This window comes from Syngnathus floridae, chromosome 3, assembly GCF_059516105.1.
Source record: "Syngnathus floridae isolate MCC-2025c chromosome 3, RoL_Sflo_1.0, whole genome shotgun sequence".
In the NCBI taxonomy this organism is placed as follows: Eukaryota; Metazoa; Chordata; class Actinopteri; order Syngnathiformes; family Syngnathidae; genus Syngnathus; species Syngnathus floridae.
This window is the reverse complement of record NC_142415.1, coordinates 20,780,178-20,852,266: the sequence shown is the minus strand read 5'-3', so window position 1 is coordinate 20,852,266 and position 72,089 is coordinate 20,780,178. Positions and strand designations below refer to the sequence as shown.

Genomic DNA, 72,089 nt, shown 5'->3' with positions numbered 1-72,089 from the left:
TTTAAGAGCAACTGTCTTTTTATGACAGAAATAATTGCTTTAACTGTAATTACTTTGCTTATTGGCTCTCCAAATTGTCTAAGCGCTTGGCTAAAATTATTAGTTTATGGTTCCAGAGGTCCAGAGGGAGCCAAATATGGAGACCTTTCAGGGTCAAAAATCATTTGGCAAAGCGCTCCACTGTAAACATTTGAACCTGCGAACAATTAGTGAGTTAGCACTAATAGAATCAACATCACTTGAGCAGCAGAATGAGAAGATGTAATGAATAGCATTTGGCCTCTTTCATCAATAACTGACTATAGTTTTATTGATAGTCGTTTGCACAGATGGTTCTGTTTGGTTGATTCTTAAGTTAAGACTGACTCAGTGTCCCTAAATGACATCACATTATTTTTTGAGAGAACATGAACAATATAATTGCGTATGGTGTGCTTAGATTAAGGTTGGAAATCGTACCTATTTTTTTTTCCAACATCTTTTGTTCAATTTTGTGAAAAGAAGAAACCATTAATAGGCTTTTTATCTGTAATTGTGTGTCCACCGGCTTACAAAAATTTGGTTTTTTTCTCCTACTTCCCGTGGATGTGAAATATTTTTGCATTTTGGAGTTTAGTATCTTTCTTTTGGAAAGTTGAGCAAAGCAAGGCGCCAAAGCAGGATTTATCGAACTCAGGAGGGGCAACAGCTCCTTTAATGTGTGATGGCAAATGTGCCTTTAAGTCACAGCCATCCAATTAAACATTTAGTTTCTCTCCTTTCATCAGTCAGCATCTTCTCCAGTCATGTCGAACACGGGGGTGTTACCCTTGTTAATTAGGACTAGCGGGCAGGTGCTCACGGGTAACAAGACTAACCTTTAAGAAGTTGTAATGGCTCATCTAGACTTTTCAGGACAAAGTGAAAATATAATGCCATACTGAAGATATTGATTGAAAAAAAAAATCAGTCAAGTCCAATATTTTCTAAAAAAGGAAAGAAAATGAAAATATCATGGCGTACTGAAGATATTGGTTAAATTAGTCAAGTCAAATATTTTCTTGACAATAATTTATTTGCACAGAATTACTGAATCTTACAATTTTAACTGTAAGAAAAATATCAAATGAAAAACAGTCTCTTATCGCTTATATAACTCCAATAACTTACAAATAGTGAAACTCAGAACTTTTTGAAAGAGTTGGTGTCACTGAATATGATGTAACGTGAGATTATTTTATGTTTTGTAGGGTGTATAAATGATCTGAGACTTGAGAAAGATTAGAAAGTCAAGTGCTTTGCTACGGCTTATGGAAATTAAGGTTTGTTTAAATAAGCTTTTAGTTCTTACTCACTGGTAAATGAGATGTACATCTTCATTTAAGTTGGAGGGCCTCATAGGTGACATCCTACTAAAAGTGATGCCCATCTGTCATTCCGACTAAAAATCTGTTAAAACCTCAATCAAAAAGATGAGCAAAATGTTAAGTCCCACCTTGTGATCTTAAAGTTAAGTGATAAGAAGTCAAAGGTATTATAAAACAGAAAAAGAAATCCAAATGTGTGTTCTGTTTAAAAAAAAAAAAAAGTCATTAAAGTTTCTACCTTAGAAAACTTTTGAAGAGATGTGCAAGATGAAAGTGGGAGCTGTGAAGTTTTGGATCAAAGGTTAAACTCTAAATGTAACTGCCATCTGATTTCTTAACCAGGAAATAATGACACAATCCAGATGGGATTCATTCTGTCAAATTAGTGTATTTGCCTATTTTAATTAAAAATTCCCCCCTTCCCCACATTCCTACTATGGGGTAGCTAATTGGATGGGTGTTTTTTCTTTTTTTTATCTTACATCCTTCACCACCTTTAAAAAAAAAAAAAAAGACTGCTCAGTTTTCTAAAACCAAGTCAATATCCAAGGAGAACGGCAACTCGGTAGAAGAGTGAGGAAAATAATAAAAATAATACTAATAAAAAATAGAAACGTAGCTCGCCATTCATATCTTATCAACCTTATTTTGCTGAAGTTGTTTATTTTCATTTTATTGACTGTGTTGTACCAACGAGTGTGTTAAGCCCCGCCCACGCACCCCTCCCAGGGGGGCATCAACTGTTTAAACGAGCAAGAAATACTATGAGAAATGAAGTTTTTATTTAGCTCTTCTTGCGTCGACCTACTAATGTGCAAATGAGGTCATGGGCTGCAATTCCCTTTGTGGTTTGTTCGAAATCTAGTTTTAAACATAATACCATGTATTTATTTGCAAGAATTTAATTGGCCACATGCCCTTGAGATATTAGTGAGATAGAAAATTAAATCTAAAATGCAATTAATGTATCCTACATTTTGAAAAGATCTCATCCACGGATTATTTTGCCATACTAAATTGTCAACACAAAGACTTTCCTGGTTGTTATTAAAAAAAAAAAAGCTGAATATGGTGATAAAACTACTAAAATTGAAAGTAATGGGTTGCTTGGTGTTCAATTCTTGTGCAATAAAAAATAATAATTAAGAAGGGACAACTAATACACAAACAGCGCGGCAGGGCACATTTTCATTGTAACAGCTTAAGCCAGCAGTTATTAAGAGTAAATAAAGTAGTATTTCTTGCAATGCTCCATGTTGTCCAATTATATTTGTTTTCTTTCATACAAGTTCCAAAGCCCCCTCACTGTTTCTCAGACAACTTTCCCTTGGACGGATAGAAACGGATTACATTTCCACAAATGACCTCTTAACCTCCTCTTTTAAAAAATCCTTTTGGAAAATAATTACTTCTAACGGTAGAATTTGCCCCTCCTCCAGCGAGACTACCAACGTCGCCCTCTGGCCCATTTCCAAAAAGTGAGTGTGTGTGTGTGTGTGTGTGTGTGTGTGTGTGTGTGTGTGTGTGTGTGTGTGTGTGTGTGTGTGAGGACATGTGCTTGTGTGTGTGAGGCCATGTGCTTGTGTGTGTGAGGCCCTCTTACAGATGGCCAACAATGGAGAGGAGTATTGAGTGCGACTCACCCCTCAGAATGATTTTCTTTCCTAATTTAGTCAATACCCAAGCAGATTTTATTTCACTTACTAACACCGCTTGGCTGCCTGTTGACACATTATCGTACATCACATTATTTAGATAAGGTGATACAATGAAAGGCACAGCTCAGCCTTAATTACTGACGTTAAGCAAACGAGTGAAGGAAAATAGTGAATAATGAAAAATAATGACAAAATAGTGACCAAGTGTAACAAAAGTACCACAGCGCAACAAGTCACAATTCTGTGCTGTGATTGGTGGAATTTGAAAGCATCCCTTTCCGGTTTCCCCATTTGAATGATGCAAGTGGCAGACGTCCGCCCGAGGAAAACCTCCTCAACCGTTGAAATACTTTGAGGCCCCCGTCACTCAGGATCAATGGCGCTAAGACAGGATGTGATGTCGTTTTCTGCTCAGCTGATGCCCACTGTGCGAGAGAACAATGGCCACAATAGCGAGCACACGTGCTCTATTGTTGCAGTGAAACTGAGACACGAGGCTTTTCCCCCCGGGCTTCCTTCCACGTCCCATCTGTCAATGTTTGTTCGAAACCATTTGGCTCCAACGGTGTGTCTGAAACGACTTTGAGATCAGTGCTAATGTTTTGGTTTGAAAAAAAAAAAATTATCATAATTAATTCTTGAACCATCTCGACTTTGACCTAAAGCCAAATTAGAGACTAAGCTTTTGATGAACTGATGATTGAAAAGTTCTAAACTCATTTTTGCCACAATGGAGTGAAATTTTGCATAAAAGGCACAGCCTGAGGGAAAGAAACTTTTATTTTGTGTGTTGATGTGACAATTTGACGATAATTAGTCAGTCTACCAGATTATCCTGCTTTACAGTAATATCTAGACTCCTGGTGTATTTTCTATCAATTTAGGATCCTGCTACCGATGCAGTTGTATCCATCTCACTTTCAAAGGAATATCCTATGGTAAAGATTTATCTTCTAATTTTAACCCCAACATCTGACTTAACGTTCACCGCCTACAATTCTTCAAAAGCATCGGTGTAATTTTATTTGCCTGCCATGACAGCTGCGGCAAAGTCTTAATGTACAATGTGTGTGCGAAAGAAGCAAAAGAAAATGCAATCTGATGTGCCTGCATTTCTTGTAAATAATGAGCTCTTTGGTGTGTTTTGGTAGAAAAGATGAAAGAATAAACAGTTTGCAGTAAACTACTATTACTAAACATTTATTGAGCAATAAACCGTATATGCTCGAGACTGCGCCGACTGATTTTTCCGTCTGTACAAAGCCTTGATGGAACTTGAGACATATTAACATCAGTGGGAAACCGTGGGCCCAAACATTCGGGACCTTTTTGGGACTCAGCAGACCCGTTCCAACATGGCCCATCAAAGAAACCGAGCAGAGTCAAACATAGCCGCTTAATCCGTGTCCAAGCAACTTGTAATTGAACATTCCAATGAAATTTTACAAGCGTTATGAAACGACGATCAATTTGCTTTCTCGCCACAAAAGGCTTCTCAGTCTTATTTCATCCCGATTGTTCAGTCTGACAGGTCTTCACGCGGAAGTTGGCTGCCATTCACCTCACAAACTGTTTAATGCATTAGGTGATGTGTGGTGTTGAATTCAAGGTGAGCAATAGAAAGGCTAAGACTTCCAAAGCGAACACAGCATTGTCCCTGTTCCTCCTCCCTCTGCATTAATGACGGGATCTTTCCTATTACCTGCTCTGAGCCCCGAAGATGGGATTCCTGTGGTGCAAGGCGAGAGCTGCACTGCTGTGCTGCATTGTGATGAGCTCTGCGCTGGTTTCTGCAGCTCTGCTGCTTCCACTTATTTCCCTGCCTGTCTTTGACCACAGTGTAGTCGCTTTATCAATATGTATCTTTTTATTTTTATACTCATCCTAGTGTGTGTATGTGACGGAGTTCTACTGATGCAAGAGGCAAGTAAGTTTTGGACAGTTGCGTTTGTGTGAGACCAAGATAGAAAAAGTGCCTGATCAAATGATGCTCTAAAAACACCCCAAGGTTATCTTTGTTTGGGTGATCGTGTGATATTTAAATTTCTTTGATGATCTTGAACATGAAAGTGGGGAAACGTAAGAACGCGACGAGGGCAAAGTCGCTTTACATGATCAATAAATTGCTGAACCGAAGACGGGCGACCTTTTACACAACTGCATAAGTTTCAAATTTCCACAAGCACATCAATATTTGAACCTCTGAAGCCGTTCTAATTAATATGCGGAAATATGTGGAATGACAAAACTATCTTGATGTAACCTTGAGTGAAAAGCAAAACTGACACTCTCATCTGATTTTCACTTTTCAGTGTTCTTCTCCGTATGCTAATGCCTCTCTCTCGCTTTAGTTACTCTGCATCCTCCAATACAATCACTTTTTTTTACAATCTCTTGGGAAGGCCGTTTGTCTGCTTATTCCATCAGCGTCAATCTTCTCCACCCTGGCCTCATACTTCGGCGTCCTCTCCCAGGAGTCGTCTGTCACTTTCTGTACCCCCAGTGGTTTATCCGAGCACAAACAACTCGGAGGTGTCTGAAGAATATGGACAGAGTTAAAGATAGAAACTCTGGGGAGTCTGTTTTGTTGTATCGGTAGTTCCATTATTTTGTTTTACTTAGAGATGTTAGATTATAATCACGGTAAATGGGGTGTGTATGTTTATTTATTGCAACCCCAATGAAGTCCATATTCCCCAAATAGCTTCTGACCGTGTCCCCAGGCTCTGCCCTCACCTACTTTTTTACTCGATCCCTGGGTAGCCCTGACACGGGGATCCTCTTTTTCTATAGGGACTGACAGGATCCAATATTTTCCCCATTTGGGTCCGCGTGAAGTCTGGCTCGCTCATCACAGAACTGGCCGCCTGACAGCTCATCCATTCAGGGCGGCCCCGCAAGACTTTTCCCCAGCGCTCGCCGCTTTAACTGGGCCTCCAAAACAAACCACTTCGTATTAGCCAGTGTGGGAAGTGGAACGGGGCAAGAGGCGGAAAGTTGAAGCCTGGAGGGCTGTACAATGGCTGGAGTGGCGGAGGGAGGGCAAAAAGGCAAAAAAGAGAACAAAAAGTGTCAGAATGAAGAGAGACGTTAGAGTCAATAAGCAAGCTAATGCAGCAGAGGGGGAGGGGAAGAGGAGGCATTTCTCTCGCAAGTCCCTTGCGCTTTGCACAGAGAACCATTTTTCAAGCAAAGAGAAGGATTTAGGTTAGACGTGGAGGCCCATGAGAGTCAATGTGGCATTTGCACTCGACATTGCACCAAAATAAATGATTTCCCCACCCCAGCAACTTTAAACTAAATCTAAACAGTGACGTGTAAATAATTAAATATATTGGATGTCTTTGGTTTACGGTAAGAATGTATCCACCGAAATTACATAAAGGCAGCAGTGGAATGTAAGACAGTTGTTTTAATCACTTAGACCTAGATACTGAAGAACTCCATGAAAATAGCTTGCCTTGCTCTCCTCTTATTCCCTTAAGTCTGTGTGGGTGCACCGGTACGGAATAACCTTCTCCGTACCGGTGGCCACCTTCGACTACACTTGGTGGGAAAAGGACAAGGATGTGTAGAAGAAAAAAAAATACGCAAATAGGACAAGGTTGGCCTGCAGCTAATACTTGATCATAAATGAAATGAACTTTCAAACATTCATTCTGTCATGATTTTAAGATTAAAATAAAACAAAAGGCCACGTCAATGTTTCATCTGAAGTTGGACAGCTTTACTGAATTTTTCACATTTTAACAATATAGTGGTAATAAAATATAAATACAGATTGTTATAGAATTGTCCAATATTAGCGATTAAAACAGAACTTAATTTGAATAATATTTTCCTTCGATTATAGCACTGTCTTGCATTTGTTACCTTTGAAATGGCAGCTTCTTTCTTTTAGAATAAGAATGAGAATCTTTCCTGCTAAATGTGGAGTAGGATGAGGCGCGTGGGCTGTGCAATTCAGACATAAAAGTGGATGTAATTATTTTAAGTGTATCAGAAAAAGCATGGTCCAAAGATGCGGTTCAAAACAATGTAGCTGAGGTTGGTCATAAAAATGAAAGTAATTGTAATGGTTTCCACGTACTGCGCATAGTCCAGATAGCACCGTTCCATGAAGCTTTTGATCACGGTATAAACTCTAAAAACAAAAACAAAAAATTATGAAATTGCCCTCTTTCACCTCACCTAGCTATCAGGTTCAATCAATTGTAAACAAACTATTAAAAAGTTCCATTTAATAACCTCTCCTGTAATATTGCTAACTTTTGAAAATGAAGTCGTTTCACAAAGGCTTCATAAAACAAGATTTTTAATTGCACATTTTTTTCTATACCCGTAATCACGTGTGCAGTTCCAAAATATGTTTTAGACTTAAATGAAAGTTTGGACTAAAGTGTCCCGCAAGAGTTTTGTCAGTTGCATGCTTCCGCCAACTACAAGAGGCTCTTATTAGTAAATTGATAATCTATTAAAACAGACCTTCCGCCCATCAGAAGTGAGGCGTAATGACTTACTAACTTTTCGATGCCGTACTTTACTTGGGTAAGTGCGCAGTCAGCTCATTGATCTGTTTTACACACTGCCTTAATTCCTCACAGTCGCTTTGAGTACATTATCAGCACATACAATATAGTCAATGTTCATAAATTGACTTTAGCTTTTAGCTTCAAATGGGCCTTCTAGTGAGAAAACATCCCGTCAATCAAGTTAATCATCACTCAAGTTAAATGACAGCTTTTTTCTTTTCTTAAATAAGACAATTTGTAGGACAGTTCAAAAAGGAACAAACATTCTTCCCGGAATCAGTCACCGTTTCTTGTTTACAAAACGACCACGCAGGATAATTTACGTCACTTTCTTTTCAGTCACTTGCCGCCTTTGACAGGAGATCAATAAGACACGCTGCTTCTCCTCTTACTGCGTTTGGGGATCTTGTCAGAATGGAGTGATGAATTGCTGGAGAACAAGCTCACTAGTGAAGGAAAATGAGCTGGACACGGAACATGGAGGTCAAACGGGTTAATGATGTTGGCTGTGATTATTTGCAGGTGAGAATAATCCAAGATTAATCATTTAGGAGCAAGGCTTGAATGACAGGAGGTGAGGAATGGCCATCATCAAACTGCTGGAAACATCCATGAGGACATTCAGTCGGGTGGAACACGAGAACGAGGTGATGAAAAAGTTACCGCCAGTGTCGGCAGCAAGAAATATTTCAGTAAATAAAATTTGCTGCACCGGTGCACATCATTGTATAAGTAAACGGGCAATCCTTAATTCACAAAACTCTTATATCAGAGGCTATTAAAAAAAAAAAGATGGACTATTTTATCAGTAAAAGAGTATTTTAGGAGTCATTAAACGATCAAAGGAACTTGGAGCGCTTGAGGACAAAATGAAAAACAATTCCTTGAAAGAAATTGCATGTATGTTTTGAGTGGTGCTTGAGTGCTTTAGTTCCCCTTGAAAAATCAAACATGTCATCTCTATCTAAACACAAATGGGACAGTTCCACTCAAATCTAATTGTCCTTTGGGTAACTCGAACGTCAATCTGACGCGACTCATGAACAAGACACTCCACCTGATTTATTCCTCATAAAAAGGTGAGTAGCCAGCCGAGAGTACTTCTCTGCTCATTCACCGCAGACTCCGGGTTAATGTACAGCACCTTAATTAATGAGCTTAGTAGAGGCTAACACATTTGTTTTCACTGTTGCTCTTCCAAGGTGAACCCTTGCTCTGTGATACATGCTTACGGCAATAAAACGCTGCTTGCTTTTTGGAACTAGTCCAATGAACAGCTGTTGATGGAACAATGGGGGGTTGAGGGCATTCAAAGCAGAGCCACGGTTTCGTCCACGACAATCTGCTCAACGGTATCGATAAAGACAAACAAACAAAAGATAAACATTGCTTCACTGATAGTGTCTGACCTTGCAGTGTGAGTTATCTGTCTCTGTCTTGTGGTTGACTGCAAATATATTTCGGGTCTAGTCCACCTTTCAACCACAGTCCTTCGATGATCGGCATGAAAATAATTTGGGCTTGTGTGTGATTACGATAAAAACAGAGAGAGTGCAAGTTGAAATCTCAAAGGAAAGTCAAGATAGCCAAAATAAGTCAGTGTGCTATTTTGAAGTCTTTGCGTTGGTGGAGTGTGTTTGCTTTCATTTATCATCCGGACTATTTCATCCTCTTGAGGGTCGCGGGCGTAACAGTGCCGGAATCAAACACCGCGCTTCTGAAGTGTGAGGCCGACTTGCGAAGCAGTCACTCCATCGTGCCATCCGGAAGCTGCCTTGACAAGTTTAAATGATGGTGGGCTCATGTGGAGTCCTGGAAAATGCTCAAATTCAGCCTCACTGTGTCTGTAAAAGTAAACAAGGGCTAAGGGATACAATCGGGATCGAACAATTTATTTATTTAATCAATTGACACTTATTTATTCATGTTTTTTTAAAGGATAACATGCATTGTGGTTGTTCTACCAGCAAAGATTCAATATTGAGCTGTAATTGAAAAATGCAATGTGTTTGCTCAACTTTTATTTCATATGATTAATAATAATATGATCCAATCCATATCGGTGATATTAGTTTTTGTCTATGAACATATATCGGAACACTGTAATTCTGCCGATATATATTTGTTCAAGCTGACATAACTCGCACCAAAGTGAATGCATGCAGGGCACACTGCGATAGCTGCTGTATTTCCGTCCTGTAATGAACCCATTTCTCATTTTTATAACATGAGAATGTCACGTAGCATATGTGCTGCATATGGTGAGATGTGCTGGATTCAACATTCTCACCCTCACCTGTCAACACGTCCAATTACATAAGCAGCAGGTTGGTGTACTTGAATTAGGATTGTTCAAATATAAACATAAAATCTATTCTTGTGACTATTATATACACTATAGTCGAGAATATGAACCTGCAAACGTACAACGTGGTGTCACTTGCCAGGATTGTCTCATGGTTAATTTGAAGATTGTAGTTAGTCATATATTATCCAATTGTAATTATGCCCGCATAACCTGCGGAACACCGTTGTGCAATTACTTTCTCCTCCCTGGTGCCTTTTCCATGTCCGTCATTAGTTTCACCTGGGTTCGTTTGCTTGCCCTTCCTCTTTTTGTGTCACATGCAATCAGCTCCTCCTTTCCCTCGTGTGCTGTTCAGCTTCAGCTGTCTGGCCCCGTAATTGTTCGACATGTGGTTACGTCCCCTTTTTCTGTTCAGTCTTTGTTGGACCTTTTTGTCATGACGTTTGTACTGTCATGGTTCCTTGCGTTTTGTCCCGTTAGCTCTTTCTGCTGCCACTTGGAGTTTGTCGACGCCACAAGTGATCAAGCGCGTTGTGTTTTCACCTACGTCACATTCAAATTCTAACTGGACATGTTTTGTTATCATCTTGGAAAATTTGCCCCTCCCCAAAAAATAAGTCATTGTAGCCACCCGCCACCTTTTCTGTTTTCACTGTACTCAAGTGGGCTTAAAATCAACAGGCCATCTGTGGTTTGATGAAAAGCAGCAATAATTCTCCACTCCAGATGTGACCCTACAGCAGGCTTGGCAGGACAAGGGCAGTTATCCATGGGGGAGGGATCAAGGGGAAGGCTATGGGCTGAGAAGATGACTGGGCTTGCTCACAAAAACCGAGTGCTGCACGGAATGACTAAACTGCCATGTGGCAAGACGATGAGCACTCGGAGGCAGCCCAATTCGCTTTGGAAAGACAAACGACGAGATGGGAAGGCACGCCGAGCTCACGTAGGAGCCGCGCCATATGTGAGAGGCAGCTGATGTGAGAAGCATAATTCCGAGCAGTCGGCTGCGGAGCGAGCGCGAGGGCACCTTGGCCCCCTCGGTACCACATAGATAAACACTGCCCGCGCCTCCTCGTTTATTGCCTCTCATTAGTTAGAGTGGGACGAGGGGAGAGTGTGTGGGCCTGCGTGTACCACTGGCACTCCCACCTGAATAAATTACAATGTTTTGTGTGAGGCTGTGTTTTAAGGTGATACTTAATTCAGGGGCTAGGGCATGTCTAAAATGATCATGGACTAGGAGGGCAATATTTTCCCCTTTGTTCATCCATCCTTAATATATTATATACATTCACAGTGACATCAACAACTTGACTTCCATAAATTTGGAATACAATAATAATAACTTTCCGCAAAAGTTTTGATGGACATGAGAATTTTATTATCTAACACAAACAACTCATTACTTTGCAGTAGTGTAAACATCTCATTCAGATTCAACACTCACACTTGTTTTGAAATTTCCTCCCGAATACTAATACACCATTTTGTTTGGAATGTTTGTTGTTTCACTCCTGCAGTAGAAAGAAACGAAAGACAAGAAAATAACACCATCATTCTTTGGATGGTTTGCAACTGAGGGACATTTTATAACCCCTCCACCCCCAAAATGAATTAGCATAAAATTGAGCTGATAATTTCCAATGTCAGAGCTTTATTGAATGGAAAGCAGTCGTGCATGTGTAAAGAAACAGTTCGCCAACAAACTTTAATCATGACTAAACCCAGTGGCATGCGCTGAGGGCCTTCAAAGTCTCCATTGGCCCTAAACACTATCAAAAACACTGACCTGCATTTAAAATTAAGTAATATTCATTTATTTCATATGGACGCCGAGGCTTAGTAACCGGAGGGTCGGCTATTCAATTCCCGCTCTGCCCGAGTTGTAGATCATTGGGTAAGACACCTCACTGGGTGTGAATGTTTGGTGGTGGTCGGAGAGCCGTGGCTGCCACGCTTCTGTCAGTCTGCCTCAGGGCAGCTGTGGCTACCCGTGTAGTTTACCACCACCAAGGTGTCAATGTGCGAGCTTATGAATAAGGCATCTCGTGTGAGCGCTTTGAGTATACTATAGAAAAGCGCTATATAAATCTAATGCGTTATTATTATTTATTAAATAGAGGCTGCTAATCTTTTGTTGGAGTCAGCGTTTTTCCGTCCCCTGATTGGTTTAGACTCTAAATCCGAATCCTGCACATTACCTTAAGCTGGTGTATCTGTACTGGCCGTTATCATTTGGAGAAAGTGAAAATGGATGACATGGCTGGGCTGAACTCCAAACTCATATGTTTACCCAGACAACAATATTGGTAGGTAAGAGTAATGCAAACCTTAATGCAACTCGACCAATTCCAGTTAGTTGTATTCTGTTGTGGTTTTTACTTAATCTTCGCTTTACTGGCACTTAGATGGTTTCAGTGGATGGCACACACACAAACACACACACACACCGCAGTGAATCAAATGGTGCAATAGTGGCGACAAATACTCAAACCCAATAAAGTGAGTCAAAATTGTCCATAAACCAATACTAACTTGTTAGCAAAGGCACTAATAAATATGTTTGTATTTCTACCGCCAGCAGCCAAGTTGGTAACCTAATTTACTATCACTTGGCACTTTGTCTGAAAGTGCTTTTCTAAACAAGCTTTGATAGTTCCCTTGGAGTCGCACTTTTGACTTGAGCCGCGGCATGGATCACGAAAAGAAAGAATAATCTTTGTGAAGCTTCGCCAGTACTGGAAGGACAACAAAATGGTCGATGAACAACAATCTGATTCTCAATGGCTATGATCTTGAGTGCAGTTGTGCAAAGTGCTGAACTCCAATTTCGTTCCAGGGGAGCCGCGCTGATGCCAACGAGAAAGAGTCGAGATAGTTGGGCAAATGTGATCGTAAAAAAACCTTGTGTGGGTGATACTGGCTTCCAGCGAGAAAACAATAACTGGCATAAGAACAAAAATATCGTAATGCCACGCAAATGGGTGTGTTATTGTATTGAGCTACTAGCAGATCTGCTCCAGGAAAATATACAGTAACCATGGAAGCGTGATTTATTATTCATAACATCACCTTGCTTCTTTTTGTATCATTGTGCGACTGAAAAACGATGTGAGCGGACTGCTGATGTACCGCCATTTTTCATTTGAAAGTCACAACATTTGGTGGTGTAACAGCTCGCTGAGGTCGGTGGACGGGGGGTTGATGGCTTTCCTGCATGCTTCTATGCGAAGAGATGTTTCTCATCAGCACCTGGGATGAACGGGTGCTACCAGCTTTGACTGACAACAAAATGCCGAGGTCTGACATAGTATGTTTGGAAGAGAGAGGTGAGGTGACAGAAAATGTCAATCCGTGTAGCATAGGAGTTTGGGCTTACTGGGTTATGTGAGGAAAGGAAAAAAGAGGTGTGGAAGAGCAATGAGATTGTGGGGAACAAGTGGAGGGAAGAATGTAAAGTCGAGAGGAGCGAGGATGGAAATAATGAAAAGGAAAAGTTAAAAGGCGGAGGCAGGAATAATGCATATACTTGGAGCAACCATTCGATGGCATGACCACATTCAAAATACGCCCACTTGACCGAAAACAAAGAACAAAAAAATCTTTATATATATTTTTAACTTGTACTTGTTTTCGTTGGTACAAATGTTGACATGTTTTTACTGCAGCAAAGAAAAATACAATAAATGATGGCTTCAGCTTATGCATTATAAAGAACATTCGAGTCTATCGGGTACAGAGGGATGCGGCATGGATGTAGCTTGCTTTAGAATTCCGTAATACAGGTAATTGACAGCCAGCCGAGGGAGAACATGCCCCAGTGATTTCTTTTTTCACAGCCAAGTACCACCCGAGCAGCGCAAAGTATTTTTGGATAGAAAAAAAAGGGGGCTTAAAACAGTGCCATCAGTGTCTGATTTACTAAACCCCCATTTGTAATCAGATCTTAAATATTCAGACATGTAAAGATATAACTTAAAATGAAAAAGAGAATGCGCTTCACTTTAAACATTTTCATGCATAAAAAGTAATTATCGCCATAAAGTGTCCTCCTTTGGGACTATAGTACGAGTACGACACCTGGGCATGATTTAGATTTCCAAGCAGTATTTTGTAGTTGAGTTTAACTGACAAATTATGGCTGCTTCCAAAGAAGTCATCCATTGGCAGCCCGACTTTGTAACAACAGGCCTCCAGCTGTCATTAGAGCCTTCCAGCTAGTGAGCTGAAAGAAAAAAGACCCCCCCGCACACACACACACATACACAATGTTGGAACAAACAACTTTTTTACTATGTAGTTCCCACTACTGCTTATCACCGGCGCTAACCAGACCCACATTCATACTGCATCTCATTATTTTTTGAGGCGCTGCGATTCTACAGAATAAGCACGCGTGGTTTTATATTCTCGTTTTGTCACCCACTATACAGTACATAGCGTGGAACGCTTGTGTTTTCAAGCTGAATGTCTCAGACTCTGCTCGCAAGTGACACCAACAAAGCTAAATCTGACTAATGGGATAAATCAACTTCTCTAATCTCAACAAGGAGACTGGTGGCCCAAATCAAAGGTTTTATGCAAATTAGCGTTTTTATGGGGTCTTACAGTCATCTAAATATGAAGTCCCATCAGGTAGTAAGCTGGACAGCTTTGAGCGTAGGATGTAAACAAGTGTCAGGCTGTGCGCTGTTTGCCGGGACCCCGCTGACATTCGCCTGCCAGAAGATGACTTTTTTTCTTCTTCAGAACTCGCACCTTTCCTAATGACGCCTCGTCTTCTGCAAAGGGGTTTAAATTGTTCACGGGTGAATAAGTCACCTGCTCGACACGTCGAAGCTTCTGTGACCTTAAAGCGCTTAGCGCACAGTCATCGCTTCTCTTCGAAATGTACAAAGTTTGTTTTTAGACCGACATTTAACAATGTTTTAAAGTTAAAACAAAAAGGTGACATCATTTTTGCAGTCTGGTCAATTGCATTTGTGTAAACACCGTATTGATTCTTTTATTCATCTCATACTAGTGGCAAAGTGCATTATTGTGTTTTATTAGCAGTAAAAGCATTTAAACATTAACAAGTATCCATCGGAATATACGGGAGCTGTCAAAACGTAAGCTCCGAGTTGGTCTCGGGAACACATCACCCAGGCACAGCTGTCTTGTAAGCGAGATTCGCTTCAGTGCAGCAGAAAGACAAAGCATCACTTTGCAGTATTTATGAACAGTTTTTAGAGTGGTGGCACTGAGTGCTCTCCTTTGTATTTGCCAGTCTGCATATCCTGCCCTACATAACTTACGTGTGACAACAACGAGCAGTTGTCTGTCGAGCGTTGTCTGCTCGCCGAGCGGAAGTCCTTTATTCCTGGCACAACACTTTCCACATGTTCAATACGACGTCGTTGATTCATTGAAATACGCTCGGAAACTCACCAAGGTCTACTCACTGTGATTGCATAAACTGTGCTCTGCGTTATGCTGATGATCATATCTAGTGAGGTTTAAGGTCTCGGCTAAGGACATTTCCTGTCTATCAAAATGTACATTTGCATCAGAATCGGTCAATGTCCAGTGTTTTTTTTTTCCCCCAAAACATGATCTGCATTTTATACAGTTTGTCTCCCTGCTGGCCATTATAATCTGGATAAAATGAGACCTAGTGAGAACACCTCCCTGCAACCACGGGACATGTAGTAATGATCCACTAGGTGACAGAAGTGCTTAAGATCTCCCCTGAATGTAGGTCAATACATTTGCATAAGTAGAATACATCAATGAGTAAACATATTGCTTGCTTCGTTTTCGCTTAGTCATCACAGTGACCAAACATTAGATTTCAATTTGGGGGAAATTGATAAAACTGTTGTTAAATCATCACTTAAGCCATAAATCCAATTAAACATGGAAGTAGAGTCTGGATGTAAAGTATTGTTGATTTTAGGAAATTGTGCGCATCCCACCTTTTGTACCCACGCTTTTCTTGGAATGCATTTCTTCTCGTTTCCATCGGTAATGTTTTCGTGCGTCACGCTTCACCTCTGCGATGATTCCATCAGGGATGGATATGGTCTACATATCACGCAGGCCTTGTAACTGCTTGAAATTTCACAGTTCACAAAAGATGGTGCTGAACCATCTGCTGCATTTTTTCTCTTCTTTTTTTTTTTCATTGAACTCGATTGCCAGAGAGTTTAGTTGCGCTGTACATTTTCTAACAAGATTTTATGGAACACATTACAGTAATTACCTCCTTTTTTTCCATGTAACCATCGTCATTGACCGACCATAAGAGTTATAGACATGAATAAATAAATTCCCCTTCTACGTATAGTAACCTACTTTCTTCAAAATTGTACAATGTCAGAGTCGCATTGTCCACTACCATCATCAGTTTTATCATAAGGGAGGGGGGAGTACTGTACTGCATTAGTCTCATGGTCAATAAACACAACCACGCTTAAGAGTTTAATTGCTGCTCTAGAAATTAAATGTCGTACAGCACCAATATAAGACACTGTGTGGCTTTTATGTCTTTTATGTCTTTTCGTTACTGAAAAGTAAAGGCGGAATGTCGCTGAGACAACAGCAAAGTCTATGCAATAAAATGATGGTATTCACGGTAACACCAGTCCTTGACATTGGTGACAAGAGCATCGTGTACTTTGTCAACGGCTTGATCTGGCAAAAGCTCAATACATTGATGGATGAATAACTCAGAAGATGTATCGTTGTCAGACGGCGGACCCAACTTCACAGTCCTTCGTGGCAAAGTGAGAGCTTATTGTCAAATGGTGTCAGGCGTGGGATCTGCCGCAGTACTGTCACCGTCCCTCTGCCACGGAAGTGACACTTGAAAAGAGGTTGTTCACGTGTTCACTGGGCTGTGATATCTGCTATGACACGGGCCAGGATGCGCAACACACGCACGCCGACACGCTCGCTCGCACGGCCGTGTGCTGATAGGCTGGGTGGTCCGGAAGAAAGTGGGGGAGAGGCAGAACACCAGCAAGATGTCTGGAGGGCAGAAACATGAAAAGACAGACAGAAAGAGACATAAATGGAAACGGAAACACCATTTTTTTGTTGTTGTATAACCCAAGGCTAACGTGATTTCACGGTGACTCCGAAAGCTCGTCTGCGGCGTCAAGGTTAATCATTTCCGTTTAGAATGGTTCCAGTCCAACGGAAGGTATCCCCGACAATTTGTATTCGTATAATGTGGTGGTGCCATGTGCTGATATGAGAGAAAAAGCCAAAACATGCTAAAGCACAATTTGACAGAAAAATTTTCAATTCATTGCTGTAGCAATGAAATAAAATGAAGAAAACAATCAAAACTGAGAATTTTATTATGCTGAAAAAAAAAAAAACCTTTTGAATTATGTCTAAATGGGTTTTGTATGGATGTGTGGAATCCTTGCTTGGTTGTAAGTTAAGATTTTATATGATATTTGCGCCAGCCGTTATTTAGAGAAAAGGTGTCTTCATTTTGTTGGCCATTTTGTTTAGCAGCTTTTAGTTTGATTGTTCGGTTGCAGATTCCTTTTTGATCATTTATGTTTAAGTGTAATATTTTTTTTCAGCATTTGGGAGAAGGTGTTCAAAGTTCTAATGGGCTCCGGGGAACGTATCGAAGGCTTTAATTGTCTTTGTCAGCCATGTCTGAGTTCAGAGCAAGGCCGGTGTCTTTGCATGCTGATGTACCTTCAACATTCCACAAGTTCTGTAACTCCACCAAGGCCAAATCTTTGAACAGGTGCCAAAGGGTGCACAGATTTTCTGTGTATTTGACGAACATTAAAGTGGCTTTGTGGAAAAATTCTCCAAGCAACGATCCTTTGTGTGAAACCGTCACGACAGCTGACAAAAAAGTAAACAACCAGGACCAGTTAGAGTTGAAAAGTAAAAGTGGCCAAAATGATCAGTACAGTTGGATGCCACTGCAAATTTCAATGTAAAGCATAATTAACTCTATGTGATTATGGGATGTCATACTCATCATGAATCCATGTCATGTGCATGGCCATTCCTTCAGGGAATAAAGTGTAGCAGATAACGCTACATTAATTATTTTCCTCACTAATTTATTCCTCCTGTGATCGGTTTTAACACGTAAGCTTTTAGAATGAGTAATTATGCTGCAGTATACATTTTTTTAATTACAAATAAGTTAACTTACAAAGCAGTATATTTCTTTTGAATTACAAATAATTAGTGTTATATAAGTTACAAAGCTTTTTGTTTGTCCGTTTTATTCTTTATGATTATTTTTTGTGAATGATAAAGTCACAGTGACATAGTGTTCAATGTCAAATAAATGATTAGATTTTAATATTTGAGGCATGTCTACATAATTTGCAGGTAATGTCTTATCCATCTGAAAGTGATTCAGACGTTCACAAATGTTATCTTTCGTTATTTAAGTTGCGGTGGCATTTCATAAAGTAGTTTTATTTTTAGTTATTTAAGTTTTGGTGGCATTTAGTGAAATCTCCCTTAAGCTTTTATGTGTCGGACCACTCAGACGTTGGCTTTTAATTGATTCGGTAGCACCAGTCATTCTTGCACTTGCCTGCGGCGCTAATCCATACAATGCAATTCATACATCTACTTCATATTAAATCTCCCGTCTTGCTTACTGACCTTTTCATCCAGCATTTTCCTTCACCGATGTGAGCAGGCCCTTAACGGACGCTGATGCCAGACATTATTTTGCTGCTTCTGTGTTTAGTAATACGCTACATGGAAACCCGACACACTGCTGCTCATGGAACAGTTCCCAGTCCATGCTTCTAAATTCTGCCAAAAGTTCCACAAATAAATAATTCAGTGCGACGCATGCACAATTGTTATGGCCCTTCTGTACTTTATATTGGAACACCTCTGTTGGTGGACTGCAGCTGTCGGTTTAGCACCATACCATCAACACCGGAGTACCCCAAGGATCCATTCTCTTCCTCCTGGATATGTTGTCACAGCAGTACACATTTTCCTTCCAGTGCAAGGGATTCTCGACAACACCCACACAATCTCACTCTCTCTCTCACTCTCTCTCTCATAAACACGCTTATGTCATTTACATAAGGCCATACAGATTTGAATTAGCGATATACTATATTCTCAATGAAAGGCTCTTTGTCCTCTAGCTTGAGTAGGTGTCTCCATTTACCATTTGAAACGAGCAACATGTTAGCTGCAGCTGTTAATTTACCCTAATTAGAACGCAAAGATTGTATTGTAATGTTATTATGAATGTGCATATGAAATTGCGCTTTTCAAGAGTACTTCCCTGCTTTTTGTTATGATACTAATTACAGGCTAAGAAAGCCTTGGCCCATTATAATATAAAAAAAATTGTGTGGGCAAGAAAAAAAAATCATCTCATCAAATCTTTGCAAATCCAATAAAGACGAGAACATCATTATTAGTAATAGTTGAATTTTTTTTTATTTGAACTTTTCACCTTTTTTCCACAATGAACAAAGCCTTTAGACAATAGCAGTTGAAATCATCCACACGGATTTCTCTGGTCTTCACCAGTTGCCTGTTGTAGCGTGGAGCAAGACGCTGTGCAGTGCAGGTTTACGGGGAGGAGAACAAAATGACACTGACAAACACTGGATGCTTGTTGTCACTGACCAAAGCGGCCTGGTGTGTGTGTGTGTTTGTACCTGCAACAGTGTGAGTGAGACTATGGCGGCCGGTGAACCACATTCAACAAGGCCTTGCCTTAAAAAACTCGGCACGCTAAAATAGCCCATTGCAGATTTTGCTAGCTGTGACGGGAGAGGCCTCGCATTATGCTCCATCTCCTATGATGTGCTGACCTCAGCATCGGGCCTTACGCTATTAGACAGCAAATAGCCCAGGAGAGGGGCCATGGCTTTAAAGAGGACACCTCCAGACACCAAAAAAAAACCCAGCTCTTGTAGTTCTCACTTGAACAGACATTAACCGGACCAGGGAAACACCATCAGAGAGGACAGCACTCAGCTGTGGCTGTGAAACTTGCACAAAATGATGAATTCTCGCAATACCCCCCCATCAATTATAAATTTCAGGAATGCAACAGCAAGAATGTTTTGTTCAATGTGACAGGAATAAATAAAGTGGGTGAATGTGACAAAACAAAACTCGATTCTGCATGAAGATGGGGCACAGAGAAAAGAAATAACAACGATCATACGTGACAGTTGTCTAGGTAGTGCTTTGCCCTCCTTTTCACCCTTTCGTTTAACTTGAAAGACCTCGCATTTCAATGAAAGGCAGGCAGTGTGTTGCTGAAGTGGCGGCTGCTGTGTGCGGGGTTGAATATTTTCAACAGCATATTCTGAAACGTTCCAACTGTGGGGATGATGCGAGTGTCTGGCTTCTTGATTTACTATCAAGTGAGGCAACGAAAAAAAAACTCTCCGTTTAAATAACCATTAATACTTTCCTCCTGAGCCAAATCCTCCGAGGCTAGTAAATCAGAAATCAAATACTTTACGGACTAAAAAGTCTTTCAAATGCAATTGTTATTTATTGGTGAGAAAACACAGGAGGGGGGGGGGGGAATAAGAGAAATACGCAATGTGAGGAAAGGTAGAGTGACACCAGAAACTTCATTAAACAGAAATATACTCGGTTGGTCATGGAGGATGGAATGTATTATTCTTGCTGTCAAAATTCCCCAATAGAGCCCATCGGGAGCCCAAAAAAAATATAGACAGGCCGTTCCCTCTCATGGATGCATCATCGTACATGGATTTGTGGTGAAAACCCATTTGACCGTCAATGATCATTAGAAAAAGCACCTCTCGTAATTATTTCACAGCGTGGCCAAAATTTGCCAAGATTTGAAAAAATAAATGTCTGTCAATATTTTAAGAAAGCCTCACTGTGATTCCACTACTGTACGGTGTACCTAAATAACTAAGACACCCATGTTCGATAGAATTTCAGATGTCCACTTTCTAGGAGAATTCTAGCCTGTGTTGAGAAGGAGTACATAGATAAATAACAGGGAGTGCTGAAGGGGGACCTCCTTTGGGCCCTTTATAGAAAATGCACATTCTGGTGGACCGGGGGTCTCGTTAGCAGTCGTAAGCTCCAAAGATCATGGAAGCTCTCTGCTGAGACAGTAAGGCAGTTTGAAGATCACGAAGAAAATCACTCCATTTTCCATATGGCAGGTTTCTCTTTTTTTGGGAAACACAAACATGAACACGAAAATATGCGTACAAGCTCCTGTTAAAGAAAATAGCTGCCCGGTTAAAAAAAACAACAACAACAACAAAAAACGACTCTGTGAAAATACCCCAATAGTTATTTTGCGGTCTTTTTTTTTTTTTAAATGGTATTGTTGTCAGTGTTTTTTCGAGTTGTGTTGTAAATCATTTGGCTGGCTCATTTAGCTTCCAACAGTTATTTTGTGTGTTGAATCTCAGTGAAAACATCCCAAAAGCACTGAAGCCTCTCGGCAAAAATACAGAAAAAAGGGAGGAAAATTAAACGAAACCCCAAACTAAAGCAAACTCACAGAGTTCGACAGCTACTAAGGCAACTTTTGCCAAATACAATATAAGCCCATTTATATTGCAACACAACTATATATTAATTTAATAAAATACACAATATAGCTTTTGTACACGTAACAATTTGGCTCAAATGCACAGAAGTCGGAATAAAATGAATAAAAATGTCTTTTTTTTTTATGTCGACACATCTAACATGAATACATTTACACATATAATGGATAGTATGTATAGTGATGGTGTGAAGGGACGTTTTCTTCATTATTTTCCAATATTCGCCATGAAAAGAGAAGCAATGTCCTTCAGTAGTTGAGTTCTTCCGCCACTCTTGGCCTTAACTCAAGGACACTTTTTGCTGAGATTTTGTTCTTTTCCTTAAATATAAAAAAAAATGTATAAATATTTCATTATTATTAGGACATTATACATGAAATCTTACATATAGGCATCTATATAATCATATAGATCTTTTTTTTTTCACAGTTGAGGAAAAATGTTCCTTTTTAATACAACCTGTGATTGCCTTAAGGCGTTGCCACACACACGGAAATTCACTGTACACAAGGGACCGAAAGCTGATGATGTATACGACAATTACACAGGTGGGCCAGTCGTGTCGTGTATGTGGTGCTTGTAGAAGTGGTGCGTGCGTGCGTGCGTGCCTGCGTGCGACGATCATCATGAATGTTTGAATAGAAGCGTGAGACAGACACAGCTTACACGTGGCTACAAAACATGGCTCCTTCGAAAATTCTCGCTCAGCGGAGCATTAGTGCCCTCTAATCCTGACCACTTCAAAAAAAGATCCCAATCCTTCTATCAAAGCCCTGATTACCAATCCCTTCAGGTTCACACACATAATCCATCAAGGTAAACACCCACATTAAAGTCACCAAAACAGAAGATTGTTTGGTGCATTTAGGCCAGATACTGTCCCGATAGAATCCATTTGTTGTCATCACGTCGATTGTCATGTCTGACCTTGGCAAGTCTCTTCTTTTCCCGTCACACCAAAAATAAATTCACTCACCCTGCACAAACGGATGTGGGGTTTCACGAGAGACTCAGAAAAACAAACTCATGAGCTGGTGGGCACTTAGATAATATCTCGCGAGGTGCCAGAGGCTCAATCCGCTGCTGTTTTCTTGAAAATCCAAAACACCGGGAGCATCCCACACGTCCCCGGGTATTTCATTTTTTTTTTTATTATTCTTGGCAGGGATTTTCACATTTGAACTGCTGCCAAAGGACTCATAAGAAATGTTCTCATCGTCACTTCAGCGTTGGTACTTTTGCATACCGTGACAAAAGCTCCTTTGAAAGAGTCATTTGAATGTTTGTATTACTTTTGGTGACAGTTTTGGCATGTGAGTTTTTGGAATCGACTCTTATTCCACACTCGAGGTCCTTTCCTTTCACTTCCTCAATGTGCCGGTGGCCTCGCTCCCTCTGCAGTCTTGCAAAAGCTTGTCAATGTCTCTCACCACCTGCTCGGCATCCATTCCATCACGGCTCACTTCTGGTTCCACCTGCTCCAGCACGCGCTCCATTTCTCCTCTGCTCTCTTGACTGATTCTGGAGCGGGCCTCGGCGAGCACCTTGGCCACCGGGTCTGAAGGAGGCAATGGCGGGTAACCCCCCTGCTCCCTGTTTTGTTTGGTGGGTGACAGGTACTGGCCGTCGGGAGGTCCGTAGTAGCCGGAGCAGGTGGCCAGAGGAGGTTTGCCTTCAGCCCCGTCCGCCGGACTCTTAACGGAGGAGCACGCGTTGGAGCAGCCCTTGACTGGGCTGCTTGATGCCGAGGGCACCTCCTGGAGCAACGGGCTGAGGGCCCGTTTTGCCTTCAAGTAGGGCTTGACGTTTGCGATGAGGATGGTGTGGTCGCGGCGCTCCTTGCCAAATGTACAGAAGGTTTTTTTGCCGTTGGAGTTGACGGTTTCATAGGTCTCCGTCTCTGGCGCGCTCTCCATCCCCGCTGGCACAAATACGTTGTTGCGGTAATCGACACCCTCGGCCTGGTTTCCACCGGCGGGGAACTGTGGCATCCAGCAGCGGTCAGAATGGCCGAGCACTCGGCATTCCTCGGTGCAATTCAAACAGTCCTCATCTGCAAGGAGAACGGGGAGACGAATTAATGCAAGGCTCATATTTGATATTTTTTCCTTTATTTTAAAACAAGTCGATGCCAAAATCGTCTTTGCGGGCCACATAAAATATTGTCACGGGCCGTATCTGGCCCCTGGGCCTTGAGCTTGACACCTATGACGTAAGGAATAACTTTTTGGAGTCTTTTTCTGATATACCTCAATGTTCGGACTGTTCTAAAGAAACTCAAGTGAAGGGGAAAAAGTGGGAGGCTGAATTTATAAAAATCCAAAAGCAGAGGATGTCACCACACGGGCACACACACCTTTCCAACACATCGGAAGGGGGCACAAGCAAGCGTTTTTCAAGCTCTGATCAAGGAGATGGCAGTGCATCGAGGTGTGATGGTGATGGAGTGAGAGAAAAACAACAACGGTTGAGGTTTGGCAAGGGCAACGTGCCGTTATCATAAATTCATGTCAGCGGGCTTTGAAGCCCTCCCTCGACAAAAACTATGTGCCAAATGGCTCGGATCCCCCCCCCCCCACCTCGTCTATGTGTGTATTCTTTTCTTTCATCTCTATCAGAAGGATGCACACGTTGGCTGATTATGGGAGTGTTCACGCTTGTGTTAAATGAATCCAACAATAAAATGAAAAAAAAAAAAAGTTTTCCCCTTTGGGGCTTAACGTGAAAAACAAGAAAAAAATGGATGGTGCCCCGCAAATATTTTTGAGATGGAATAGAAAGATAAAAGAGAAGCAACACAACAGTGGCAAATAAACAAAACATTGTGTGGCAAAATAGATTGTAAATTTCTGCAATAGTTCCTTCCTGTTTTGTTGCAAGTAACTGTGTGCAATCCAATACCATTAGTGTGTGTGTTTATATTTTTAAGTCAGTCTTGAACCATATTATCATCGTCGTGTGAGGCTTTCGCAAATCCTTGCTTGGAAAAAGTGATCCTTTTGCTTTCTGCGGTATAATTAGCAAGCAACAGCTTGACAAAGATTTATCATCCAAAGAACAGCTCCTTCAAAAATGGAAGCGCATATTGAGTTATAGTTTTGTTCATCCCAGTGTTAGGCTTTGCCTTGACTGCGGCTTTGCATCTCGCAGGAAACCTTAACACTTTGCAAAAGATTTTAGAAACCAAACAGCCCTGACATTTCTTATGTTGAAGCAGCCATTTGAGGAGGAAACAAAGTGGGCTGAAAAGTAAAGGTCAGGCTAGTTTACGATGGCTACATTCAAATGCTATGGCTGAGTGTATGCACCTGCAAACACTGCACATGCCACCCACTTTAGCGTGTGTGCACCTGTCTTGACAACACTTAATTGCAGCAGAAAAACAATTATGAACTAGTTTTGCATCAAATTCGAAGGGGAAAAAAAACAAGACGTCAGTAGGAGAGCTTGCATGTACTGTAGGCTGAAAATCACAACTGTCCTGTAAAATGATTATGTAATTCAGGAAAAAAAGAAAAAATGGAATACAAAAAATAAGCCAAATGGTGTTTCAATTAAAAAATGACTCCGGGGAAAAAGAAACAAGTCGTTATTCTAGTCTCTCTCTTATCGGTCGCCAAGTTACACAAAATAATCTTCTAATAAATAAAACAAAAAACAGGGAATCAAAGCTTAATTAAAGGGCCACGTGCCATGAGAATGGCACTGATCTTTTCCTAACACGCAGATCCTCTAAATCTGGTCACCATTTCCGTAATCCCATGACGGGTCTCCCCCCCCCCTCTGTTCTTGATTCAATATTTCCAATTTCTAGGTCAAGCTCTCAATATAATAGTTGTGCACATCAACCGGTGACTGCGTCAACGTGTTTGCGTGTGTGTTACGAAGCACTGTGTGATTTCCCTAACCACACTTTCTGCCATTGCAGCCCTTCCTCCCCGAACCCTTTCCCGTTATTACCCATCCATGTGATTAATGTCCCTCTGTCACACGTTGTGCTTGTTGCGCAGGGAGGAAACAGTTTCAACTGCGTCACAACAAGGTGAGCATGGAACGGACTGTCGGTCTTGTCACGAGTATTGAGTCGGCGAAGGGGTGAGAGGTTGCAATATATGCAAATTGACTATTTTCTACTACCCGGAACATTGTCAGACCTGCCTGAACAAAAAAAAATAATAATGTTGACACTACATTGGAAAGATATCTATAGAATGAATGGAGAAAATGCTTTCACCCAAAATGTGACTTTGACTTTTCATTAAAAAAAATATCCAGCCCTGACATAATACGATAAAGCAAATCTCCTTGCCAGGCTGACATATGAGTCCTGTAATCCTAAATACATAGTTCTAGTGTAGCGTCATAGGGAAGGAGAGGATATGTGCAACCCCCACACCTCCAACCAGGTTGGAATGACAGCTGACAAGTTGCAGAGAGCATCTGTGACAGACCACAGATGCACCTGCTCACCTGAGGGAGCCCACCGAGTCTGTGTGTGTCTGTGTGTACGTATGTGTGTTATTGTCTTTTTAATCTCCTCGCTTACTGCTGTTTAGCCCATCTGATGCATGCAGGCGTCTCTTCTTGTACTCCCACCAATCTGATAAGCAAATATTTGAACGGCACAGATGAAAACGTCCAAACCAAATGTTCACCCGATAACAGGTCTCAGTTCAGCAGTTGATGAAATCGGGATAATTGTAAAGTGCAAAGCGGTTTGCATAAGATGATTAGATCACGGTCACGTTGTTTGACTATGTAATTAATCACGTGGCTTGAAATCAGTCAATTTGTAATGGAGTTTTTTTTTTTTTATAAGATGAATATATAACGATTAAAAGGGATACTTTTGACACACAATAAAAGATAACACAGGAGGAAAGTCATAATTATGTTCAATGGCGCTAAAAGATATCGTGTGAACATTCTACCACTTTGATGATGCCATTGTTTTTCCCCGCACAAGTCTAAATAAGGGTTGTCCTCCTTTTTTTGTTTGAGGCCATACAGGTATGTTTACACTGCGCTGCAGTTTTGTTGTTTTCACTCCGATCTGGGGACGCCAAAGAAATGCACTGCCACGTTTATTTCTCCAATAGAATGCTGACTTTTTAGAATTTGCAGGCATTGTCGCTGTATCAAGCAATATTTTTGAAAAGCATGACGATCTATTTGCTGGTTAACAACACATAATTGCTTATTTCAAAAGCCCTCGAGAACGTGGTCAAGTATGGGAGAAGATAGGACTGTGGGCGGTTTAGCGGCGAATTAAAAGAAAGGGATACTTTTTTTTTCCCCGGCATAATAGCTTTTATCACAGTAGGAGGCAAGAGAATAACAACGCATGGCCGGAAATGCTTGGCAGCAGCAGTAGGGGAAGCCCGTGGGTTGGTGATACTGAGCCTCAACCAAGGGCATATATCTCAGGATCAAACATGTCCTCTCATCAGGCATTCCTTCGCAAACCACAGGACCCGCCATCAGCTAATGCCCCGGCTAAGTTGTTCAAAGAACACCCTGAGGAGAAAGCATTATGCAGAGCAGGGTGAGGGATACAGAAAAACTCAAGAGGAGCAGGCCAGGGAGTGTGAGCTCATATTCAAACAAAAGCAAACACACAACGTCTAATCAATAATGAGCAAGCAGCGCTGTCTGCTGTGGGTGGCAGGAAAGGTCTGTCGCTTGTGGAGACGGGAGTTGGTAGGGGGGAGTCTTTGTTGACACACAATTTTGTTTTGCATCTACCAAGAATGAGAAAATTCAAAGCACATTGTGGTCCCTGAAAATCAGATGCTCAAACCGGTTTGGAAAGCATGGGAAAGCCAACATGGCTGAAGTGGCTGGGAAAAGCAAAACTAAGTCTCCATCTGATAACATCAGTGATGGGTGACAGCACACGGAAAATTCCCACTGCTTTTCAACAATATTTACACAAGGGTTCAATTTGTTGATAACAAAGGCAAGGCAAGGCCACCAAACTGTGAAAAGTAATTTTCAATTAAAAAAATATAGATTAAATTCAGGCAGTGCTTTTTGGTGATGTGACAAAATAAAAAACACTATTAAAAGTGGTTAAAAAAGATTGTATGCTTGACTGAATATTTTCTTGCAGAACCTCTAGGGCCATTAGGGATAGCAGCATCAGAACAGAACCAAGCTCGGGTGCCTTTGGATGCTTTATTTTTTGCATCGATAAAAATAGAGCTAATGTGCCTTGGCAAAAAGAAAAAAAAAAAATCCAGTTTTGACACATCTGTGCAAAGGACATTGTTACAGAAGCTTTCCGGCTTGTCGTTGTGGATTTTGGCAAATAGCAGACACATCACTGATTTTTACTTTTCAAAACGGAGGGTTGATGACGATTTCTGTTCGGATGTAGCTAGAGCTTCCAGATATCTCACAAACATGACCATGAGACCACAACACATTGATTTGTTAAAATGAATGTGCAATGCACATACTAATATATTGTTGTATTGAGAGCCAAGTCAGGAAAAGTTGCAGGGTCAAGCAAGGTTGCTGCTCGGGCCAATCCAATAAAAGGTTTTAAGTCATTCGATGGGAAAAGACAGTTACTATTCGCATTTCCTCAGGCCATGGCTCACTTTTCAACTCTTCTTTCTCTCACTCCTTGAGTGTTTTAATGATGGAGCAATTTCACGCGAGCAGCCACAGGCAAGCTATTAGCTGTCCACGTCTGAGAGGACCCATAGTTTCTCCTGGCGTCATGTTACTGCTATCAAACATGATCAAACTATAGTTGGTTTAACTTTGATATAGAGTGCAAATAAGTCAGTCATCCCAAAGTCTACTCGTATATTAACTAGTGGTTTGACAAGAATAGTTTTTTTAACTGTGCTATTTTAAGCTTTTCGCTATTTTAAGCATTTTATTTTATTCCATTTTGGCACAATGTCAATCTAGTTTCTAATGAAAAATACGGCGCCTCTTTGCCAGAGGCGGCTTCTCACTTTGTGATGTCACAAAGTGAAAAACCAACCCTGTTTATTGGATTGGGAGGGGCTGATGCTACGAGAGTAGAAATGCTCCAAGACGGGTGAATGTAGTGAGGAATTCTAAATAAAATGTTAATTTAGCAGAATATGGCGCCTTTAAATTCTGCCTCTAATGTCAAAAGAACCATTAGTTTCTCATAATGCAACGCCACAAATGCCACGGTCACGTTTATCCGGAATTGAAGCGGAGTGTATTTTCTTTTCATATTTTATAGTTATCACCCTTTAAAGTGGAGCCATCATGGCTATCTGTTTTTAAATGGCTTTGTCATTTAAATTATGACTAATGCCTTCATCGTCGAAATGCTTGCTGTTTTGCTTTTTTTTTTCTTTCTTCCAAGCCTTCCCTACATTTTTCTCAAAAGGTCAATGTACGGGATTGGCTTGGATATGAGTAAACAATGAACAGGGTGAAGCCGCCGCTTAATTGTAGCCTGACTTTTACCTGAGGAGAAACACGGAGGGTGGCACTAAGGATGGCAACAAGGGGGACAAGAAGGGGACTTATTAAAATATGAGGCGAGAAGCGTGGTGAATCAGTAGCTAATCCGTCGCTTCCTCTAAGCCTGTGTAATTAGGACATGGGGGATTGCACCGTGGCAGGGGATGCTTCTGGACCGCCTTGCTCTTTTTTTCCCCTTCTTTTTTGTGCGTGTCTGTGTATTCATCCCTTTAGCTGGAGTTTATGGCAGATTGTCATCTTAATATAGCAAGTGTGCATGCGCCTCGGCTTTATTGTGTGCAACTCAGCGTGCTCAGTCATGAGCAACATAAACAGCACAGCTTGCCTGCATCACGACTTATTTCTTACTATTACTGTTTGCACACGCAAATGAGTGAGCGTTTTCTTTTTCTGATTCTGGTCACAGCGTGACACACTCCCAGTGTATATTGGTATATTTAGCAAAAGTCAAATACGCTGTCAGTCATCTCACAACCTTTTTACACCACATCGACACTGGAACTATTTTAGTCTAGTCGAAAAGATCCCTCAAGAGATAAGTATGGGCCGAGTATAGAATCGGAAACTATAGGGCGCATCTGTCTGGTTTCCAAACTCCGCATGGGGTTTTTATTCAGCCGAGCCGTACAAAACGAAGCTCTTCTAGACGTGACGCAATCTTGTCTGACTGAGTGAATTAAATCATTTTCTTTTATACTTGTTCCCCGTCTGCCTTTCTGTTTGTCGCTCTCTTTTGAACAAAAGGATTTGAACAACCGCGGGTGCCTTGGCTTTGTGCAAGTAATCATCCCCATGTGTACTGCTTTAGCAGGATTAGGAGTGCTTCATATTCCTCGTCACTGTAATGCAACACCACGTACATGCAGGGTGGGAACGTATCAATATTGATCGGTATTAGACGTGACCTTCAGCAGGGTACCAACATAGACTTGATGTATGGAACGTAGGGTTTCGGTGTTACGGTGTCAATTTTTGCATATTAATATTTTCTTTTCAAACTGCAATCGTTACCTTGGGCATCTAAAAAGTCAATTGTCATTCCTCGCACAAGGCTAGAGCAAAACAAGAATGTGTGTTATGAGGCTGCAGGAACATTAGGGCAATCCATTTTGAACAAGGTAACCTTTCAATTTTCAGAAGGTCACTTTACTTCCTGAGACAGACTGCTTTATTTGGAAAGGGGAATTTTGCTAGTGTCGTAAAATTCTACCATCTACTACATTCTGTAACATCTTAAGAGTGAATGTACAGCAGTGAAATGAAATGATCAATCACATTTTAGATTATAATACCGCCGCAAAAAAAAAAGACAACCGCTTTTGCCAGTGTTTATTTAACGTACGTAGTTACTCCAAAACACGTTAGATTAATATGCCATTGCTGGCATTGCTGACAATCGTTCGGCACACATCCTCATGAGACTACCGGTAATAAGAAAACTGTCCACCAGTATGTCGGCATTTGATTATTCCTGCCAATGAACAAGAATGACGGTCCCTTAAGGATATTGGCGGAATTACAACAGAGGTTAAGTGAAAAGGTGGCGAGAGGAAGGGTGAGTCGATGGTGTTGGCTTTCTCAACCCTGGGGCCTAACACATTTAGAGAGCTAACTGACACACTTTGGATGTATTAGCCACACTGAGCTCTGCCAACCTGTCTTTTTTTTTTTTTTTCCTGCTTCTCCTCCGCCTATCGCCATCTGTCCGTCACTGCACTCAGCACTCGCTAAGAGACTGAGAAACATGTTTAGTGTTTTAGTAGCATTGCTTTAGCATTGATGTTTCTCGGTGCCACAGCCAAATTGCTGTTTGCAGTCTAGACACTGGTTGCTTGCATCTCGGGATGGATAAACACAAAACACTCACTCGTCTGCTTAGAAGTGTGATTAGATTAAAAGAACAGGAATGCACCGGAATGTAATAATGCTCAATTAGCCTGCCCACCAGGGGGGGATAATCATTTCAAATCGAAATGTATTTTCCATCTCACTATCTACTTTATACTTTCTTTGCATCTCCATTTTGCTTGACTCTGGGGTATAATGGCTTCAAAATGAGCAGGGTTAAAGTCCTGGCTGCTGCAATAAAAACACCAATAAATGGAAATATATCGTAATAAATTCTGATCCGGTCCGGGCGGCTTGAAGACGGTCATTTTCTCAGAAAAATGATCGCACGGAATTTAAAAGTGAGAAAACAATTGAGTTCTTTTCATGCTGCCTGATTCCATGGGAGATTAGGGTCAAAGATTATAAATCTTACATGAAATAAGAATGGGATTAAAAGAGATCAGTGATGTAAAATTACAGATCACAGTAGCAGTGGTGAGAGGACACCTGGATTTTGAATCATAACATGGCAGCTGCCATCCTGCTGGACACTCGCAGCTAACACTAAACAATCTATTCCCGACAAGAGAAAGGCTAGTGAATATTCTGGAAGCTGCCTGGAGTATTCCGGAGAGGGATTCGCCGCACATCAAAGTCTGCCTATGCAGTAAATCTGTTAGATTTGGGATTAATGGACTCCAGAGAGGCCTCGAAAACACACACACACACGCACATGGACATACACACAGCCCGATCACAATACGAAAAAGTTTCACAACCGAGGATTGCAAAGTAGCACAAAGAGTGGATTTTGTCACGTAACTCATCGCAATAACGTCACGGGTCTTTGTTAGATGGTATTTTGACTACGGCGAGTGCTGGGACTTATTCAAATGCAGCACAGCCTCCCTCAGCCATCCAGAAGGTTGCGGGGTGGCTGGAGCCTCTCCCAAATGGCGCAAGACCATGCCAACTGCATGGAAGTCAGCGATTTGAATAATTACTAGGCCTGTCATGATAATCAAGTAACATATGTTGGACCATATATAGACCTTTTTATTATGCCGCTGATATAATGACAGTAGTATGTAAAAAAACTTATTCTTCTTATATATTCTTAAGCGCATTTAACATTTACTTCTGAAGAACATTGAGATTGAAACGTCGAGCAATGAATTAAATATCTCGGGTAGATTAATACATCCATGAAAGAATCGGATCTGTTCAGAAAAATTTGCACAAATAGGAACAGAATGTGTATTGACTGAGTAAAATGAGACATCTTATCTCACCTATTCCACCCGGTTGAGGATTTTTTTTTTTTTCAAGCAATCCGCACTGCGTAAAGCAAACCATAGGTGTGAACAAATGCAAGCCAGTGGGCAGAAAACACCTGTTGACAGCATTCTGGTTTGTTTACAATCGGTCACTGAACAATGAGGGAGTTTTCCCGAAGCGCTTGTCGAAACAGCTGGACATCGACATCACAGATAGGACGGGATCATGGCAAACAGAAAGGATCTTACAATTAGGAAAGGATCATTTTAAACTTACTCAAGGTGTCTGTTACAACCAGATAACAGATAATGGTTTTTCCTACTTTAAATTGATATATGTATATGAATTCAAATTTTGGCACTGGTGGTCATGGTTTTGCAGCGCGAAGTGAGTAGGACGATAATGGTAATTACCTGTTGTGAGATACGGTTTGAATGTTGATGTGGTTCCTTGGATACCACAAAATATTCAACTGTAGATTTGTTCACTTTCTCACTGTAATGTTTTTGTTGTTTTCCGCAACTTGCGAGCAGGAAAAGGTAACGCTTCGGTTTGCGAGCCCCTCGGCCACAGCTCCCCAACCCGATCTCATCACCCTGAGCAGCATTATCACAATCTAGGGAACTAGATTATCCCTCAGATGAAAACTTCATCCCGGTTGATCCCCCACTTGGGAGCCGATAAGAGGCAGGGGCGCCGTCACCCAGATTTCCGACTTGTTAATCAAGATGGCTTTCGATCACCTACAGGGCCAGATGGACAGTTGCTTTCAAAACATTGCAGCAGACGATGCTGTCGAGGAAGCAGACTTTGGCAACAACAACAACAAAGTGTTTTTAAGAAACACTTTCATCTCAGGCATCGAATAAAAAGGATATCAGACAAAAAGCAAAAACATTTTTTGATATGGTGTAATCGATAATATTGGGTGAGAAATAAACTTGTTCAAAACCAGGTCAGAAACAAAGAAATCATCAATGTACCTGAACTGTGCACCGCTTTTTTATTGTTCTTTCGTTACGAATAAAAAGGACCCCACGCTTGACACACACTTGGCTGTCGTAGAGTTAATTTATTATTTTTTTTACCTTTTGAAAGGGGTAACGAGCATCACCTATTTTTTTTATGATGACATATCTTCATTTAATGGCCAGCGCGGGACTCGATGAAGTCGATTCGTATTGCGTTTTTCCACAAGAGTTGTGTCTAAAAGTAACTTGCTTTAAAAAAATGAATAATACAAAGGTGCACATTTGCAATGCTTGTCCATGTGTGCATGTGCAAATCAAATAAAAAGCATTCCCGAAAGCACCGTAGATGAGGAATGCTGGCGCATGGAAGAGCAGCCAGCCTCCAAAGTCCCCAGAGCAGATTTGAGTTGTGGTTTGAGGTTGGATGAGAGGTCGGCGTATTAATTGGCTGCTGGTAATTACAGATGCAGCTTAAGCTAGCTAACATGTCCAAGGGGTTTTGGCGACCTATCTTACGACCACAGAGATTAGTCAAATGAACAAATTAAAAAAAAAAAAATAGCTCATTCATGAATTCAGAAACACCAATTAGCACTACGCACATATTTGAACCGCTCACATCTTCCCATGCAGCATGTTTGCGTTTAATTTATTGATCGGGTTAGGATTAAATGTATTCTTTTTTTCGGAGCACATTAACGATTTTATAGCCCTACCCCTTCGTGTTCAAACGTTCACACTTGACATTCCCTTCAACATTTGCCAGTAGCAATGAGGGTGTCACTTTCTCTCTCTCGGGGGCTGCTACCCTGAGAAAGGAGGCAACACGGGAACAATATGAGTCACCCAATTAAAGTTGTGTTGGCCTTGCAATTCCTCAAGGGATTGCCTTGTGACAGTTTAATTAACCAAGTCCCTTATCTTAATTTAGCAGAATCAAAAAGTAACCAACCGAGGTTATCTGAGCAAAACATTCCCTGTTAATATCTTTGCGTCGGCCATAACACCACACACATTCTTCACCTAAAATCACCTTGATAAAGCGGAGCAAATGTCTCGCGCTGAGTCGCTTACAGTTTGTCACCGATATTTCGTAACATTAAAATTACATCTGACGTGTATAATCCACATTTATGCTGGTTAAAAAAAAAAAAAAGACAACTACAGCTAAATGACGTCTTTTTATGCTCAGTATGTATAATGATGGCGGTTTAGCACGCGAGAGCTTTCGACTGAGTCCAAGGGTGTCTTCGCAGAGGGTGTGTTTATTGTTAGAAGGCTTTTTCTTTGAAATTCGTACTGACTGCAGGGAGACTCCCACCATGCTACTTAAATCATCCCCGCCATGAAGCCAGCTACCGTTGATTTATCATCAGATCCCAGTTCTACTGTCTTTTGCTGCTTTGTCTTTGCCCCCTCTGTTATCCATCCCACTCTAGATTAAAAGACATTCCTAGTTATGGTTAAAGTCCTGATTTCTCTGGACAGACCAGGGCCATTGATCTCTTTGTAGCAACGGGAAACAATGCCCGAGGGTACGGCAAATATTCATTCCCCTTCGGATGAAATAGGCCCGACAAAGGAGCCTTCACTTGGATCCTAATGATTCTATGGAAGTTGTGTTGAATTCAGTTTGGAGGATGCTTTTCAACTTTTGCATCGGCATAATCAAGATCCTGCTAGTTTGTAACTGTCTAGGTGGAATTGATTGAATAATCAGTCTTTGTAATTGAGAGTGTTGCCTCATCTATTATAGTTTAATTGAACACAACCCAACCTGTCTGCAAATAACTTGACACAAATTAAAATATACACATACATTAATTAAAAACCCAAAAGACCAAAGGCCAAGCAGCACGGTCAACGACACCCACCTTGGCAGTGTATCAACAACCCTAAAACAAAATTGTTTTTGCCATATTACAATCGGTGAATCTGAGAAATCCCGATTGCTGAATATGCGAGGTCCACTGAAATTCCCAAAACTCACACAAACATGCACATGGAAAAAATGCCCTGCTGTCTTTGGATTGAGGACAGATGGCAATGGAGTGGCCCGGGTCCAAGAAGTGACGATGTTCTGTATCATTATAATCTCACCCCCTTATTTCCTCCCTACCGCTGCGCCGGACAACATGTTTTACCCACTGAGAGCAGAAATTAGAACAGTGCTTCTGTTGCTCTCTCACACAATCTCTTGTCGAGGGCTGCGGCAACAAGCTAAATAGCTGTAGAAATGTTTTGACATTGAGCCATCTGAAGCCTGAAAATACATTTTAAAAAAGGTCGTTTCAAAGAAAATATGCAACCATCATTTTCATAATATGGGAGGATTGCAAATGCAACTCATCTCCTCATTCACCCAGTCATATCAAAAACATCTGGAAAAATACCCCAAATTTTATTTTCTGGCAACTGGGGTGGTTCAATAATATTTCAAGGAGGGGGGAGGCAGTGCCCCCCTGCCCCCCCCCCCCTCTAGCGCCGCCAATGCTATCGCAGCAAAGTACGTGAAAAACAAAACCGCAAAGAAACAACCACTGCAGGGGGAAAAAAAAGCAGCACTACAAGGCTTTATCAACAGTTTAATTTATGTGATAGATACAATCATGCAAGGACGAAGCTGTAATGGTGCGCACATGGGAAAAATCTGTATTTTTGACTCATTGCTTCCATAAACACCCTCTAATTATTCACTGCGGTGACCTAGGAGAAAGGATAATGCCAGAGATTTATAGCTGAAGGAGTCAGAGAGATCCATCAATTGTTTCCCCGACGCTGCAGTGCCACACTATTTGCGAGTGGCTCCTCTGGCAGAATAAGAATCATGGGGTGAGCCTCCAAGCAGGCGGGCTGAGGCTCAAAGATTAAAACAGCCCCCACAGTCAGGCAACATGAAGAAATACTCGAGACTGGACATTAACCTTCATGGACTGCAATCACAACAATAGCGTTTAAAACATCTTTGTGTATTTCTGAAAAGTAGACTAATCCGTCTAAATCTTCCATAATGAGAGAGAAGGAATCCTAAGACTGTGATATCTTCCATCCCTTCACCCCACAAGATTTGAGGCTTTCCTCGGGATTCAACTAGCTTAGCCACAAATCTCCTCACTGCTGTGTGATAGCGGCATATCCTCTAAGAGAAGTGGTGACCACACAATCTGGCACGCGTGTGCGTGCGGCCATACGATTTGACAACGAGGGGTGCGCTGTGAAAAATTCAAGCTTGCTGATGATCCCCCCCCGCTAGGAGAGGAGCTGGCAACGCCGGCGTGAATCAGGCTCTCGGCCTAACCGTGGACAGGCCACAGACGGCTGTGAGGATGAGGAGCGTGAACAGATGAAGGGCTCACAGACAAATCCTCTGTCGGATGGAAGAAACATGAGCATCTGGATGTTGTTTTTTGTTTTTTTAGAACTTCATTTTCTTTTCTTATCTACTCAACAAAGCAACATTTTCGGATTGATCATTCAGCTGAGTTGGAGATTTAAACATAAATGATTTCCAAAACTAATATTGCCCCAAAAAAAAAAAAAAAAAAGAAAGAAGCAGCAGTCAGTACGGCTAAATGACAACAAGCAGGAATGAACGCACTCCTCAATTAATCATGTTTCAAAGTGACAGATGCAATAAAATCTCATAAAAGCTTGACTCCTCCATATGCTACCTGTTTAAAGCAATGTTTATAAACTGACTAATTATGATGCTCTTTCAGCAGATGTTTCTCCATTAACATGAAGAACAATGACTTCAGCAATTAACAGTGCCCGTGCTAAATTTGGAAGTGCTGATATTTCGGATTAGAAAAAAAAAAGAAAAATCATGGAAGGGAAAATATGCATTTGTCAGGCATGTGAATCAATATGAAAATAATTGTTTGCATTTATTATTGACGCACAATATGAGACCCTGAGCTTTTATTCTGCATTGCGATCAAGGACCTTCATTACACAGCTAAAAGCACGGCTTGTTAAACGTGCCGTCTCGGTTGCGATTCTGCCGTCGACTTAAGTCTTTCATTTACTTGACGCGCTTTCATGTAAGACACACTGTCGTAGATCAAGTGACCTGTTAAAAGTGAAATTTGGAAGCAAATGCAATCCACTCCACATGTACTAAAAATATTGTGATATTGTCTTTCCAAAAGCTACTGAATGCATTTGAACTGTCACTGTTGCAATTTTTTTTTCCTTTTTATCCTTTTCTTATTTACCGTACTTTCATGATGTAGGCTTTGCTAATGTTGGCATATATAGAGGCTCAGTTCTCAAGCCAGACCGATCACTCCCATGCCTGACTGTAAAGTTAACAAGATAATTGATTTCAGTCAAGTACTGGAAAGCAGTACTGAGGGGAAAACAAAGAAATAAACAAACAATTTCTGACTGCATCCTCGCCCACATTCACACACCAGGTTGTTGCCATAACACAAATTATCGTAATAAAGTCTTGCCAAAACAAGATAACTGAATAGGCGCACATTTGTTTTAAATATGAAGATATTTTCCATCACTTTTAAAATGAAGATTATTTGATGCATCTAGATCAGCGGTGTCAAACTAATTTTTGTCATGGAACGCATCGTAGTCATACTTTCCCTCCATTATGATTTTCAACGTCTTCTATACAGACTACAAAAGTTGAAGAATTAGTTTTGAAATCAGAGACTAGTAAAAACTGTTGAAGTATTTTAAAGAGACAGATGGCAAACAATATCTCTATTTTTTTTTAAAGTGAAGACAATTTGTAATTTTAATAATGAAACATAATCTATCTTTGCGGACCACATAATATGATATGGCGGACCACATCTAGTCCCCGGGCCTTGACTTCGACACCTCTGATTTAGATCTTACAAATCCAATGTGTTTCCTCCCCAACCCATTTGAAATGTACAACAACCATAATACATCCCTGCAACTACCGGATAAATTACTATGACATTCCGAGCAAATATTCATCACATGCCAGCATAAGGTCAACATTTAAATGTAGCAAATCAATAAATGTACCCCATAAGCGACTAATATTTTCCATGATGAGCCCCATGTTTTGACCCGGACTCTCCCTTCCATACTGTAATTTTACGCATGTTTGCATTAATATGGTGTCCGGAGGGACACGCTTGTCCTCCTAACAGGCTTTAATATATTCACACATTCCCGATGCTTTATATACAGTTTGCGTCACACATGCATCCAGCTTGGGAGATTTTCACACCACAAATGACACCTCAAAAGGACCCTGGCAGCAATAAAAACCCATTAAATGCTATTTGACTAACATTAAACATTTCTGTGTATCATGTATTCAGTAGCAGTGTCTTGACACGGTAGATTGCATATTGATGCAAGTGAAGGCCAATGGCAATGTTTTATTTCAGCAAGCTCAGAGTGGGGGGGGGGGGTATTCTTCCTGGCAACAAAATAACAGCGGGAAGTCGATTTTATTGCATTTCCTTTTTCCTCAGATCTCCCTTTACTGTATCCAGGAAGTGCTTGTTTTTTTTTATCTCACCGCTTCCGTCCTCAAACACACTTTAAAAACAAAGCCAGAGGCAGTTGGATTATCATACTCGGATCGTGGCTAATTAGGATGAGGCTTGTGGTACAGTCACACCACCTCTGTCCCTCCCAACTCCTCCTCTTGCCTTTTGGCTCTCTCTCATCATTTCCTTGAAGAGTGCTATCAGTGGGCTCCATCTCGCTAAACCACTGCTGCCTGTCTGTTTGCGATAGCGTCTTGGCCATTCGTTTCTACACGGGCAAGCGAAAACACTGGCAGCCGCATTGCTGGAGAAGAGGCAAGTCCCCGTATCCGAGTCTGTTGGAATCATGTTGGAAGCGTCAATTATTCACTAATTAGAACTGGAGGGAAAAAAAAGCCACATCTGATAAATTTCAGCTTACTTAATAAATTGCTCCTAATTTTGCAGGGCTAATTAATCAATTTTGATAATGAGTCGTGATGTGAAGATCTTCATGTTGTAAGGGTACGTCTGGAGGAAAAATGCAGAGGGGAAATATTCACTAGGCATATCTGCCTCACAGTTGGGGAGTTCTTGGTGGTATCTCCCACATCCTTAAAACATTTTACCTCGACGGGAATCTTCAAATTGCCTAAGGGGCAAAATGAGAGAATGTTTGGAAATGGATTATTTATGAAGCTGAATTACTCTGACTGTAAATTAAAATGGGCTTTGGTATTTGAAATATGTTTTGTAAACCTGCAGTGGCGGAGCTAGGATTTTATTTTCTTGGATTGGGCATGGGGTTGCCTAGAATATCTCAGCGGGTTGGACATTTTTCTGGCCTCTCATCAGGGGTGGACAGTGCCCCAGCGGCCCCCCCTTCTATCTCCGGCAGTGCGCCGCAATGCACAAGGCATGCCTGAATGTTTTTGGTGAGGACGAGAACTTGACCTCAATCACATTAAGGACAAAGGTGAAGGTTAAATTTTTGAAACGTGCTGTATCAAAAACCAATTCAAAGCCGTCCTTTGCATCTGCCCCAATCCGAAAGAAGATGTAGTATATCGTGTTTGTTGGTATGCCTTCTTACAAGATTATGGAAGCTGAATGCAGAACATGTAATACTACATTTGCTTTGGCAGCTCATGTTGCTTTTTCTTCAAGTCATTTTCCTCTTACTAAGCCTCATTAATTTGCTATTCAAGTGTGATAATACACCCCGTGTACACAAATGTGCCTGCCTGAAAACATAGTTTACTTGAACAGGCCCAAGGTGATCATTTTGCTATTTATCCTTGACAGCGAGACGTGAAATATGAAGCTGGACCTCTCTATGATTATGCTGTCATTCAACAGGCTCAAAATTAAAACACGGGATCAGATAAACTGGGCTGCCACACCTTAAGGCTCACAACTGCTCCTGCGCCGTCTCGGTTGTACCCCCCCACACACACGCGCACACACTTCTTGGATAAGATCGTGTTATTGGCTAAACAGAGACAGCTGCAGCAAGTTAACTGTCTAATCTCACATCAAGCAATTTCCCTAAACAAGGACCGAAAGTGGAGGGGGTGAAGGCACAGCACAGGAGGAAAAAAAAAAAAAAAACAGAAGAGCAGTCGAGAGTAAAAAAGCAGGTTATAGAAGGCAGGTTATATGGACTTGTAGCACTCGTGTGTTTGATTGGTGCGCGGGGGCAGCGTTGTCTTATTAAAGCACCCCCAGAGTATTACGCACAATTGGAAAAAAGTCGCATGAACGGGCCGAGGTCGGCTCTAGAATGCAGAAGCGTAACACAAACAAGCCGGGGAATATTTTATTGACGACCCTCGTCCTTCCCCAGACACTCTTTTTGGCATTTTCCTGCGGATTCTTTTGGTTCATCACAGACAATTAAACCCGGCAACACATTTAAAAACGTTGAACATCCTTTATAATTGACCAATTTCTCCTGCCAATGTAATATTTTGGAGGAATGAAGAAACAACTATTTAGCCACACGTGCGTATATTGCAATACAATGTTGCCCAAATGATCATGGTCCTTCCGCAAGGATTAAAATGGCCCTTCTGTTCCTCGGATTAATTGCACTATTACAATGAATCCATGTTCAATATACTGTACTGTAGTTCAAAATCCCGTTAGTAAGTTTACGACTTGCTATAATGACATGAGCGGATTTCCCTAGGAATATGTATTTTTCGACGCAGGTAATGACTTGGACTGAGGTGCGAGGCTGTTTGGAGCAACGGTAAGACTTTAGTACACCACTTGTGCTATTAAGGCTCTTTATGCCTTTTTTACGCCGACTTTTCCCTGAGCTTCCAAACATGCGGTAACCACGCAAGCAGGCTACAGCGAGGCGAAGCGGGCTGCAACATCGAGGGACTTATTGTTCAACACATGTCGTGTGTAATCTGCCCGACCCGCAGCGCTTAGAATAATTATTCATATTTCATCACAGCGTCACATGGCAGGCTGCTCGCTAAGTTATTTTCCGTGTTCCATTATCAAAATTTCAGAGACGTGCGCTTCGGGTTGAGGGACCAAATGGAGAGGCTGAAGTAGTAGGCTTTATAAAAATATAATGGGCTTGTCGCCTCTGATAAAATAGAGATGTGTTTAGAGCCTTGACATCACACACACTGAATGCAAAAGGTGCAGAAGAGGGAAAGGAAAATTAAGAAGCGGATAATGTGGCCAACCAGATAGCCCTGGTTGCATAAGAATTATTACTGATAATGGCGGGAACGATGGTTTGAAAACTATTTGGTTTCACAAAACCTTGCAGCCTGGTCAAAATGGGATGCATAATGACTCACCTTGTTCCAACGGAGGCGGTCGAACACCTGTAGCCTTCAATTTAAGCGCTTCTTTTGCAGACATGTCACAGCAGGAGCCTTTGTTGGTGTCTTGGTCACTGTCAGCTTGGTCGCTGTCACCATGGCCGCTGTCTCTGAGACTGGCTCGCTCTGGGTCTTTGAATGTGGAACTACTACAAAAAAAACATAAAACAAAATAACCTTTTGCACCGCTGAATGCAATGAATGAGAACCGATGAACACACGCCATTTCTGAATCATGAACAATAAATGATGATGCTAAAGTGCTGTGGTTGGAATACTGGAGGAGGGTAAAAAAAGTCTGAGATGGAGTGATGGTTACAAATACCAACTCCTACCTTTGAACAAATTGTTGTCTGCTTCCCATGTAATTAGGCTCTGTGGGGAAGCTGTCCGTCTGAGAAGAAAAGAGAGAGAGAGAAAAAAACATGTAGTGGACGCTACAGAAACCACTTCTAGGGTGAAACAAGATCTCCAGGTGATTAATTATACAGAAAAAATGTGTAAAAGGACAAACCGCTTGAACAGAATAATGAGAATTTAAGCTGCTCTTTATTCAGGTTTGACTATTTTATTACCCATGTAAATTGGGCAAATTAGCAATGATAAGCGACGTACATGACTGTGCGGAACACCAAATGTGGCAGATATGATGATATAGGAATCTTTTACGTCGCTTATTCACCACAAGAAGCAACAATGTTATCCTAGTTTACGTATTTTGTCCAGGTACCAAATGCACATTATAAATCACAGGTGTCAAACTCAAAGCCCGTGGGCCAAATCCGGCCCGCCACATTATTGAATGTGGCCCACAAAGGCAAAATGTCAGCTCAATGTTTCTCATTAAAATATCAAAACTGTAAATTGTCTTCCTTTTCATAACAAGAGAGATTTTTTTGTCACAATCCCACGTTCAAAATGAATTGTTGAACGTTTTATCACTGGATTCTGTTGTGTATATGTGATAGTATGAGGACACCCCTGTTCTATATTAATGTGGCATCTGTACGCGGAGATACTGTACATGCAGTTTTTAAATGGCAACCTTATCATGCACATGGGTGAGGGAGGGGGTGAGAGAATGCAACTGGAATCAACATCGGATGCATGGGCTGACCGACTTGAACTGTTGCGTCACTTCTCCTCAGCACTCCCGACTTGATCTCAGCAGTACTTGCAACAGCTTTTGCTCTCTGTCACTAATTACAGGCAAGTGTGCTATGTGAGTGTTTAATGATGGCAATTGATATAAAAGGTCACTATTATCCCGCAGCACCGGCTGGCCTTTAGAGAAATTCCTGTCACCGATAGAAAGCAGCAAAACAAGTCAAGTTTAAAAGCCATTAAAAGCACAGTATGGACTGAGATCAAGAATGAGATTTAAGGGTTTATAAAAATGGTGTAAATATCCGGGTGGATATGTATCACAGAAATACAAATAACTGCGCCTCTGTCTCGGACTGATAGCGGTGAAACGATCAGAGAGCAACGTTTCCCTGGCTGAGGTTTTTCATATGCGCAGCTTGACTCGCAGTCGATAGACTCTTTCAATCTGTGCTCTGTGGTGGCTCTATGAAAAAAGAGCGTTTGAAGGTGAGAAAGAGGAAGCTTCAATACTTTGAACTTTGAGCGCTTACTACTACGCTGAACACTCCACTCCTTCGCGGACATTATTTAAAAAAAAAAAAAAACACCCACCCAACATATCAAAGGTTGGACAAAGAAGGTAAAATTGTTTGCCATTGAAATGATAACGGTGTACATTTTTGGAAAAAAAACGGAGGTGAAATTGTTTTTGTAAGCATCTGCTGTCTCATCCTTGGACACGGTTTTCAATCAGCGTGACACGGATAACCTGAATCTCATCAGAATGGAAGGACGTTTACAGAAATTGCTTGCCGTCCCTCTCCAGGTGCACCAACACGAGCACAAAGAAAACACAAAGTGACACATTCTTCTTCTTGTTAATTCCAGTCTGGGTAAATGTTAAGCCGACATTTTCCCGGTGGTGTATTCTGTCTTGTTTGTTTTTTTTCGGTACAACAGGTATTCCGGTATTTCACAACTTTTTCATCTCCAGTACATGCATCAAGTTGTCACAACATAAACGTACAAGCAAGCCTTGGAAAAGTGCTATTTTCCACAACTTAAATTCGCTTCAATGATAAAGGATAAAAATAGAAAGCGTCTCAGCTGCAAGTCGATTAACTGCGATATAGAATCATACTTCGATTTACATTAAATTTCCTTCCGTCACTAAGTAAATCAAGACAGTGGTGATGATTAACGCTTGAGTGAGGTGCTAATAGGTCGGAGAAAGGCTGAAAGCCATGCTAATACACGTGAATGAAACATAGCTAAAAACGGCATACAAAAAAAATCAGCGCTTTGATCTCAATATTTAAATTGTTCTATTTTTTCACCAAATTTTTCCAACGTGCAATTTAATTGGTTTCACGTAGGGCGCTGTGCCGACAAGAAACAAAACTGAAGCAGCTCAATGTTGCCCTTTGAAAACGAGTCAATCATTTTCCAGGTTTTCCAGAACGCGCAGATCGTTCAACGAACGGATCGATACCGAGTCGGCAATGATTATACATCAAATAAGCGAAAACCTGCCTGGAACAATATAGTCGTTGCACTTGACACGGCTATTCAGGGATTTCATTTACTTGCAGCCATGCTTGAGAATGGCAAAAGCATGTTGCCCTGACTGATGTGTGGTTTCGAGTGTATGCAGCAAGGGCACAGGGGTCACGGCGATCCCCAGCACAGTGAGGCTGAGTAAGTGTAAAAAGCTCCACTCCATTCTCTATTCCCATGGAGGCCCTAAGACTGACCAAGCAGACACAGGAACGATTGAGACAAATGGGACAAGCACGTCAGACTGTTATTTCACTCTCAGGCCATGTTGCTGCGTTTTGTTCCTTTTCACGGGGCCCGGGCTACAGCGAGGCGTGCCGAGTGTGTCGGTTTAAGCTGTCAGAGGAATGGTCAGTGAACAGAGAAAATGGCAGCTTCTCTTTTACACATGATTGGACTCAAATGGTTCATTCAAAGGGAAATGGTATACCTTCACCTACTCTATGGGGTATCGTACACCCGTTTGTTCTTTCGTATCTGCATGAGCACATTTAAAATTGGATTATATCTTGAGAGATAAATGGATAGATATTCTACCGAGGGAAGCATTGTTTATTCTTTTTGGAAAATTGTCAAAGTAAGCAAACAAGCTGAAACAGGAAGACTTGGCAAAGGATAAAAGACAAAGAAATTGAGGTTAGCGGATAGAAAACACAGTGTTGGGTGGGAAAGCAGAGCAAATAAATACATAAGGGGAGGGAGGGGAAAAAAGTTAAGGGAAAAAAGGGGTAAGACTACATTGATTGATTGGTGAGCAATTGTAAGCGATCAAATCTAATTAGCGGGAGATAAAAGACAAATTATTCAGTCGGTTTAAGTGAAACGAAAGCCGCCGGGGTCTACTGTCTTCCGAGTAGCCTTAGAGAAGTCCGGCCCAAATGAGTTCACACCGATTTATCGATGTTGCTGATGAAGGAAAACGTAAAGGAAAACCGTTTATCAATCCTGATGAAACCCCGATTGTTCGCGAGAATAATTACTTACAAGTACAAGGCATCCAATTACGTCAAAGAGATGTGTTTACAAGTGCGCATTGTAGATAGTCAGTCATTAAACAATGAACACTATCATTATGAAATGACTTTAATATAGTCCATAAATTTATTAAATAGGGGCTGGAGATGTTTTTGAAAACCGTCCAATCCGTTCGGTCAGTCTTGCTTGGGTCGGACTACATGTCCAGGCTTTTGTAATCCTAAATAATTCAAAATTAGTTGACAGACTTTACCACAAAGTGACTTGAAAATGCAAAGAATTTCTGTTAAAAAAATAAGATGGGATTTTTATTTATTTATTTATTTATTTGTTTCTTTGTTTGTTTATTTATTTATTTATACCTACACTGACTTCCTTCAAAACACATTTACCGCTACATCAAGTAAATCGTCTTTTTGAAGAATACTTAAAAATCTGACAATATTTTTCTCTGATGATAAATGGCTACTTTGGTCACATCTAAGGTGACGTATCTTGACGCGAGAGCTGCATCAACGATATTTGTTGAACTGCTTTTGAAGGAACGCATCTATCCTTTGTAATAATGTGCGCCATTTCATTTTTGAAACTAAATTACCTTTCAAGTATATGAAAAGAAAAAACACTTAAGGGATAAACAGAACTGAGCTTTCGAAGTTGGTCAACAAAGCCCGTCGTGATTATCTCGAGAATCAACTCACGTGGAAATAATGAAATGCAAACCTCCTGAGAGTGAATAGCCTTCAACTCATTCTTCTTCTCATTCATACCTCATAAACACATACATAAAAAACATATTAAAGGCTTTTTGTGTGTTCCATGAGAAAAATCAAAGGAGGGTCTAAATTGAATCCTGCATGAAACAAAAGTCTCAACTTAATTAGCAATCTTTTAATAATACTCTGTTTACCAGACATGACAAAACACATTTGTATAATCCGTTTTAACTCCATTGCATGTATTCACGGTATAAATAATAAATCACACAGCTTGATCACATCTTCAACAATTTTAAGACTGTGTTTGCATTGCCAGAGGCAAAACACAGTCGATCCTTTTCTGAACATTTTCATGTTCTTAATAAATATTTTTTTTATAGTAAGAAAACCAAATTTCCTCTCTCAGATTCTTTTCAGCGGAACAGGAAAATACTGCATTATTGATCAACAATAGTTACTTTGATCCATTATCATAAAAACATAGTGTGTCTTTTGACAAATGTGTATTTTATGCAAATCTTGTAAGAAGGGTGAGCAAAACTGAGTAAGCTCGGAGCTTTAAGACCTGATTTCTGCAGAAATCCTCTAGCAGACCGGGTAATTGTGTGCATGGAAGTGGAGCGCTAACATGACACCTTAGATGGTGGGAAGAGGACACGTGTGTTTTTCAAAAACGTTTTCCGTGTAGACATAAATGAGACTTACAGCCATACGTTTGTCTATTTGATTCAAAAGTAAGGATTTTTTTTTTCTCCTCATGAGCACAAAGTTGATTTTGTGTAAATGGATCACAATGACTAGAATCCAGCAGTCAGAGGAAATAGTCTGTTCCAAACTAGAGCAGCAACACAACACATTGTGTGTCTGTGTGTGTGTACTTAGCAACACAATCCACATCTGTGGCAGTTTAGCCCCTAGGGGTGAATGAAAATGGTTGCTTCCGGCATGGATGTTGACTTAAACACACTTGAAATATCAAACAGTACAAGTAAACATTGACATACTGTACTGTATTCAACCATTTGGTTCCAAATAACGGAGCTGCTGATAAATTGAGAGCAGTGTAAGATTAATGCTGTAGAAGGGAAAAAAAAAAAACTGCTGCAAATGCTTAATTGTCGGACTGCCCTTGTGAAAAACGTAGTCACGGGCAAAGCATGTAGATGCTACTAATCATTCTGCACTTCCTCGTCAATACTAGATGCGTCTTTGGCGTGAACTTAAGTCTTGAGTCAGCACTGACCTTGCTTTTCCCCTCATTTGGACCTTTGCTAACTCAGCCCAAAAGACAAAGATGCTTTAGAACCAACTTGTCAACTTCAACACGCATTGAGGAACCATTGATGAAATAAGAATGCTAAAGTTTGGTGCCGGGGTGTTTCCATCCTCCATCTACTTTCTAGACCATAGGTGTCAAACTCAAGGCCCGGGGGCCAGATACGGCCCGCAACATCATTTTATGTGGCCCGACTTTAAGCATCGACTTTACTAAAATTACAAATGTCTTCACTTTTAAAAAAATATTACCATGCGTCCTTTTAAAATATTGAAACATTTTTTACAAGTCTCTGATTTCAAAACTAATTATTCATCAATTTGTTGTATGTATATAAAAGACGTTGACAGTCATATTGACCCCCCAAGGGAAACTATGATGCAGCCCGTGACAAAAATGAATACAACACCACTGTTCTAGACTTTCTATAACAATTCAAATTAGAAGAAAAGAAGAAATTAGAAAGATACAACATTCCAAGAACTTAACAAGAAAGATTTTTTTTTTCTTGGAATTGACGTTCTTAGAACCATTCTGGAATAAAATTGTCTTTTGTCTCTTGCTCTTCAAATGCCAGAACCAAGGCCAGACCTACGAGCGCAAGCGTAAGTTGTATCAATACATAGAAGGCTTCACATGTATTACCATCAACCTTAGCTCCTTTTTGTCCCATTCGATAAACACGCAGCATGTCCTAGTTCACTTCAAGTTAACCTATTCTCGATTTGTATCGGGTCAGCAATGGCGTCGACAGAGACCTGGTTGAACTTCAGCTCTCTCCAAGAGGGTTCAAGCGGCGATGCATGATTCTTGCAAGTGCATCCACAGTGCATTTTATAATCCTTCAAACCAGATTTAACAATAAGCAGAAAGGTCGTAAAAAGAAACAATCCAATATAATCTCGGATTCTAAAGAACAGTTAAGAAAACTCTTTAATCCAATAATACTCCCAAAAGATTGATATTTAAGGTCGCACGCCATAGGCTGCTTTTCTTTCTCTGTATCGTAATCGTCTCCCAGGCCCGCACGCCAACGCTACCACTTACGCCTCTCCACCTGCGAGTACACGAACTCAAGATGCCAGGATGACACATTTCCGGCAATGTGTGTGAGGGAGCTGTTTTTGCTTACCAATCTGGACAGGGAAGGAAGGAGAGTGGTGCAAAGGAAGAAAGAAAAAAGGCAAAGCACTCCATGAGTTCCATTCATCATCGACTCGGTGTTGAGAGCGTATAAATAGCAAGATCTGCTCAGAGTTAACATTGAGTCGGCGCTGCTTCCGCGGTACTTTATTCATTAGGACTGCGCGCAGGGATCAATATGGCAGACGTATACACTGTACTGTTGACGAGATAATCTCATCATTATGAATTTGGCTCGGGTCGTCAGTAACGTGATCTATCGCGACGGTTATCAGCAATGACAAGTGCGAGGGGAGGGAAAGGAAAAAGGTTGAAATGAGAGAGCTTGTTTTTGCTTTTTTTTTTCTTATATAGCTCAGCAAAAGACATGTTGCATTTCGTTCCAAAATATGACGAAAGTAACAGACTTCTCTCTCAGACGACCCCGGTTTGGGCCCAATTGAGTGAATCGGTGTGACGCAAGAGAGAACGACGTGACATATAGCGCATTTTCATACTCCATTAACATTTGCCATCATTGCTTCAACCCTAAAGAGCAGAGCAAGAAAAAAATATTTGTCATTTTCCACCCAGCCGCCGTGCTTACTGAGCCTTTTGTTTTGGCAATACTGCATCGGTGTGCTTACTCAGGCCGCTTTTGTTGCCATAAACATTTAACGGTCACCACAAAGCGCAGTGGCTGTCATTTGCTTTCAGACACACACACGCAGGGGATTTAAATGTGGGAGTCGCGTTTCAAACTGGCCTCCGCAACAGCAGACAGCAAAAACAGTCGGGTTACTGCCGTACAAAGACAAAAAAACACACTGGCCGTATTTCAAAAGTCTTTTAAATGGCATCGTTAATTGCAACTTCAAGCAAACGTGATTAAGACGAATGGCTTCAAGTGGGCGAAAACATCTGTTTCGCAGCCGTTTGTTTCGAGATGTACTTTGTTGAAATTAGAGCAAATGAGATGGTTTTCATGGTACTGTATATCCATTCAATCAATTAATCACATTAGCCATGTAGCCGGAGAAGTGCTTAGCAGTAAAAGACAAGGACAAGGACGGCGAGCGGGATAAATCATTTGCCTTCGACTAATGAGAGAGAAGGTGAGAAGAGATCCACATCATTCTTTCTTGGAGCTGCATGCTGTTTCCATAGCACATATCTAGAGGGCAGAACGTAGCTCTCTCACGTTGGAGTCGTGCCAAAGCACAGCGGAGTCAGATTCACTTTGTTTGACTTTGAAAGTGTTTGATTTAGCTACTACCGGTTCAAACGGTTCATCGTACGCATGTTGGGCCCTTCGTGTGCCGGAGACCTTTTCGCACAATTATGTTTGGGTTTTGAGAAATCTCCGAAGGAGGGAGCAGGCGAGCAATGACACAGCAGGGAATTTATCGAGTGACGCGTGAATGATTTAGTGGCAAATAATAAGTCATCCTGCATTATTCGGAGGCATTTTAGATGCAGAAAAAGAGGATCTCAATTGGAGTTTTGCAAGATGAAGCAAAGCAGCATAACAAAGGGGTGGAGCTACAGGGTAAAATTTTGATATCTGTGATTTTTCTGCCATTTTCCCATGGATGCAGTAGCCTATTCTTAGACCCCTTGACATTCTATTTTTTTTTTTAAACATATCAATTTATTATTTAACCATGTTAGTTCTGAGAGCAAACTCTAAAATAATCTGTTTCAAGTAACCAAGTATGCAGCCACGGCCACCCCTCGCTGAGGTGTTGTTCCACTCTGACCACCCCGGTGAAAAATTTCTGGCTACGCCTCAGAGCACAACAAACGATTCTTCCACCATGTGAAAGAAAACGACGCAAAATTGTTTTTTAGTACATCAGGCAGGAGGCGACATCATGAATTGTGTCTGAAGCCGGTCGTGATTAATAAGCTGCTGTTCTCCGGAAAAAAAAAAAAAAAAAGTTGCACCCTATGCGAATTCTTCAAGCCACATACGAGAAGTACCTCGGAAAGGCCATTCCAATTAAAGGAAACGGCAAGCTCGGGCCTTCAGCGTAGCACTTCTCGCAATATCACCTGTGTGATTGTGTATGTTGCATGTCAACACACCTGGCAGCACAATTCCAGATTCCTGTTTTGTTCTCGTGATTTATGTGACCTTTGTTGCTGCTATTGACTTCTTGGCTGACTTGCTGGAGCAAAATGCCAGGTACGCAAGGGTAAATGCCTCGGGTCTCCCGGGGATATAAACATTTTATTTGGTCACGATCATCTATTTTTTTTGTATGAAATTGCAGAAGCAGCGAGGGCTGAGAGTTGTTTTGTATTAAATAATAAAGTGGAAAAATCAGCAGCTAAAAATACAAGGGCACAGCTGGTCTACACACGATGCAGCAAAAATAGGAAAACAATATCATGCTGTCTTTGGAGGTAGCAGTTCAAGAAAATTCAAATCACACTCGCATGAAATCCAAAAAGACCACGCGGCGCTGACTTCAAACCCTTCCGTTGATATACGAGACAGCTTAACCCTGAAAATCTACTTCCCTTCCTCCTCGGACACGCTGCCAATGCAGTTATTATCATGACCATGTCATCTCCAATAGTCTGCTTCCTTTTGAACCCCGACTAATTGCATGAATGTGTCCGGCCCATTTGTGGATCACACAGGCTAACTTGTGTTCTCATGTCCTGCCTGTTTCTTGACACTCGTAAAACACAACGTGCCTTTTGTTCTCAACCTTTGCCAGATCAGGAGGTCTTTCACTTGAATGAAATTACAAAATGAATGCATGGAAAGACTCGCATGCAGGCTAAAGAATCATTGATCATGTTTTATTAAAATAACGACGAGCCTCCGGGTTGCAGGAATTATGTGAAATAACTTTTAGTACCACAGCGTGTGAAACATCAAAACAAAAGTGACGACGCACTAAAGTAATTATCTATCAATTTTGAGCTAATGATATGACAAAATACTTTATAGAGTAATTAAGTTACAGTTAATATTTACATGACTTATTTTAGTGCTTGGCTTTACAGAAAATCAACTCACTTTTTCATCACACCGGATTCCTTTTTTCGCATTGATTGAATTTCTATGAGCTTGCAAACACTTATGGATACAGGCACTCAGTTCAAGGCAATATGGAATATGTATAAATATGAAGCAGATCAGTGGGTTTTTTTTCTTAGAAAGCGCAGAAGAAAAAAAACAGCGAGTTAATTCAAAGACTAACAATATGTCCTAGCTCTTTCCCACAGCCGCTTTTCGAGTAGCCACCTAATTTACACTGAAAACAAGCTTGTCTGCTAGTGTGACTAAAATAACAACCAGGATTAGGAAGAGAACAAACAAAACATGAAGTGAGAAAAAAACACATTAAGCTTGTTTTGTTTATTTAACATGGAGATAATTTATCGTCAAAGTAGCCGTGATGAGTTTCTGAATAGCGAGAAATAGAGAAAGTCTATTTTAGCAGGCTGTAGCCGTGTTGTTCTGAGCAAGCCAACTGTGGGAGTACACACGTGACTTTGAAACAAGTCAAGTCTGTTCTAAAAGTACACTTGGTTTTCTCAGGTAACCCACCCCCCTTCCCCCAATTATATTTTATCCCATCCCACCGGAGGCTCCAGAGGAGAGCGGCTATCTTAAGATGAAGTGTGTGGGGGGGGAGGGAGGAAAAATTAAATAAAGAGTGTTTTTCTAATCCATTGCCTCAGTGGTCTCTCAAGTGTGGGAGCAATTTCACTATAATATATGGCAGAGGATGTGATAAGACGCAGTCCTGTTATGCACGTCGGTGTGTTTGCGTGCTTGAGTGTGTGTGCCTTTCTCACAGGAAGGGTGTTTCAAGGTTTGGACAAATGCAAGATTGTCACGCTCACAAAAAGAGAAGAAGCTCTAGCTCCAAAGGACTAAATCCTATGCCTGGAATACACAATGAAATTACACCCACCCACCCACACACATAAATCTGCTGGAATTATGCAAACGGAGAGCATTCCTGAAAGAATTCATTTTAAACATCCACTCCAGCAACATTGTTTATATGCATACGCACACCCCTAACAAATCAAAGAGAGCTAAACAATACAGACAAATCCATGCGGTTCAAATTATTATATTATCATTTTTAAAAAGGGTTAAGGCTTGAAAAAAGTTGAATCATTCTCAGAATTTAAACGTTGTTTGCAAATCATGCATTGATGAGTTGCTGGTGGTTTTACCCAACCCTTCCCAAATTGAAGAGCATCATAAGCCTTTGAACAACTTCCTGAAATTCACATCAGAACGCTCCCACCTAAAGGCAACGTTTACTACCTCGAGTGTGGCATCTGTTACCGTCTCCCGTTTGGCCTTGGTACCACCTGCACCACATTTCCATAAAATTCCAGCCTCTCGCGTCGGGGCAAATGGCTGTACAATTAAAATGACAATTTATTCAAACAACCAATGTGATCATTTCAACATTTCTACAAGCTTGGAGACAATGAGAGTCATTTCCCTAAAGAGTTAGAAAGCGCTGCTAGTTAACAATGAGAAATAAAATCCCCACCTGTTTTGGGCATCGGGCACAGGGCACGCTTTTGAGTCACAACAAACTGTCTGAGCATTGAGGAATTTCACAACAGATTGGCTTTAACCTTCATCCTGCACTAAGTAATTCCCTTCAAGGCCTTAAGCGGTATTAAGCATCATTACCGTGCATATCATTCATCTACTTATCCCAGGAATTCTTCTTGCAAATAAAATGAAGCTCTCCAAATGGGTTTGTCGCTGCCCGGTTGTGACAACGATAAGGCCAGCCGAGCTCTGCTGATACCTTTGTATTGTTAGTCTCTGCTAGCAAAAAGATCAAGCAGTGCCTTTAGCAGATTTAAAACATCACGAGCGAGACCAAGAGCAGTGTTGCGAGTGCTGGAGCAAGCTTGCAGGGTGACGGTCGGCATGCAGAACCCGGCCGGTCTGACTAAGTCGCTGAATGAGAAGGCACTAAGCTCTTCCACTTCATAAATGCATTTCTCCTTCACCGGCAACTGTAGTGACAGATGGCCTGTGAGGCCTGAGGATCGATGAAAGAGGAATCTAGTCTTTGTTTCCTGACATCTTTCTCCATTGCCACTTTGCTCTGACTCGGGTTACTTAGTGTCCACATGAAGGGAGAACGGTGGCAGGGTGGAGATGAAAATGATATGCTTCTTTCTGTACGGCCTCTGAAGAAACTTAATGCCTCAAGGCATCTCCTTCTACATTGGTTTCTCTTGAATAATACAATAGAGCACCCTACATAGCCCACACTTTCAGGGGACCCACTTAAAACAAGATACCAAGGAGTTCTTTGTTGCTGCTCCAACTGTTGTTTTTTTTTTCTTCTTCTGACTTTCACAAGAAGGATGAGAAAGGAGTGTGTGAGCGTGCGGAAATCTACTGCAGTGTGCTATTTCATCACGGGCAAATTAGAAATGGCCAGAAATGACCCTGCCCCTCTAATGAGGACGTTCAACTAATGCTCTTTGTGCCGGCCTTTGCCCTTTGCAGTTGGCTCATAATAGAAGCATAATAGAAGTCCCCTGGTGGGAACACGTCACAATTGATCGCGGTCAACATCACAGGAATGTCCAGCTCAGAAGGGCTAACAAATGACAACAGACAGCTTCACGAAGAGACAAACAGCAGTGGTGAACTGGACAGGAGAAAGAAAGGCCGAGATTCAATTTGCGCAAACAAAGAGCAACTTAGAACTACTCAATAGAGGTCATGCTATACAAAGATAGAAACAACTTTCAACGAGAAACCACGATGATAATATGAGAGAAGAAAAAGGTGAAGAAAAAGACTTGACCATTGTCCAAGCACAACGTCTTAATCCCCGTCTGACACAACAGACTTTTAATGAGCTTAAGGCCAAAAGACTCAAGAGAATTTCACACTTTAGAGTCTTAGACCTGCCTACTCCTCGCAAAGATGCTTAAAGTAGCTGTAAAAAATAGGTTCAATCTGCTAATCTCTTTATGGTTAATTCTAACGGTATTAATTCAAAGTCTTAACAACTTCCGTGGGTGGAAATTATAATACAAATAGCAAAAAGTAGTCAATTGAGTTTATTGCCTGGAATGACCAGATTCAGGATATTTTGAATTAGTTTGCTCCATTTCTCTACCAAAACTGACTCCTTAAGGTTAGTCAAAAATACTCAATTACCCATCACTGTGAACATGAGTGAGAATGGTTGTTCGTCTTGGCGTCTCGCCCAAAGTCACTTGGGACCAACCCAATTACCCTCGACCCTAAACAGGACAAATTGTGTCGAAATATTGATATACAGCATATGGATGTATACACTGTCGGATAGGCATTTGTGAATTAGGATTATATGTCAAATGTCGAGATATTGTGTTAGATTTTGAGGGAATGTAGACTTGCGTCCTAAATCTGATTGTGGATTTAAAAAAATGATTTGCAAAGCCTGTTGTGACGCATTTCAAATGCAAATAATTTGTGAGGATGTCACTCGATCCGCTGCGAGAGGGGCCGAGAATATTTAATCCTTCTAATGCTCTCTCGTCCCCGTCTATTTTTTCCCCCCTCTGAACTCTATTGCCTCTCTGCCCTTGGTTTCTTTATCTTTCATTTTACGAGGCAAGTCGTGTTGACAAGACCTGGATGCTTCATGAAGGTAGTCACGTGGGAGTGGGGATAACAGTGTAGGAGAGTAGGGCTATCGGCCTTACCTGTATGATGGACATGCGGTTAGTAGGTGTGTCTGTAGTGCTGGTGACTGGGCTTGTGAAGCTGGTGTGGCATCCCACGTGGCCTTGGGGCACGCTGAGGTTATTGGAAGTGGGCTTAAGGTACATGACCTCTGATCTTGGTGAGCTGAGTGGCAGGCGTGTCTGATAGTCAAAGTACATGGGAGAGGTGGCCAAGGAAGGACTGCTTACCACATTCATCACATTCATGGCATCCCGCTCCTCCACCTCGCTTTGCACCAGCATGATGTCGTTCTTGTTAATCTTCTTTTTCTTGCCTTTCCCCAGCTGTGGATGGGAATATTCTGCAATGCGACAGTTATAGGTTCGTATCTCCTTGTTTTCCCTCTTGCACTTGACCGCGATGGTGACCATGGCAGCCAGAAGCATGATTGATATGATACTGAGAGTTACAATGAGAGGCAACGACATGTCCCAGTTCTGATTGTCGTCGACATGCAGCAGTCCGTCGGCCGGCTGTCCGTTGGAGGCCTTGATGAGAAGCCGGGCGGCAGCGGTGAGGGTTGGCTTGCCGTGGTCCGATACGCGGATAATCAGCTCGACGACGGGATTGACATTGTCCCAGAAAGGGTGGGCCGTTCGCACTTCGCCGGTCACCGGATCGATGTCAAAAAGATGCTCTTCGTTTCCGTCTGAAATCTCATAAGTGAGCCTCCCGCTCTCACCGTAGTCATTGTCCACTGCTCTAACTGTGGTGACAATGTAGCCGACGCCGACGTTCCGCGGTACGTGGATTTCGGCCGTATCGTTTTGGAGAAGGGGTAAAACGATGACCGGTATGTTGTCATTGACATCCAGGACACTGATGCGCACGGTCGTGTTGCTTTCCAGGTGTGGCGATCCGGCATCACGGGCAAGAACCTTGAAATCAAAATATTTAATTTGCTCATAGTTGAACGACCTCACTGCGTATATGGCTCCGTTGGCAGCGTTCACATTGACGTAAGTGTTGACATCGCCTCCACTCACGTTGGAGTTCATAATGCTGTAGTACACTGTGCCGTTCTGGCCAAGATCTGGATCATGAGCGAGAACCGAACCCAAGAACTCCCCCGGAATGTTGTTCTCTGGTATCTGGAGGAGGTAGACTGTCTTGGTAAAGCGGGGCACGTTGTCATTCTCATCCAGAATCTTTACAGTGAATGACTTGGTAGAGTTTAAGGGGGGGATCCCATTGTCTTTGGCCACGATGGTAACATTATACTCATCTTGGGTCTCTCTGTCCAACGGCCGGTCTGTCACCACAGTGTAAAAGTTATCATAGTTCTCCTCCAGTTTAAAAGGGACGTTACCCAGAACTCTGCATTGAAGCTGCCCATTCCGGCCAGAGTCCTTATCTGTGACGCGAACCAGCGCAATGACAGTGCCTGGAGGTGCTGCTTCGCTGATGGCTCCCTGTCTTACGGAGACAAAGCCGATGGAGGGCCAGTTATCGTTCCTGTCCAACACTTTAACCGTGACTTTACAATGGCCAGGGATCGGATTGGGTCCGAGGTCCTTTGCCTGGACGTCAATCTCGATAACTGGGCTCTCCTCGTAGTCTATTTCGCCCTGAATCTTTATGATCCCTGTTCTGGAATCTATTGAGAAGAGCTCTCGGATTCTCTCTGGGGCATAGCCACTAAAAGAATAGACGACTTGTCCATTGTTGCCCTCGTCGGGATCCGTGGCGTTTAAATCGATCAGGGCTTTACCAGGAGGGGAATTTTCGGGAATTTCCACAACGTAGGAGGGCTGGTCAAACACGGGGCTGTTGTCATTTGAATCAATAACTTTAACATTTATCTGCATGGTACCCGACCTGGGATATTCCCCACCGTCGGTGGCTGACAATATGAGAGTGTGATGGTTTCTTTCTTCCCGGTCCAGTGGTCTTTGAATAACCAATTCTGGGAACTTGGTTCCATCCCCACGGGATTTTACCTCCAAGGAAAAGAGATTGTAGTCGTCGCGTGTTATCTGATAGGTTTTCAGACCGTTTTCCCCAGCATCTGGATCATGTGCGCTGGTCAAAGGAAAGCGCGTACCTGGAACTGCGTTTTCAGAAATGTCAATGTCAATCTGATCCGAAGGGAAAGCGGGCGAGTTGTCATTAATATCTTGGATGTCTATTTTAATCATGCAGATCTCCTTGTCATTGGCAAACACTTCCATGGAGAGCTGGCACTTGGGGTTTCTCTTACACAATGATTCTCTGTCAATGCGTTGCTTTGTATAGAGTAGTCCACTCTGAGGGTCAACATCGATGAGATGCGGTGCCGAATTCTCCAACACCCTGAAGTTGGCTTTCTTTCCCTGCCCGCCCTGCCCAATCTGTTCCAGTCCAAGTCTGGCATCTTTGGCAATATTTCCAATCACTGTTCCCGGACCTTGTTCCTCTGGGACGGAGTAATTCAAGTTTTTCAATGTCAGGGCTCGAGCCCATATGAGGAGGAAAAAGAAAATGGAAAGATACATCCCCACTCTGTAGTCGTGGCAAAAAGCTGCAGTGTCTCTCTTGTGCCTTTGACCTGTTGATATTTTGCTAAATCTGGTTATGAATTCTTAGGATCAAATGAAGAGTCCTGTTCATCGTGTGAGGTCTTGACATTTGTCTCAGTCGAACGTGTTTGATCTGTTGCGCTCCTCCTCTGCCTCTCCCAGCAATCTGTGGTGCTGAACACCTAATTCAAATTCCGCGCAGCACTCGGACTCATCTGAGCAATAATCATGATGCACTCTCCAAATTGAATGCTCATTGTGAACCAAAAACTGATACCACCTAGAAGAGAGCAGAAAAAAAAATGTGCGTCAGTTAGTGAGAGCAAGGGTGGACAGAAAACATTGGAAATTCTATCCGAGAGAAATAAGATACGCCAGCCAGCGAGACAAAATTGAAACAAGGCTCATATGTAATTCATCTCCACAATTAGTGGGGGGGGGGGGGGGGGGGGGAGGGGGGAGCTGGCCAATTAGTTAACCTTGGGCAGACACCGCACAGTTCTGATTCACTGATAATGATTCCCCTTGAATGTCACTTACTACTTCCATCAGGACATTTCGAATACAGCCAGTAAACCTTTAAGCCCTACCTGGCCATTCCGTATGTTGTAAAGGATCAGGATGAAAGCTGCCTAACTTTAATGATATTGTGACTATGCGGGCATACAACAGGAGATGGCCTATTGTGACGGTTATTGGAATAAGTGAGTATAAAATGAGCCTCTTACACGCATTAACAAATCCGCATAATCCGGATATTTAGAATGAGCCTCATAAAAATTCAAAAAACGAGCTGCCAGCCATCAGTAGAACCGTGTAATTCTCTCCTCTGGTGCTCTGTGTCTTTCTCTGCAAGACCCAATTGTAAAAAGCTGTTGCTCCTCATGCTATTTCAAAAAAAAAAAAAAAAGATGATAAATCTATAAAACACGCACGCACACGCTCACACACAGAGCAATTATGTTGAAGGGCAGACAGAAAGGCAGATAGACAGACAGGCACGCACAAGGTAACTTACCAATGCGAATTGATGTAATACTCCCCAAAGCAAAAAAAAAAATAAAAAATGTAAAGATCCAAAGTCAGTTCCTAAATGGGTTTTGGGAGAGTTTGAAGTGTGAATCCCTTTTTGTTGCAGACTACAGCGCACCGCAATGTCAATAAATACATTAATTAAAAGGGCTTCCGAAAAGTCTGTGATGTCAATGAGATGAAGTCCTCCCTGCTGTGTGATTAGGATGCGGAGGCTCGCCTTAAGCGAACAGTGAGTCACCTTTGTTCAAAAAAGGATGGACGTCCAGATACGTGCCAAGGTAAGAATCCAAAGTGAAAAGGGCGACCGGTCAGTAGGCATCAGCCTCCGCAGCAGCAGCAACGACGTAGTGTCCTTGTCCGGCGTCCTCACCCAAAGTGCGGAGGAGCGCAGAGGCAACAGTTCGTCCGCATCCTGGATCAACACAATGTGCCGTTCCAATAGAGCCGGCGAGTTGTCGGTTGCGCAAAGCACGCTGTTTCAAAGTGTGTTGTGCACCTTTGGACGGGTCCCGAAGACGAGAGCGCGCTCCCCGAGCATAGAATGAACTCCGCGCACGAACGCGCTGCATTAAAATGTTGCTTGCGCTCCTGAGGCAGCCAATCGCTTTGAGGAGGTGGAGAGAGAAGGAGGGATTCAAACCAAGCCACCCGTCCGGACTACAAATGATGGGCGGCTCGTTGGCCACCCGCACTTCATGTTATTTTTTAAAAAAAGAAAGGGGGAAGAAAAAAAACCCTCACTGCTCACTTCTTTGTTGTTACGATCCGGGAAGCCAGCAGATGTGTGCGGAGAAATGTCCGTTAAGCCGTTAGAAACGACTTCAGTACGTGCGCTGTATTATTAAAAAAAAAAAAAACATTTTTAATTAAAAATGATTGATGGCAATGAAAAAACATTGACTCTTGAGCTGTTCATTTAGTATGATGCCAGCTACCATCCATCTATTCCTCTCCTCTGGAAGTGAACATACAACATCCAGTCACAAGGTGTAAATAAAAGCGCTAAAAGCAGCACATGCGCGAATTCTCTTCTAAACGTTTTTTTTTCCCTTCTTTTTTTCCAACTTGGAAGTATGCACTGTACTGGATTTTTCATTTAAAAATAAATTATGAATTTTAATAATATGCACAAAATCTATGCATATCTATGTTTCTGTAATTGTGCCCCTAGTAATCACTAATGATATATAATTCCTTTATATATCATTATGTTATTATAGGTTTAGTTCAAACCAATAGATTAGTATCATATAATTGTCTGTACAAATCCATACATTATCACTATAGTATTGTATTTTTCCGCACAAACAACATATTCATTGTTATTTATAGGCACAGCACTCCATTTAAATAATTAGATCTAAAAATTGCTTATATAATGCTTCTCCCCTTCAGTGACTCCTCAGTGACAGCACACTGTGGACTGATCATCTTAAATTATATTTTGGGTTTATTTCGTAAGATGCAGCTTGAAACTCGTTTAACAGCACCCGTCAAATGCTATTGCTATGTTCACCATTATTCTGTAGTTCATTAATCTTTGTACTTGGATCTCACCTTTTTGACCTCTTAGTCTGACATGGGCCAGTGACAAGTGTCGGAATCATTCATAAGTCTGATGGCGACAAACACTCAATATTAAATTGCATGTTTGACGTACAAATGTCACGTTGGTGATAAGTGATGAAAGTAAATGTCACATCATGCATAGAACGTGCGTGGTGCTGTCTTGTCTGTTAAAACGTGATGCATAATGATGTGTTTGCCGCCTGTACCTGATGCCCTCTGCAAGTCAATTGGGAATTTCTAGAATAGCAGGAACAGAGATGAGATGCAAAGCTCCAACGTGGTTTTACGGTATGATTAGCATCTCGTATGGGAAATCAGACAATTTAACCTTGAATGTAGTTGAGTAATCCCATTTCCTTGAAATTACTTTGTTGGAAAACAGTTTGCTGCATTTTGCAGTCAATTTATAGAATATTTTTTGATTGAGTCTTAAAACATGCGAGGAAGGCGGAGCATCCACCGAAAGGAGTTGTGATGCAGATGTGTTAAACACACTTCAACCCTGTTGTCGGCTTTAGACATGGTAATCATCAAGTTTTTGCCAATAAGAATTGCTACCATGGTCACTACTGAGTGCGTCTCTGAGCTTTTCATTTATCCAGCACCTCAGACAAAAGAGCACAGCTGACATTTTGATTTGGATTTGTTTTTTTTTCCAGTAGCAAAATGTCACCTGTTTGACTTGCACTCACGACTCGTCTTCCACAATGTCGCCATGTTGCAATCTGAATCTCTTTCTCGCTTTTCAGTGTTAGGCTCTGTTTTGAGTGTACATGTGTTTATTGCTCGTGTTATGGAAGAAAAAAAAGATGTTTGGTGCGAATGATATTTTAAACAGTTGCTCTTTATGGTGCGTTTGGATGCACTTTCATGGGAGCTGGTAAATGTGTATGACATTTACAGTCGCAAAAAAAAAAAAAAAAACAAGTTGGATGTGTGAATTATTGGCAGAGAAAGCATAAATAAAACAACTTCCCACATTTGTTCATTTGCACTCCGTCTGTCTTTCCGTGACATGTTTAGACTCCTCAGACAAAAATCCGAGTGTGGTTTAAATAGCCTTGCAAAAACATGTCTAATGAAAAAGTGACACTCTTTCAAAGTTCAAAAATAAGACCCACGTAAAATATGCCACAGAGTAATTTTGGTTCTAGAAACCCTATAAAAGCCTTGAGCTGTGAATATTTTGTGCTCCCTTTATGACTCTTAAAAGTCATTTTTTTGTGTGTTGCACTGTAGACAGGTACTAAAGGTTTGCATGGTGAATATAAATAGAGCTTGAAAGGCAAGTAAGTTTGTTTGAGGTACATGCCTCCGAGGTTCATTGCAATTTCAACCTCAATAATAACATTTCCACACATGCTTGATGCATTTTACGCTTTCAGTGTGGATGGAAAATTTCAATCAAAAGTAATAAGTAGGTTGAGGTAAAAGACTCTTGCATCTTAAATCCTCAATTCCATTTGAGCATTGATACACAGCTCACAAAAAAAAAAAAGAGTTGATCGTGCTAGTGTCCTATTTTTGATGCACAATTTCTGTCATTTTTTTTTTTTCTTCAGTTATTTTGAGACCACTGGTTAACAATATGAGGAGAATTCAAAGGAGGGAATCCATTAGAGCCCGAGACATGGACCTGAGGTCGGCATGGTAGCAATGTATATTTGAAGACAGTCCCTCACAGAAAAGCATTTATACTCTCTGCATACATACGATTCCGTAAAGGATAAAAAAAAAAAAAAAAATAGTAGCTGATAATAGAAAATCCCAAACCCAGTTTGTATTTTCTCCTACTCCTTCCAAGTTGCTCAATGGCAATTTTAGAAATCTCTCAAATACATTTGTTGTGACACGTTTCAAGAAAAAACATGAATATATTTTTTTCTATATCTCGGTGAGAAAACATTCCGTTATCTTCTTATTGAAATGTTATCACAGCACCACCAACTCTATATACAGTGTTGGTGTTTGTGCCAAGTTAAACTTGACTTCATTTCCAGTTGGAAGTGGTTCTGTGCAGCATACGGATGCACATCTGTGTCGACTGTTAAAAATTCCATTTTTAAATGGTTTGACAAAGAAAGTGAAACTCCTACAAGTCTTAATTGGTCGGTTCATGGGCACGGTTGAACCCACCCTGAGCTCACTATGTCACACGGGGGCAGCATTCCAGATTGACTGTGAGCAGCAGAATACAGTTGTCATCAAAAATATAGACTCAAATTAATATCTTCTGTAGGTTATGAATAATTGCCCCCTCCCATGCATTTCATGTGCATTTCCTAATGGTTGAGCTCTGCGAACTCGTCTGAAAAAAAGCTCGTCTGAAGGTTCATATAACAGTTTTGCATCCAACATAAATATAAAATATTTTTAATCTATACTAGTGACACAAAGAGAAACATTCTTGACAGGTGTCATGCCTACAACACTTTCTTTTTGTCTCATGATCATCCAGTCACGCATCCCCAATGACTTACTTTCGGCAATTTAAAAAATAAGACCATGAACTACTTTGCGTAGAAATAGACCAAATCGATGACATCATATCCTGTAGGTCACTACATCATTAATGATAATCCAGAAAAAAGACGCAATACAGGATTGTTGAAAATAATCACGCAATTAATAAAGGTGACCTAGTAAAGTGTCTATATTTGACTTGAGCTGCTTCTATATGTGCTGGCAGTTGAGTCATTTCCTCAGTACGAGTCTCATCATATGTTTCATATAGGAAGCAGGTCCCCTGCCTATTTCTTGAACCCGTCCTCCTCTTTCCCCTCCATCACAGTCACCCTGTAGAGAACAGGTGTATCTGTCTCTCCCCTGATGAGTTTATTACTCTGAAGTGTCTCCACGGTCTCGGTGGACCCCCTGCCTTCTAATACGCTTAGGCCTTACAGCTTATGTCATCCCAAGTGGGTGGTCTGACAGAGCGCCACTTGATCAAACCATCCACATCTGGTCAGAACTCACTCTGGTCAGTCTGGATGTCATGGTGACGGGGATGTGAAATGAAACACATCCCATCTTTTGCTTCTGAACTCACAGAGCCACAGATGCAATGCTCTGGTATTGTCCTTGTCTTTGACGTGAACTGAAAAGAACTCAAATTAAGCCACACTGCAGAAAGGATGGTTGGGACACTGTGAGATTGAAGACAAGTCAAGCAGAATTCTCTTGGACTCACCCCAACTTGGATTTAACCATTTCTGCCTTTTTTTCACCTCAGTTGGCACAAAAAATGCGCACCAAACACTGCAACCATTCCCCCCCCCCCCACACGAGAATGATGCCGTGCCTTCCCTTGAATGCAGCTCATATTTGGAGGCGTGTGTGCGTGTAATTTATTTATTTATGTATTTATCCATTTATTTATTTATCCATTAATTTATTTATCTATCCATTTATTGATTTATTTTCATGTAATGTGCACGTGTGTATTATGTTTTTTGCATGACAACAACGGCATGCTTACTTTTTTCCCTTCCACTCCCTAGAAATATATATTTTTCAACCTCACATCGCTCATTATTAATATTGTTGACTTGTAGGGGGTTATTTTAAGGAATATGTAAATGTACTGTTCCCATTATCTCCTTGGCAGTGTTTGTGCCTCTCCACAGGGGAAAACATTGCCGGGGGAAAAAAAAAAAAGCCTACGCTTAATTTATATACTCTTGCATTTAGTTGAACTACATGTTGGCCTTTTGGCTGCCGCTTCCCTCCCCTACTGGAGGAGGGGGTGAGGTGAGGACCGGGCCAAAAGTTGCCGTCTGGATTCTACACCAACTGATGGGGGACATGATCTGAGGTGGAACACTGGAGGCGTCTTCCTGCAGTGCTTCATCTGATTAAATAGATTTCTCCCATCTGCGCTCCTTTCTCAACGTTTCTCATTTTTGCCCAGCAGGGATTTTTTTAAAACTTTTTCCTTGCCCTCCTGAAGGTTAAGATCAAGGAATGTCATTAATATTTGTCACCTGTGGGTTTGTGAAGCCCTTTGAGACATTTCTGTGATTACGGGCCTACGTAGTATATACTGTAAATATATTTGATTTGACTCAATTTAATCTCGCAGCCTATACAAGAATATGATTAAATCAAAGCAATGCAAAAAAAATCTATTGGAGCAAACAATAGACTTTATTCATTCATTCATTTTTCATCACCTATTCAATGACACTGCTGCCACTTGTGCCTTTTACCTCATCATTTTTGCTTACATAAGCAACATAGGATTTGTCCCCTTTGCAAATTTAGAGATGATATTCCATCAAAGGGACCTGTGATATCTTTTACAATCCAAATAGAGGAGGTAAAACACCATCTAGTGGTGATTAATCTGGATGTGCGGCCATACTTGTGTGTGTGTGTGTGTGTGTGTACGTGTGTGTACGTGCATGTGTGTGTGTGTCTTTTCCTGATTGTTTTGAAATCCTCTAATAATTATATATTAAAAAAATCATCTATACAAGTGAGGCATAGAGAAAGACAAAAATTGCGTGCTCCTCCTTTAAATGGCAGAAGATAGAACAAATCCACAGGTTGCCGTTCACACAACAGACCTCCTGTGGGTCTATCAGCTTTGGGCTCAATTAAACATGCCCAGATTTCACACTGCTTCTATGTAAATGGAGAAGAGTTTTGTTATTTTAGTTTTGGCAAGGTGCTGTGAGAATGTTCTTATGTAAAATGGGTACCTTGGCTGAATAAAGGCTGGGAAACGCTGCATTCGGCAAGATAGTTAAATGCTGAGGGTACGACAGAGGCCTTGAGGCAGTGCCACAAAATCAGAAAAACAATTAACCTTCAATATAATTCTATTCAAACTAGTCATTACTATTAACTGTTAAAATGGAAAAGCGGATTGATTAAAATGTGATGCAACACACACTGCAACTCTACATGCTGCCAGTGGTTTTGGAGATGGTTGAATCAACATCAAATTAATATCAAATGTGAACACGGAGAATAAAAGTTATTAATTTATTACAGTGGTATACAACCTCTGCAAAAAAAGGAAATTATTTTCCCGACAGTGAATATACAAATCATGCATTGTACGCTTGTTTTTGCAGCATTTGCATCCGCGTGTGCGCTCTGTTTTCTTCTGTCGAGTATATCCGCTACAAAGAGCTAACAAGAGCATAGCTCGAGCCCGGGATAAAACATCAACAACAGGCTCTGTGTTAAAGCCTTACGGAAAAAAAAGAAGATTGGCAGTGGGTGGAGTGGGACTTTGAAAGATGCTTTAACTGTTTGAATATGATCAAATGCGATGCGTGCTTACTGTCAATAAAAGAAATACTCAAGTGGTGAGGTGTCTCAGATGATGTGCTAAGCAGCCGTCTTCTCAACGTAGACAAAGAGAAATCTATAAATATAGAAGTAATAGATACTGTGAGAAATTTCCTGGTGCCTTCTACTTACATTAATTCTATTTACACTTGAATGTTCTTCTGATTGATTTGCTTGACTCCTGACCATGTTACGTCCTCATTCCCGTATAGCCTCTGTAACTCCCCCAGATTCAAATTAGAAAGAAATTGCATCCAGTGTGGCAATTTAAGATGATCTCAGTCATGACATCATTACACTGAGGAGCTGTCAAAACAAAGTTCTGATTTTGCTTCATTTACGTGAGGATAACTCAGATGGATCATAAACCACGCCGTGATTAATGTGTGAGATTTCTATTCCCTCAAAAGGTGAAAGAAGAGCTTTTCAAAAGTTTTCCTTTAATGAGAAATGATGTGACAGTATCAAGAAAGAGAAGGACGTCTGAAAAGTCAAAGGGCGCGCTAGCAGGCTTTGTTGTCAATTATTATATTGCCGCAGTGTTCACATTTACCTTGAATTAAAAAAAAAGGAATAGATCCTTTTCGGTATTTTCTTTTGCTGCTAATGTGAGGGAGCAAAGTCACAAAGGTGCCGCGTGAACATGTTTGTGTGTTCGGGGTGTGAAAATGCGGAGAAGGTTCATTCTAATGGATATTTGCCGTTGCTACGTAACTGTCAGGAACGTGGGTCTTTTTTCGACCCTTATTAAAGGGTGCTGGGGCAAATACTTGTGTGTTTATGGAAGTAACCGCAAGCCTCCTGGCTAACTTTATTTTACTACGAGCCCCTAACCTGAGATTTTCAAGGCGCTCATTGTAAGTCTACGTGCAAAGTAAATATCAGTTGAGCGAGTTTCACTCTATTACAGATAAATGAGCTTCTTCCGAATGCTGCTCAGTATTCCGTTTGCCTTCAATTAAGCTAACGTACGGTACATCGGGGAGGAAGCCAGAGTAGCTCAACCCACTGGAATACGCCGAGAGCATCGGGTTTATATTATAGTGTTGATATAATCTCCATGATGTGAGTTTTACCAAAATGTTCTTGTCACCGTACGGAAGATAGCGATCTTGTTTTCCCAGAAAATGAGGAGAACTGAAGGGAGGGTTGTTTTTTTTCCCCCCTTTTTTCTATCCTCACCTCTTCCTCCACTGGGATGAGTAAAAGACTTAAATAACAAGCAGACAGTGCATAAAGGTTCCTCCCCGGGGTCTTTCTAAATGCTGCAATCGTCTCGCAAGCTTGCAAGTCAACATGCAAAGACGATAAATGCTTTGGACTCCCTGTGAGTCAATCGCATGCATTATTAAAATAAAAGCCAGAAGAAAAGCAATTCTGCTACATGAGAGAAAAGACGGCATTTTACATTTGCCACCAGGAACTTTGTAACAATCGCTGTGTTGAATTCAATCCGAGGCCGAAGACGGCGTTCGTGTTCTGCGGTTTCAGCTGAGATGTTCGGAAGCCCACAGAGGGGAGAACATACGAGGGGTGGACATTTGAATAGTTTGGCGGCAGATAGTATGTTTATCCGCTTACAGCCAGAAGCTGAGTGTTTCTCCAGCAAAGCTTTTCTTGGACGGTGATGTGACTGGCGTCGTAGCACTTATCGTTCACAAACACAGACAACCTCACGCTTTTCCTCTCATGGCGACTCGTTCCAGTTGGCCCGCAGCAGCTGAAATCCAGTCAATGAGATGGCCGTGTCTGCCATGTCCTCGCTATAAAATGCACCTGGCTCTTATGTGGTGAGCCTGTACAATATGCTAACTTACGCATATTACCATATAACACAAGCAGTGTTTCGATCCCGACAGCATATTGAGAGACGAAGAAATGTTTTTGTTGTTTTGTTTCCTTTAATCAAAAGCTACTGCCAACACCAAATCCGATTTGCACAATAAAACTGAGTTACTCAACTGTCATTTTGATAGATTTTGTGTTTTGTCAGGCAATGCAAGGTCATCTTTTTTTTATCGCTTGATAAAATGAGATACTGCTCTTTAGCTAACAAACACTTTTCGCTGCAATTTTAATGCCATAAAAGAAAGATGAACGTAATGTTTAAGGAGAAACGAGAATTACAAAGTGGAAAATAAATGCTGCGACCGGCAGAGACTCCCTCATTTAAATAATGAACCGTTAGAGCAGCTATATTTCATAAATTAATTTGATATCGCGGAACTTCAAACGTTGATGGCAATTCATTTCAGGTCATCGGTTCACCGCCGCACTTGTCCATATTAACATTTTACAATTAGAAAAATGAAAGCAGAAATTATTTGTTCTTAGCTTAAACCATTTTTCTACGTCAGCCTTCAAATCTTTATTCACTATACCCGCATCTTTTGAAATGTCATACAAGTAAAGTAATGTGACACGAGTGTCCGTCCACTTGCTTGGGTCACATCTCAGATGCCAGCTGAACTAGCTGGGCCTTTTATTTTCTGGCATCTGTGGTCTAAAAACTCATTTGTCACAGTTTGGAATGAATTCTCGCATATTGCTGTGGAGGCACCGCGTTTGTAAACAGTCAGCAGATGCGTGTATACGCTGCTTTGACAGGAAATAATGTGACGGCATGCAAATTATCCAGAGTGGTTCTCCTACTTTCAATTTGGTTTGTATTCTGTTTATCTTGATCTCCGACGTGTTTTACTGAATGGAGAATTTGGTGGTGCATAAAAACTGTGATCCAACAGCAACATTGTAGCGAGTGAAAATACCAAGTGGCTATTAAATCTGGCAAAACCACAAGCACGGTGGCTTGTGTGCAAAAAAAAAAAAAAAAAAAGTGAATGTCAAGGCTTGAGTACAACCATTTTATAGCGTGAATAGTTGAGGGCCACTGTTGCACTTTATATCCTGGCATGAAAAATACTTAACCGTACTGTTCAAGTGTTTCAGCACTACATCAGAAGAGAAAAAGGCCAAATTGAAACACTCCTAAAACCCGCTTCGTAACATGTCTGGCAAGTCCTCAACTCGGCCTGTTTGGAATATTCCACAGGTGAAGAGGTTAATTGGAACCAGGTGAGGTGCCATGATTATGTAGAAAAGAAGCAACCCTGAAAGGCTCCATTCACAAGTAAGGATGGAAGCCAGGAAACATCACAGTAACCTAAGAGCAGAAAATTTGTTCTCATTCAATGCTCAGGACGGAAATTGCAAATTGTAGTGCTCAAGGACTACATTTTATTTCTTAAAACTGCCAGGTGCGCCAGGTCATTCGTGTGTGAGGTTTTTTTTTTATGTATGTTGAAAATATTTCAGTGATAAAGTAGTTCTTTCAATGAAACCACTCGGTTATTCAATCAAGTAGAAATAAACATTATATATTGAATATGTTACCGGCCACACTTTGCCGAAGGTGTTCAGGGTTAGCCTCCTTGCCAGCCTCAAGATGAAGGTATTTGGAAATGATGCGTGATTTACATTTGGCAGGTTCGATATGATGTCATTTATGGATGGTTTGAAGGGAAACTATGAGCAATTATTGAAATAATCTCCAGAATGAGGGCATAAGATCTACCTGCGACACAAGGATGCAAGGTCAAAGATCAATATTATGTCAAATGCAGATTGTTTTAATGTAGCTGCATTTGAATGACAGACCTCGGCTCAGCGGGTGTAAGTTGATGTTTGTGAGGCTTTCTCTCCAGTCTGAATTGCATTCTAAATGACGTACACATTACCATTTTCTTGAGCCCAGGCATCCAGTTGATTTGCATGCGGCACACACTGGTGTATCCCAATGCTTGTCTGATTACAAACACATCTTAACCCGAAACAGTATTTTACTGTTGAATCAAAAATATACAGATTTATTGTCTATTAATGACATGATCCTTTAGACTTGAGCTAGACTGAAATGTCTATAACCTGCCTGTTAATCACATATCCAAGCTGAAGGTAGCAAAAAAAAATCCATGCAAAATAATTAAAAATTCAGAGCACTTTACTTTTCCCATATTTGGACATTATCATGTCATCAACATAATCATCTTCAAAAATACCAATTTAACTACTTGGTGGATAGTGGATGCGTCAATATTTCACATTAAAATGTTTTCATAACCAACGGCCAGTGATTTCATGAATCGACACAACACTAACCATCACCGAGTCTATTGATTTCTTTCTTCGGCTTTTTACGCTTATGTGAGAAATCACCCGCAGCTCTGACATCGTACAAATTCCTTTGAGAGAACTGAGGGCAGTTTTTTTTTTTCAAGAAAACCCATCTTGGCTGTCACATGTTTATATATAGCACAATAAAGGAAAAACCAATAACACGCAACCTATACACTTGACAATTTAAAAAAAAGTATTTGTGATGTATCAAATTATTATATATTAAATTACATTTGCAAAAAAAATGCAAATGCAGAATGCAGCATTTGTCAACTTTTGGGAACCAGATGCGGGCAAACCTTTATAGATATTATGAGAATTGTGTTTGCAGAATTTGTGTCCTCACATTATCTGACAGACGTGAAATACCCTCTTGACTATATGTGGAACTGTTTGGATTTAAGAGCTTAATCTGGAAGCATTTGCACAGGCAAGCCACCTCCCTGCAAGTCAAATTGGTTGGCTGAGCTTGTGCATGACTTGAATCACAAGACTGTACAAGGTGCCTTTATTAAACAGCTTGTAACTCAGTCAAAACAATTAGGACTCTGCGTTACACGAGTGGTATCCTGGCAACGCGATATGGCCATGCTGAAAAACTGTCAAGGAGGGAAGTCAGGGGATCCCACAAATTAGCCAGATAAACATCGCCAATTTCACTTCATGGCTGTTGAAGTAACAGTTTTTTTTTAATTGTTGTTTTTCTTTCTAATGAACTAAACTTATTCAGTTGAATGCTGATTGAGGACAGGCTGCACGGCTTTTCACCACAGTTTTCTGTATGAAATATGATATATCCACAAATAAGCCTTGCTCTTAGTAATATTCAATATTTACCACCAAAGATTTTTATATGTGGGGAGAGCTGACGTCTTTAATGAGTCTGGAAACTGTCACGTGAATGGACTGTATCCAATTAAAGAAGGACCCAACTGATGAAAACGGAAGCAGCGGACTTCAATGATTCTATTCTAGCTTCAGTTGCCTTAAAAAAAAACGGTTTCACGATGTCCGACCTGGTAGACTAATTGCCGATCCCCAGGATAGCATCAGTTGACCCCGGTCGGTGCAGAGCTGCCAAATCTGATAGACAGCGACCCCAGAGAACGGCCGGACACGCGTTCCACTTAACGCCGGCCACTCTAACCAAGCGAGCGTCACGCACAGCTGACACACACCGCAGCTGTGCAGCATGTCCAGCCTTTGGATCTTTGGCTGTCGGTGATTTGAATCATTACAAGTTGGACTTGAGTCACATGGCATCCACCGACTTGTGGGCCACACTGGTTGAAAATGCGGGCTGCACGTTGCTGCCAGTTGGCGTGCCTGACATCCACAAGGGATTGAAATGAACCAATTCCACCAAACCATTTTCTTTTTCCAATAAAATGTCATTTATTAAAATGTGTCAGGCAAACATTCCATTTATTGTATCCCATTACGATTGCTATTCTTATTCCAACCTTTTACCATCGCAGTTGAAATAGATTAAAATCATATTAGGGAGTTAATGGACAGTGTCTTTATTGCTAAATTAAATAAATAGTATGGGAAAAAGAACACCCCCACAAGCACCCCGCTCACGCTCGCAACCTTTAGGTACACGTCGTTAGCCACAGCAGGTTTCCAAGTGGCTGTCATTCACGTTACCTCCGCCCGCCCTACGTTACGCTCGGGGACGGCAGGCCGGGACACTCAGCACACATTGCTAACAGCTAAGCAGAACCTAAGGTGACATTGGCACAGTCATCGCTCAAGTTCTGCTTCCGCCAATTACGTCAGTGTCCTTGGACGGAGGGGAGCAGACAAGATTTGCGCGGCTAACTGAATCATGTGAGCAGCTCGTGCTGTATCAATTAGTCAGCGTTCTGCTGCAGTTTACCTGCGGACTGAAACTGAGATGATCAGAATCAAAGACCTAGAAAGTGTCATTGTCTTCTGCAACATTCGTGATATCAGCCATCATCCTTGGCATGACTTGCTCGACCTAAAATCCTCAGTTATTTTTTGTTTCATCATAAAAATGATTTAAAGGTCATCCTGTTTTGTAAAGCTTGAAGGTCTCCTCGTGTGGAGGAGTTGAAAGAATGGCAATAATAAGACGCTTCACACTTGCAAAGCTTTTCTTCCCCACCCACAAGTTTATTTGTCATCATAAATGCCTCCAGTATGCCTCACAGAGAAGCACAAACGCAATTATCAATTCTCCCACCTAATCTGTGATGTTCAAAAAAATATGTCAAGGAAATATGTATGGCAAATGATTCATTTGGAAAAGTCAACAGTAAACAAGTCAAGCTATGTTTGCAAGTTCGCCTTGAAAATGAATTCTTCAGTGAGTGAGCTCGAACAAATTCCAAACTTCCTCTGATCTTCCCTGATACTTTTCCATTAAGAAAATGGAGTGTGAAAGCAATTAATTGATTGTTTATAAACTTTCTAATTAACAAGAATTGTTCTGCTCTTATCTAGTTTAAATAGCAGAATTGCGGAATAATTGCCGCATAATTCAGCTTCCTTTTTATGTGGGGGGGATGAAGTCAAATGCAATGTCAAAGCTAATTGAGTTGCAAAGCTGTTTTCACCAGCAGTTGCAAGGCTGCAAGATGCAATGATGCTTGTCAATAAAACCCCATTAAAATGAACACATAATAATTACTGCCTCTATTATCCTTCAAGATCTGGGACAGAGGCACCTGCCTGTAATTGCGGGGCTAACTAGTCCATATGCCCGTAGCCGGTAGCAA

At 41.3% G+C, this 72,089-nt stretch overlaps 1 protein-coding gene and 1 long non-coding RNA gene across 5 annotated transcripts; both read right to left on the bottom strand.

The window, feature by feature from the left end:
* Positions 1-16,363: 16,363 nt before the first annotated feature.
* Positions 16,364-18,852, bottom strand: LOC148401071 (uncharacterized). The gene is made up of 2 exons (XR_015857677.1): positions 18,488-18,852; positions 16,364-16,858 (listed from the first exon to the last, which is right to left on the bottom strand). It is a non-coding gene; the product is annotated as an uncharacterized LOC148401071 (long non-coding RNA).
* Positions 18,853-22,582: 3,730 nt separating this feature from the next.
* pcdh17 (protocadherin 17) lies at positions 22,583-58,849 on the bottom strand. 4 transcript variants are annotated; one of them, XM_088371607.1, is made up of 5 exons: positions 58,280-58,849; positions 54,742-57,541; positions 41,628-41,686; positions 41,269-41,441; positions 22,583-23,467 (listed from the first exon to the last, which is right to left on the bottom strand). In XM_088371607.1, exons 2-5 carry the CDS (start codon positions 57,235-57,237, stop codon positions 22,776-22,778), a joined length of 3,420 nt encoding a protein of 1,139 aa, XP_088227733.1. In that variant the 5' UTR covers positions 57,238-57,541; positions 58,280-58,849; the 3' UTR covers positions 22,583-22,775. The 4 variants fall into 4 exon arrangements, with proteins under 4 accessions (XP_088227733.1, XP_088227734.1, XP_088227735.1 ...); XM_088371608.1 differs by having other exon boundaries at positions 41,269-41,438; XM_088371609.1 differs by having other exon boundaries at positions 54,952-57,541.
* Between the last annotated feature and the right edge of the window lie 13,240 nt (positions 58,850-72,089).

Excerpts from the sequence above, each read along its gene's own strand:
- pcdh17 (XM_088371607.1), bottom strand. The coding sequence starts at position 57,237 with ATGTATCTTTCCATTTTCTTTTTCCTCCTCATATGGGCTCGAGCCCTG. Across the intron at positions 41,442-41,627 it reads AGACAACAATTTGTTCAAAG|TAGTTCCACATTCAAAGACC; the intron begins GTAGGAGTTGGT and ends TTTTTTTTGTAG. Across the intron at positions 23,468-41,268 it reads ACCGCCTCCGTTGGAACAAG|ATGAGGACTGTTTGAATTGC; the intron begins GTGAGTCATTAT and ends TTCTCCTTGCAG.